Genomic DNA, 71634 nt, shown 5'->3' on the forward strand with positions numbered 1-71634 from the left:
TCCATGCTCTATCTTAAGTGAGTATGAGAAGATACAAGGTTGAGTTGGGCAAGTTCAAGATGAGCATCTTGAGTGGATCACATGCTTGAAGCTTGCCGTCCATTTGGTGATAGTGGACATATGAAGATGTGCTTCAATGAAGCTTTCCCATCATAGTGTATGGGGGAGCATTTGTGAGTATACACGAAGCGACAAATGATCAAGTGATGGGATGCGCAAGGCAAAGGTATGACCTTGATAGGTTTTCCTTTTACCGGTCTCGTGGTGGTTGATGGGAGACCGGATTATAGGATAGATAGCCGCACTATTAAGAGGGGCTTTCGGTTGGGTAACTTGACCACATCGTCTTAGGGAGCTCAATCCTTGCATGCGTTGCATATTCTTATTGCTTCTTGGTATGTCTCGGTGTGAGGTTCTTGAGCTTGTTGCTAGCTTTACAACAAGCCCAAGTTCATCGAAAACGGAGTTCACATGCATCTTCTATTGCGTTTTCGAGGTTGGGTGATTTTACCGGTTATTCATGATATAAGGTTCTACCTTTTATATTCATGATAAAATCCCCTCCTACAGATTCTTGGTTTTTCACTTTCCATAAGATAGCATTTGTTGTTATCTTCCAAACAAAATTGGTTTCATGCGATTCGGAGTTCGGGAGCATTAGTTATTAAAGAAAAGGAGAAAAGAAGAAAAAGAAAGAAAAAAAGGGGAAGGAGCCAGCCGGCCGGACCGGGCCAGGCGCCGGCCCACCCGGTCGAAAACCGGACTGGGAACCGGTGCCATCCGGGCTGTTCCAGTGGCCTTTGGGCCCGTGACCGGTCGCAGGCCCGGTGGCCGACCGGCCCGCCCGGCGTGCACCCCGGTCCGACCGGGCGCCTCACCTGGGCCGCCTCGCGCCGCTCGGCCCACGCGGCCGCTCGCCCCCGCGCGGCTTGCTCCGCGCCGCCCGTGCGCAACTGGGCCGTCGGCTCCGCCGGCCCACCCGCGCGCCCTGGCCTGTATGGCCTCCTGGCCGGTGCCGGGCCTCACTGCCCCGCCGGCCCACCTTCCCCGCGCGCGCCCCCTTGCTCCCTGCCGCCCCAGCGCGGCCTGCTCCTCTTCCGGTCGGTGGCCCGGCTGGGCCGGATGGCTGACCGGCCTCCTCGGCCCAGCATCCGGTCAGCCGGCTGGGCCGCCGGCCTGGGACGTTTTTCTAGCTGTTTTTTGCCCGTTTTTCTTGTCTTTTTCCCCCCAACAGTTTTATTTGCTCCTAGCTATAAATAGACCCTTCTTCCACCTTGAGCAACTAGTTCTTCCTATTCTCTCTCCTCCATTGCTACTATTTGAAGAACTTGCTCTCTCCCTTGATTCCTCCAACCATTCTTGCTCATATTTGAGGATTTGAGAGAGGAGATCTAGATCTACTCTTCCACCAAACCAATTCTTCTCTATGTGAGGGAATCTCTTGGGATCTAGATCTTGGAGTCTTTGGTTGACTTTCCCCTTTGTTCTTCCTCTCCAATCTCATCCTAGCATTCGTTGCTTTGGTGGGATTTGAGTGTGAAGGACTTGAACACCTCCGGTGTTCTTGCTTTGCATCATTGCATAGTGTTGAGCTCTCCACCACGATTTGTTCGAGTGAGAGACCGTGAGCTTGTTACTCTTGGAGGGTGACCTCCTAGTTGGCTTGGTGATTGGTGCTCCGGTGATCTCTTCAAGAAGATTGTGAAGAGGCCCGGGCTTCTCCTTCGTGGAGCTTGTGAAGTGGTTGTGGAGCTTGCCATCTCCGGAGCGGAGGAAAAGCTAACCATAAGGAAAGGGCCATTATCCTTCGTGGGTGTGGTTCGGAGAATAGGGTGAGCCTTCGTGGCGCGGGGAATCCTTCGTGGGACCTCCACTCCTCCAAACGTGACGTACGTTGTTGCAAAGCAAGGGAACACGGGAATACATCCTCGTCTCCGCGTGCCTCGGTTATTTCTATACCCGAGCTCTCTTTCCTTGTGATAGCCATCGTGCTTGAAGTACATATATCTTGCTATCACTTGTGCTACATATATCTTGTGCCTATCTTGCTTAGCTCTAGTTGCTATTGTTACACTTAGTTGAGCTTAGCATATTTAGGGTTTGTGCTTGTAAACTAAACGATAGTTTAATTCCGCATTCATACAAGACAAATCCGCAAGAGTTTGTAATTGCCTATTCACCCCCCCCTCTAGGCGACATCTCGATCTTTCAATTGGTATCAGAGCAAGGTCTCTCCTTGTTTTAGGCTTCACCGCCTTGAGAGTAAAGATGTCGGCTAGTATAGTGCACAATGACACAATTATCTTTAATGGCACAAATTATCTTTTGTGGCGAAATTGCTTGCTTTGTAATCTTCGGACCTTGTGTCCACATATAGAGCAATTTCTAGATGTAGGTTTTTCTCCTCCGATGGATTCTCAAAATCTATCTTTAGAGGATGAGAAAAACTTACATCTTGAAGCTCAAGTATCTAATGAGCTTTTCTTCTCTTTGAGACCCGATTTTCGTAGGTTCTTGATATATATAAAGCGAAAATCGTCTCATGAGATGTGGATCAAGCTTAAGGAAATGTTTGGTGGATCCACTTCTCAATTGGTCGATGGTGACTCCGAGGAGCTCTCTTCCCCTTCACATCATGAAGAGCTCCAAGTTGCTTCCACCTCCGGTCGTGATGAGTTATCATCTTCTTCCACTTCACCAACGTGTAGCAAGACACGAGGTAATGATATGGTGAGTGGTGAGGAAAATTGCAATGTTGATATTGTGCTCAATAATGATGATTCTTCATCTCTATCCTATTGTAATGCTTCCTCTTTGGACTTAAACACATCTAGAATTGAAAATGACCTACATGCTTGTGTTGATAGTCCTTGCATATCATGTGTAAATTGCTTACATAGATCTCATGAAGATATGCTTACCTTGTCTTGCTCCCATAATCAAAATGCTTATATTTCCTCTAGTTGTTTGTTGACTAACAATGTAGAGGAAACCGAACACTCTATGGATCAAGACATGATTTCAAATGAGGATTCAAGAATATCTTCATCTTCATCCTCCGGTATGCACATGTGCCTTATGGCAAATGGATCAAAGGTATCTCCTACTTTGACTCCTAACACTTCCTCTAATGATGAGAGTGATGATGATGATAATGATGAAGAATATAATATCTTGGTGCATAATATGGCAACGATATATGCTTCCCTTCATGGTAATAAAGAAGCTCGTGCTAATCTCGAACACTCTATGGATACCTTGAATAAATATAGGGAAACCATAGTGAAGTTGGAGTCCCATGTTGAAAATGAGGAAATGAGATTCACTCTCCTCAAGCATGAGCTAAAAGATGAGAAGCATACTAATTTTATGCTTACACAAAAAATTGAATCCTATATGCATGAAAATGAGAAAACTATTGTTGATGCTTGTGCTACTAACTCTAATTCTTGTGAAGCATCTACCTTAGAGGAGAATGTTGAGCTAAGGGCTCAACTTGAGTTGCTAACTAGCAATTATGGGGAATTGGAAGAAAATCATAAAAAGCTCTCAAGCTCTCATGATGATCTTCTAATTTCCTATGATGGGCTAAAGTTAGCTTATGAGGCAAGTATCACTAAGGTAACATCTTGTGAGCCTCATATGGATGTTAGCACAATCTCTACTACAAATGTTATATTGCCATGTGCTAGTCCTTGTAATCCATCTAGTCAAACTAGTGATACACCTTGTGTTGGATTACTCACTTTGCCTTGTTGCTCTAACAATGAAGCTTCTACTTCCTCTAGTACTTGTATTTCTACTAACCATGTAGAGGAAATAAAAGAGCTCGAGGCTCAAGTCCTTTCTTTGAAGAAAGACTTGGAAAAGCGTCATGAAGGGAAATCCGCACTTGACAAGATGCTAAGTGTGCAACAATCCCCCAATGACAAAAGTGGACTTGGATTCAACTCCAATAACAAGAACAAGTCCAAGAGCAAGAGCAACAAGAAGAAGGGCCAAGATAAAGTCAATGATCCGGCCAAGTTGGTTTGCTTCAAGTGCAAGGTTGAAGGGCATCATGTTAGATCATGCCCATTGAAGAAGAAGCACTTGAGTGAGAAACAACAAGGGAAACGGCCACAAGGTCAAGGTCAAGCTCATGCTCGACCTCAAGTTGAAGATAGGCCACTTCCCAAGAAGAATCAAGATAATGTTCCCCAAGAGAGGAAATCAATAAAGAAGAGAAAGGGGAACACTTGCTACTTATGCCGTGAGAAGGGGCACTTTGCTTCTTCTTGCTTAGGTGGTACCTTATCTAACCCTATAATTGTTGATGATGATTATTCTCTAGGGAAGGATAAGGATGGCAATGTGTTTGCCAAGTTTGTTGGAACTCAAAGTGGTTTCAAGAAAAGAACCATTTGGGTTGCCAAGCCTATTGTGACTAATCTCTTAGGACCCAACTTGGTTGGGGACCAACAATCTCAAACTTGATCAATAGGTACAAATGGAGGTCATTGGAGATTTGGCTAATTCATGAAGAATTAAGGGATCTTCATATATTATATTTTGACCAAGCCAAGTCATATGGATTATCATCTATATCTTATATCCAATGTTCCTCCTTGCGGTAACTTATACTTCAACTCATCATATTTATTGTAAGTTACTTGCCCCTTTGCATGTTTGGTTTTGTACCAAATATTTGTGTGTATGTGTTGTGTCTTACTTACCTATCTTGTGTATTCAAGTATGTTTGTTTGACTCATCATATACTTGTGTATTGTTTTGGAGCCTAATGCATCTTGATGATATCTTATTTGGCTCTCTTTGAAGTGATTAATGGAACATCCCATTTTGGGGGAGTGATATGCTTTGTGCATCTCTCTTTCTTTAAAATATGTGTACATGGATACCACCACTTAGTATTGATATTGCAAGATTATCTAGTCACTATGTGGTGTGTCATACTCATGAGAAATTCAAATTCTAAATATCCATTAATCATCTCTAGTTGAATTTTAGTTGCCTCTTGTTTGGGAAGAAATGACTTATCACATTATGGGGGAGTAATATGTTTTGTACATATCACAAGCCTAGAAAATGTGAACATATGAGGTTATGCCACTTAGAGTTGATGCTCTTAATTATCTTGTTCCTAGGTGGCATGTTTGCTCAAACAAGCTCCACTTCTATTGAAAAGTTTCTATTGGCTCATCTTATGGATTCTTGTTTGAGTAAGAAATTCTTGGTACGGTTTTTCCTCAAATACATATCTCTATATCTTATTTGGGACACCGCTTGCTTCAAGTTATTCTAATCATTGCCGTGCGTGATTGTTTGACTAGTTGAAGCTATCAAGAATCTTCATCCGTGCATAGTGCTTAATTCTATATACTTATCCTATGCCTTTTATTGTGAAGTTGATCCTTACTACCATTGTCATTTCACCACCGGAAATTATTTCCAATATACTCATTGTCTTTGACAATTGATAACCTTGTATGTGGTTGAATTCATGGATCATCTTCACCTTGGATTGCTTCTTATTTACTTATTTTATTTCCAAGAAATCTTTGTTGCTCCCATTTGTCTTCCTTGTCCCTTTGAAAAATCTTTTGATAAATTCTCTTAATTCATATCAAGTGTTTGTTTTGGAAGACAAACCTTTTTCCTTACGGTACATTGTGACATTGTGAAAAGTGTAGAGGGTTTGGTTTATTTGTTTGAACCTTGCTCTTTTGGGAGTTTTGCTATCTCATTCCCTCTTACATGTTTTTAATTGGTGAATGAGATAAATCTTTGAGCATGTTTGCTTTATTACATCCTTTATGCTCAATGGTCTCTTCTTATTTCACTTGTTGAACTTTGTTGAACAAATCGTTTGTGATTTGCTTCTTAGATATAATTTGGACAACAAATTTGTTTTTGTGACACCTCTATGCCTTATTTAATTCTTTTGGTGTTTTGTCCAAAGTATATCTTTCTTAGATCTTTAAAAGTCTTGGTGCATGCTTATATGTAATTTGTTTATACTTGTAGCATGCTTGCTTTCTTTTGATCCATTATGTAGGATATACTCCATCATATCCTAAATGGCTAAGGTGTGCATGAAATTCAAAGTTCATCTAAATATGCACATGTTTATATGGAGTGTGTCCTATATATTGTGGTTAGACTAACCATGTTGGACCCAATAAGTTTGGGGACCAAGATGTACTTGAATGATGTTTTAGGTATATTAGAGATGCAATGGAGGCTTGTCTCATCTATAAGGAAGGTGTAGTCACCATATGAGATTTGGAGTCAAGCTAGGATGATCGATGAACTCTTATCTACTACATCAAGCCATCGCTATCTCGGTAACAAGTATCTTATTCATGCATTCTCATATAGCATCCAACCTCTTGTAGGTTGTATCTTGGCATGAAATTATTTATTTCGAAAATATTGCGGTTCTTGAAAAACCCTTTTATAATAAAACTTCTTATTGAACATTTGAGTAATTTGAGAAGATGCATATGATACGTTATATATATCATATTTTATGATTCACCTATCACAAATATGCCCTCTAGCAATTTATTGCATATCAATTCCTCAAAGAGCTCTTGTGTGCAATATTGATGAATTTGTGAAATAAATCCATATTTATGATACTTGTTGCCTTTCTCAAAACATTCCAACTAACTCTACTTCCCTTATTGTTGGTTGTGATGTTTTTGAGATTTTCTTAGTTGAAGCTCATTCATATACCACTAGTAAAAATTGGAGCCATAGGCTATATATGCTTTTTAAGCAAATATCCTTTGGTATATTTTATGACTTCATTTTGGATATCTAGTCTTATTTATTTTGTTAACTTCTTGTGTGTGCATGTTTCTTTATGGATCATTTTGTCCACTTTAGAAACTTATATACACAAGAGCGTTAATCCATCACCTTGATATCCTTGTTCTTTGCCAACCATCTTCTTATCCTTTTGATTTTAGTGTTATTGGTAAAGAAGATTTATGAGTGCTTGGTTTATTTGTTTTTCTTCATGCACTCATAACTCGTAATTGTTGGACTCAAGTTGTTCTTGATAAGCATATTCTCTTTATCTTAGTTGTGTTCTAAATGATGTATAGGGAGTGAGGATTCCATGTTTGTGCATATTGTATTCAAATGCAAACATTATAAATTATGCACGAACCTTGGGGAGCTTTCTTATTTTATTTAGAGCACTATATCTCTCTTATCATGATATCTTTCTTCGTTCAATTGGATCCTTGATTGCTTGCCTTATTTGTTGAAGCTCACTTCACCATGCTATCTTTATGCAATCTTTGGTCCTCAATATAGTTTGACTTCCTTCAAGTATTCATCATTGGATATGTGCACTTGATTCCACTCAAATTATGAGAAGTGCACACTTTGGGGAGGTACTCACATTATATTGGCCTTCTAAATTTTTCACCCATTTTGACAATCGATGCCAATGGGGGAGAAGTTTAGAGGGTTTAAGGGAATGGTTTTATACTTAAGATTGGTTTGTGCTTAAGTGTTTTTCCTCTCATGCATTCCATATTTATATGTCTTGCATGGTTGTATATATATAGTGGAAACTATCCCAAAGGTTAATCTTGACAATATATGCAATGAATTCATGTTCATCACACGTGCATACATTGTGGGGGAGTTTTCACTATATATATTGGTTCTACTCACATCTCTTGCATTTGTTGTAGTTGTGTGAGTAGAGCCGGTTTTGATATGGGCTAGTAGCTTTGTGTTACTTGACCATATCAAATACAACCTCTTGTATACAACTTATTCTCGGATAAGTTGCGTACTTGTTTCTAATATTCATTATATAAACCCTCTTATTGTGGTTGTCATCAATTACCAAAATGGGGGAGATTGTAAGGGTACATTGCCCCTATGTGTGGTTTTGGTAATTAATGACAACCCCTATGGACTAATGTTTTCATTGAGTTTATATGAAGGAATATTCCATAGGTACTACTTGCTCTCCATGTGTTGGATTCAAGTATGGATGCCATGAAGATAAAGGTATAGCTTGTGTATTGGCATCAAGATCATCGGTATGAAGATATATATGTGATATGATCAAGAAGAAGAAATGAAGATGGAGTTCTTATGTGGAACTCAATATTATCCATGCTCTATCTTAAGTGAGTATGAGAAGATACAAGGTTGAGTTGGGCAAGTTCAAGATGAGCATCTTGAGTGGATCACATGCTTGAAGCTTGCCGTCCATTTGGTGATAGTGGACATATGAAGATGTGCTTCAATGAAGCTTTCCCATCATAGTGTATGGGGGAGCATTTGTGAGTATACACGAAGCGACAAATGATCAAGTGATGGGATGCGCAAGGCAAAGGTATGACCTTGATAGGTTTTCCTTTTACCGGTCTCGTGGTGGTTGATGGGAGACCGGATTATAGGATAGATCGCCGCACTATTAAGAGGGGCTTTCGGTTGGGTAACTTGACCACATCGTCTTAGGGAGCTCAATCCTTGCATGCGTTGCATATTCTTATTGCTTCTTGGTATTTCTCGGTGTGAGGTTCTTGAGCTTGTTGCTAGCTTTACAACAAGCCCAAGTTCATCGAAAACGGAGTTCACATGCATCTTCTATTGTGTTTTCGAGGTTGGGTGATTTTACCGGTTATTCATGATATAAGGTTCTACCTTTTATATTCATGATAAAATCCCCTCCTACAGATTCTTGGTTTTTCACTTTCCATAAGATAGCATTTGTTGTTATCTTCCAAACAAAATTGGTTTCATGCGATTCGGAGTTCGGGAGCATTAGTTATTAAAGAAAAGGAGAAAAGAAGAAAAAGAAAGAAAAAAGGGGAAGGAGCCGGCCGGCCGGACCGGGCCGGCGCCGGCCCACCCGGTCGAAAACCGGACCGGGAACCGGTGCCATCCGGGCTGTTCCGGTGGCCTTTGGGCCCGTGACCGGTCGCGAGCCCGGTGGCCGACCGGCCCGCCCGGCGTGCACCCCGGTCCGACCGGGCGCCTCACCTGGGCCGCCTCGCGCCGCTCGGCCCACGCGGCCGCTCGCCCCCGCGCGGCTTGCTCCGCGCCCCCGTGCGCAACTGGGCCGTCGGCTCCGCCGGCCCACCCGCGCGCCCTGGCCTGTATGGCCTCCTGGCCGGTGCCGGGCCTCACTGCCCCGCCGGCCCACCTTCCCCGCGCGCGCCCCCTTGCTCCCTGCCACCCCAGCGCGGCCTGCTCCTCTTCCGGTCGGTGGCCCGGCTGGGCCGGATGGCTGACCGGCCTCCTCGGCCCAGCATCCGGTCAGCCGGGCCGGGCCGCCGGCTCGGGACGTTTTTCTAGCCGTTTTTTGCCCGTTTTTCTTGTCTTTTTCCCCCAACGGTTTTATTTGCTCCTAGCTATAAATAGACCCTTCTTCCACCTTGAGCAACTAGTTCTTCCTATTCTCTCTCCTCCATTGCTACTATTTGAAGAACTTGCTCTCTCCCTTGATTCCTCCAACCATTCTTGCTCATATTTGAGGATTTGAGAGAGGAGATCTAGATCTACTCTTCCACCAAACCAATTCTTCTCTATGTGAGGGAATCTCTTGGGATCTAGATCTTGGAGTCTTTGGTTGACTTTCCCCTTTGTTCTTCCTCTCCAATCTCATCCTAGCATTCGTTGCTTTGGTGGGATTTGAGTGTGAAGGACTTGAACACCTCCGGTGTTCTTGCTTTGCATCATTGCATAGTGTTGAGCTCTCCACCACGATTTGTTCGAGTGAGAGACCGTGAGCTTGTTACTCTTGGAGGGTGACCTCCTAGTTGGCTTGGTGATTGGTGCTCCGGTGATCTCTTCAAGAAGATTGTGAAGAGGCCCGGGCTTCTCCTTCGTGGAGCTTGTGAAGTGGTTGTGGAGCTTGCCATCTCCGGAGCGGAGGAAAAGCTAACCATAAGGAAAGGGCCATTATCCTTCGTGGGTGTGGTTCGGAGAATAGGGTGAGCCTTCGTGGCGCGGGGAATCCTTCGTGGGACCTCCACTCCTCCAAACGTGACGTACCTTGTTGCAAAGCAAGGGAACACGGGAATACATCCTCGTCTCAGCGTGCCTCGGTTATTTCTATACCCGAGCTCTCTTTCCTTGTGATAGCCATCGTGCTTGAAGTACATATATCTTTCTATCACTTGTGCTACATATATCTTGTGCCTATCTTGCTTAGCTCTAGTTGCTATTGTTACACTTAGTTGAGCTTAGCATATTTAGGGTTTGTGCTTGTAAACTAAACGATAGTTTAATTCCGCATTCATACAAGACAAATCCGCAAGAGTTTGTAATTGCCTATTCACCCCCCTCTAGGCGACATCTCGATCTTTCAATTGGTATCAGAGCAAGGTCTCTCCTTGTTTTAGGCTTCACCGCCTTGAGAGTAAAGATGTCGGCTAGTATAGTGCACAATGACACGATTATCTTTAATGGCACAAATTATCTTTTGTGGCGAAATTGCTTGCTTTGTAATCTTCGGACCTTGTGTCCACATATAGAGCAATTTCTAGATGTAGGTTTTTCTCCTCCGATGGATTCTCAAAATCTATCTTTAGAGGATGAGAAAAACTTACATCTTGAAGCTCAAGTATCTAATGAGCTTTTCTTCTCTTTGAGACCCGATTTTCGTAGGTTCTTGATATATATAAAGCGAAAATCGTCTCATGAGATGTGGATCAAGCTTAAGGAAATGTTTGGTGGATCCACTTCTCAATTGGTCGATGGTGACTCCGAGGAGCTCTCTTCCCCTTCACATCATGAAGAGCTCCAAGTTGCTTCCACCTCCGGTCGTGATGAGTTATCATCTTCTTCCACTTCACCAACGTGTAGCAAGACACGAGGTAATGATATGGTGAGTGGTGAGGAAAATTGCAATGTTGATATTGTGCTCAATAATGATGATTCTTCATCTCTATCCTATTGTAATGCTTCCTCTTTGGACTTAAACACATCTAGAATTGAAAATGACCTACATGCTTGTGTTGATAGTCCTTGCATATCATGTGTAAATTGCTTACATAGATCTCATGAAGATATGCTTACCTTGTCTTGCTCCCATAATCAAAATGCTTATATTTCCTCTAGTTGTTTGTTGACTAACAATGTAGAGGAAACCGAACACTCTATGGATCAAGACATGATTTCAAATGAGGATTCAAGATCTTCATCTTCATCCTCCGGTATGCACATGTGCCTTATGGCAAATGGATCAAAGGTATCTCCTACTTTGACTCCTAACACTTCCTCTAATGATGAGAGTGATGATGATGATAATGATGAAGAATATAATATCTTGGTGCATAATATGGCAACGATATATGCTTCCCTTCATGGTAATAAAGAAGCTCGTGCTAATCTCGAACACTCTATGGATACCTTGAATAAATATAGGGAAACCATAGTGAAGTTGGAGTCCCATGTTGAAAATGAGGAAATGAGATTCACTCTCCTCAAGCATGAGCTAAAAGATGAGAAGCATACTAATTTTATGCTTACACAAAAAATTGAATCCTATATGCATGAAAATGAGAAAACTATTGTTGATGCTTGTGCTACTAACTCTAATTCTTGTGAAGCATCTACCTTAGAGGAGAATGTTGAGCTAAGGGCTCAACTTGAGTTGCTAACTAGCAATTATGGGGAATTGGAAGAAAATCATAAAAAGCTCTCAAGCTCTCATGATGATCTTCTAATTTCCTATGATGGGCTAAAGTTAGCTTATGAGGCAAGTATCACTAAGGTAACATCTTGTGAGCCTCATATGGATGTTAGCACAATCTCTACTACAAATGTTATATTGCCATGTGCTAGTCCTTGTAATCCATCTAGTCAAACTAGTGATACACCTTGTGTTGGATTACTCACTTTGCCTTGTTGCTCTAACAATGAAGCTTCTACTTCCTCTAGTACTTGTATTTCTACTAACCATGTAGAGGAAATAAAAGAGCTCGAGGCTCAAGTCCTTTCTTTGAAGAAAGACTTGGAAAAGCGTCATGAAGGGAAATCCGCACTTGACAAGATGCTAAGTGTGCAACAATCCCCCAATGACAAAAGTGGACTTGGATTCAACTCCAATAACAAGAACAAGTCCAAGAGCAAGAGCAACAAGAAGAAGGGCCAAGATAAAGTCAATGATCCGGCCAAGTTGGTTTGCTTCAAGTGCAAGGTTGAAGGGCATCATGTTAGATCATGCCCATTGAAGAAGAAGAACTTGAGTGAGAAACAACAAGGGAAACGGCCACAAGGTCAAGGTCAAGCTCATGCTCGACCTCAAGTTGAAGATAGGCCACTTCCCAAGAAGAATCAAGATAATGTTCCCCAAGAGAGGAAATCAATAAAGAAGAGAAAGGGGAACACTTGCTACTTATGCCGTGAGAAGGGGCACTTTGCTTCTTCTTGCTTAGGTGGTACCTTATCTAACCCTATAATTGTTGATGATGATTATTCTCTAGGGAAGGATAAGGATGGCAATGTGTTTGCCAAGTTTGTTGGAACTCAAAGTGGTTTCAAGAAAAGAACCATTTGGGTTGCCAAGCCTATTGTGACTAATCTCTTAGGACCCAACTTGGTTGGGGACCAACAATCTCAAACTTGATCAGTAGGTACAAATGGAGGTCGTTGGAGATTTGGCTAATTCATGAAGAATTAAGGGATCTTCATATATTATATTTTGATCAAGCCAAGTCATATGGATTATCATCTATATCTTATATCCAATGTTCCTCCTTGCGGTAACTTATACTTCAACTCATCATATTTATTGTAAGTTACTTGCCCCTTTGCATGTTTGGTTTTGTACCAAATATTTGTGTGTATGTGTTGTGTCTTACTTACCTATCTTGTGTATTCAAGTATGTTTGTTTGACTCATCATATACTTGTGTATTGTTTTGGAGCCTAATGCATCTTGATGATATCTTATTTGGCTCTCTTTGAAGTGATTAATGGAACATCCCATTTTGGGGGAGTGATATGCTTTGTGCATCTCTCTTTCTTTAAAATATGTGTACATGGATACCACCACTTAGTATTGATATTGCAAGATTATCTAGTCACTATGTGGTGTGTCATACTCATGAGAAATTCAAATTCTAAATATCCATTAATCATCTCTAGTTGAATTTTAGTTGCCTCTTGTTTGGGAAGAAATGACTTATCACATTATGGGGGAGTAATATGTTTTGTACATATCACAAGCCTAGAAAATATGAACATATGAGGTTATGCCACTTAGAGTTGATGCTCTTAATTATCTTGTTCCTAGGTGGCATGTTTGCTCAAACAAGCTCCACTTCTATTGAAAAGTTTCTATTGGCTCATCTTATGGATTCTTGTTTGAGTAAGAAATTCTTGGTTCCGTTTTTCCTCAAATACATATCTCTATATCTTATTTGGGACACCGCTTGCTTCAAGTTATTCTAATCATTGCCGTGCGTGATTGTTTGACTAGTTGAAGCTATCAAGAATCTTCATCCGTGCATAGTGCTTAATTCTATATACTTATCCTATGCCTTTTATTGTGAAGTTGATCCTTACTACCATTGTCATTTCACCACCGGAAATTATTTCCAATATACTCATTGTCTTTGACAATTGATAACCTTGTATGTGGTTGAATTCATGGATCATCTTCACCTTGGATTGCTTCTTATTTACTTATTTTATTTCCAAGAAATCTTTGTTGCTCCCATTTGTCTTCCTTGTCCCTTTGAAAAATCTTTTGATAAATTCTCTTAATTCATATCAAGTGTTTGTTTTGGAAGACAAACCTTTTTCCTTACGGTACATTGTGACATTGTGAAAAGTGTAAAGGGTTTGGTTTATTTGTTTGAACCTTGCTCTTTTGGGAGTTTTGCTATCTCATTCCCTCTTACATGTTTTTAATTGGTGAATGAGATAAATCTTTGAGCATGTTTGCTTTATTACATCCTTTATGCTCAATGGTCTCTTCTTAGTTCACTTGTTGAACTTTGTTGAACAAATCGTTTGTGATTTGCTTCTTAGATATAATTTGGACAACAAATTTGTTTTTGTGACACCTCTATGCCTTATTTAATTCTTTTGGTGTTTTGTCCAAAGTATATCTTTCTTGGATCTTTAAAAGTCTTGGTGCATGCTTATATGTAATTTGTTTATACTTGTAGCATGCTTGCTTTCTTTTGATCCATTATGTAGGATATACTCCATCATATCCTAAATGGCTAAGGTGTGCATGAAATTCAAAGTTCATCTAAATATGCACATGTTTATATGGAGTGTGTCCTATATATTGTGGTTAGACTAACCATGTTGGACCCAATAAGTTTGGGGACCAAGATGTACTTGAATGATGTTTTAGGTATATTAGAGATGCAATGGAGGCTTGTCTCATCTATAAGGAAGGTGTAGTCACCATATGAGATTTGGAGTCAAGCTAGGATGATCGATGAACTCTTATCTACTACATCAAGCTATTGCTATCTCGGTAACAAGTATCTTATTCATGCATTCTCATATAGCATCCAACCTCTTGTAGGTTGTATCTTGGCATGAAATTATTTATTTCGAAAATATTGCGGTTCTTGAAAAACCCTTTTATAATAAAACTTCTTATTGAACATTTGAGTAATTTGAGAAGATGCATATGATACGTTATATATATCATATTTTATGATTCACCTATCACAAATATGCCCTCTAGCAATTTATTGCATATCAATTCCTCAAAGAGCTCTTGTGTGCAATATTGATGAATTTGTGAAATAAATCCATATTTATGATACTTGTTGCCTTTCTCAAAACATTCCAACTAACTCTACTTCCCTTATTGTTGGTTGTGATGTTTTTGAGATTTTCTTAGTTGAAGCTCATTCATATACCACTAGTAAAAATTGGAGCCATAGGCTATATATGCTTTTTAAGCAAATATCCTTTGGTATATTTTATGACTTCATTTTGGATATCTAGTCTTATTTATTTTGTTAACTTCTTGTGTGTGCATGTTTCTTTATGGATCATTTTGTCCACTTTAGAAACTTATATACACAAGAGCGTTAATCCATCACCTTGATATCCTTGTTCTTTGCCAACCATCTTCTTATCCTTTTGATTTTAGTGTTATTGGTAAAGAAGATTTATGAGTGCTTGGTTTATTTGTTTTTCTTCATGCACTCATAACTCGTAATTGTTGGACTCAAGTTGTTCTTGATAAGCATATTCTCTTTATCTTAGTTGTGTTCTAAATGATGTATAGGGAGTGAGGATTCCATGTTTGTGCATATTGTATTCAAATGCAAACATTATAAATTATGCACGAACCTTGGGGAGCTTTCTTATTTTATTTAGAGCACTATATCTCTCTTATCATGATATCTTTCTTCGTTCAATTGGATCCTTGATTGCTTGCCTTATCTGTTGAAGCTCACTTCACCATGCTATCTTTATGCAATCTTTGGTCCTCAATATAGTTTGACTTCCTTCAAGTATTCATCATTGGATATGTGCACTTGATTCCACTCAAATTATGAGAAGTGCACACTTTGGGGAGGTACTCACATTATATTGGCCTTCTAAATTTTTCACCCATTTTGACAATCGATGCCAATGGGGGAGAAGTTTAGAGGGTTTAAGGGAATGGTTTTATACTTAAGATTGGTTTGTGCTTAAGTGTTTTTCCTCTCATGCATTCCATATTTATATGTCTTGCATGGTTGTATATATATAGTGGAAACTATCCCAAAGGTTAATCTTGACAATATATGCAATGAATTCATGTTCATCACACGTGCATACATTGTGGGGGAGTTTTCACTATATATATTGGTTCTACTCACATCTCTTGCATTTGTTGTAGTTGTGTGAGTAGAGCCGGTTTTGATATGGGCTAGTAGCTTTGTGTTACTTGACCATATCAAATACAACCTCTTGTATACAACTTATTCTCGGATAAGTTGCGTACTTGTTTCTAATATTCATTATATAAACCCTCTTATTGTGGTTGTCATCAATTACCAAAATGGGGGAGATTGTAAGGGTACATTGCCCCTATGTGTGGTTTTGGTAATTAATGACAACCCCTATGGACTAATGTTTTCATTGAGTTTATATGAAGGAATATTCCATAGGTACTACTTGCTCTCCATGTGTTGGATTCAAGTATGGATGCCATGAAGATAAAGGTATAGCTTGTGTATTGGCATCAAGATCATCGGTATGAAGATATATATGTGATATGATCAAGAAGAAGAAATGAAGATGGAGTTCTTATGTGGAACTCAATATTATCCATGCTCTATCTTAAGTGAGTATGAGAAGATACAAGGTTGAGTTGGGCAAGTTCAAGATGAGCATCTTGAGTGGATCACATGCTTGAAGCTTGCCGTCCATTTGGTGATAGTGGACATATGAAGATGTGCTTCAATGAAGCTTTCCCATCATAGTGTATGGGGGAGCATTTGTGAGTATACACGAAGCGACAAATGATCAAGTGATGGGATGCGCAAGGCAAAGGTATGACCTTGATAGGTTTTCCTTTTACCGGTCTCGTGGTGGTTGATGGGAGACCGGATTATAGGATAGATCGCCGCACTATTAAGAGGGGCTTTCGGTTGGGTAACTTGACCACATCGTCTTAGGGAGCTCAATCCTTGCATGCGTTGCATATTCTTATTGCTTCTTGGTATTTCTCGGTGTGAGGTTCTTGAGCTTGTTGCTAGCTTTACAACAAGCCCAAGTTCATCGAAAACGGAGTTCACATGCATCTTCTATTGTGTTTTCGAGGTTGGGTGATTTTACCGGTTATTCATGATATAAGGTTCTACCTTTTATATTCATGATAAAATCCCCTCCTACAGATTCTTGGTTTTTCACTTTCCATAAGATAGCATTTGTTGTTATCTTCCAAACAAAATTGGTTTCATGCGATTCGGAGTTCGGGAGCATTAGTTATTAAAGAAAAGGAGAAAAGAAGAAAAAGAAAGAAAAAAGGGGAAGGAGCCAGCCGGCCGGACCGGGCCAGGCGCCGGCCCACCCGGTCGAAAACCGGACTGGGAACCGGTGCCATCCGGGCTGTTCCAGTGGCCTTTGGGCCCGTGACCGGTCGCAGGCCCGGTGGCCGACCGGCCCGCCGGCGTGCACCCGGTCCGGCCGGGCGCCTCACTCGGGCCGCCTCGCGCCGCTCGGCCCACGCGGCCGCTCGCCCCGCGCGGCTTGCTCCGCGCCCCCGTGCGCAACCGGGCCGTCGGCTCCGCCGGCCCACCCGCGCGCCCGGCCTGTATGGCCTCCGGCCGGTGCCGGGCCTCACCGCCCGCCGGCCCACCTTCCGCGCGCCCCCTTGCTCCCTGCCACCCCAGCGCGCTCTGCTCCTCTTCCGGTCGGTGGCCCGGCTGGGCCGGATGGCTGACCGGCCTCCTCGGCCCAGCATCCGGTCAGCCGGCTGGGCCGCCGGCCTGGGACGTTTTTCTAGCTTGTTTTTTTGCCCGTTTTTCTTGTCTTTTTCCCCCAACAGTTTTATTTGCTCCTAGCTATAAATAGACCCTTCTTCCACCTTGAGCAACTAGTTCTTCCTATTCTCTCTCCTCCATTGCTACTATTTGAAGAACTTGCTCTCTCCCTTGATTCCTCCAACCATTCTTGCTCATATTTGAGGATTTGAGAGAGGAGATCTAGATCTACTCTTCCACCAAACCAATTCTTCTCTAAGTGAGGGAATCTCTTGGGATCTAGATCTTGGAGTCTTTGGTTGACTTTCCCCTTTGTTCTTCCTCTCCAATCTCATCCTAGCATTCGTTGCTTTGGTGGGATTTGAGTGTGAAGGACTTGAACACCTCCGGTGTTCTTGCTTTGCATCATTGCATAGTGTTGAGCTCTCCACCACGATTTGTTCGAGTGAGAGACCGTGAGCTTGTTACTCTTGGAGGGTGACCTCCTAGTTGTCTTGGTGATTGGTGCTCCGGTGATCTCTTCAAGAAGATTGTGAAGAGGCCCGGGCTTCTCCTTCGTGGAGCTTGTGAAGTGGTTGTGGAGCTTGCCATCTCCGGAGCGGAGGAAAAGCTAACCATAAGGAAAGGGCCATTATCCTTCGTGGGTGTGGTTCGGAGAATAGGGTGAGCCTTCGTGGCGCGGGGAATCCTTCGTGGGACCTCCACTCCTCCAAACGTGACGTACCTTGTTGCAAAGCAAGGGAACACGGGAATACATCCTCGTCTCCGCGTGCCTCGGTTATTTCTATACCCGAGCTCTCTTTCCTTGTGATAGCCATCGTGCTTGAAGTACATATATCTTGCTATCACTTGTGCTACATATATCTTGTGCCTATCTTGCTTAGCTCTAGTTGCTATTGTTACACTTAGTTGAGCTTAGCATATTTAGGGTTTGTGCTTGTAAACTAAACGATAGTTTAATTCCGCATTCATACAAGACAAATCCGCAAGAGTTTGTAATTGCCTATTCACCCCCCCTCTAGGCGACATCTCGATCTTTCATTACGGAATTGGCTTGTAAGAATACGGAATTAAACTATGTTTATTCTACAAGCACAAACCCTAAATATGCTAGGCTCAACTAAGTGCAACAACAACAACTAGAGCTAATCAAGATAGGCACAAGATATATATATATATATATATATATGAACAACAAGTGATAGCAAGATATAATAGATACTTCAAACTCGATGGCTATCACAAAGGAAAGTAAGCTCGGGTATAGAAATAACTGAGGCACATGGAGACGAAGATGTATTCCCGTGTTCCCTTCCTTTGCAAGAAGGTACGTCACGTTTGGAGAGGTGGGGGTCCCACGAAGGATTCCCCAACGCCACGAAGGCTCACCTTCTTCTCCGAGCCAAACCCACGAAAGATAATGGCCCTTTTCTCATGGTTGGCTTTTCCTCCACTCCGAAGATGGCAAGCTCCACAACCACTTCACAAGCTCCACAAAGGAGAAGCCCGGGCCCCTTCACAACCTTCCACGAAGAGGTCACCGGGACACCAACCAAGACAACTAGGAGGTCGCACTCCAAGAGTAACAAGATCACGGTCTCTCACTCGAACTAATCGTGGTGGAGAGATCAACACTATGCAATGATGCAAAGCAAGAATACTAGAGGTATTCAAATCCTTCACACTCAAATCCCACCAAAGCAACAAATGCTAGAATGAGATTAGAGGGGAAGAACAAGGAGGAAATCAACAAATGACTCCAAGATCTAGATCCAAAGGGTTCCCCTCACTTAGAGGAGAAATTGATTGGTGGGGATTGTAGATCTAGATCTCCTATCTTAGATCCCTCAAGAATGAGCAAGAATCATGGGGGAATCAACATATAGGGAAGTTCTTCAAAGTAAACAATGGAGGAGAGAGAGTGGAAGAACTAAATAAGCCCAAGGTGGAAGAAGGCCAATTTATAGCCCAAGCCGAAATCTAACCGTTGGGAAAGTGTCCAGCTCAGCAACAGTCGAGGAAGCCGGTCAACCGGGCCTGGGGCCGGGCCATCCGGTCCAAGGGCCGGTCAGACCGGGCCACAGGCCAGACCATCCGGCCGGCACCGGATCGTGCGCCGGACCGAGACCGGGGTGAGACAGTACATACAGAACCCGCCACCAGTTGTCACCGGAGCAGGAGCCGGTCCGCGCCGGGGAGGCCGGCCCACAGGCCGGCGTGGCCGGGCGTGAGGACGGACCGGCCGGTCCAAACCGGACCGTACGCCGGGCCAGCACCGGGAGAAGTTGGAGACCTCCCTGGATAGTGCACGGTTGGCACCGGTCCAGGAGCCGGTTTGCGCCGGGCTAGCCGGTGCCACGGCCGGCCGGACCTTAGGCCAGGCGGGCACCGAGCGACAGTGCCAGAATACGCAGGACCCTAAAGACCTTTTCTTTTCCTTTTAAACAGAAAATGCTCCCGAACTCCGATTGACATGAAACCAATTTTGTTGGAAAGATAACGATATATAGAACCCCAACAAAAACGGTGACCGTCAAGAAATATGGAGACTCCTCACAGGATATTTTTAGAGATTCTAGAGAGAGAATCTCCCACCATCAAGAAACGGTGAAGACGTCCAAACTCGAAAACGCAGTAGAAGATGCATGCGGATTCCATTTTCGATGAACTTGGGCTTGTTGTAAGGCTAGCAACAAGCTCAATAACCTTACACAGAGAAATAACAAGAAGCAATAGGGATATGCAAAGAATGCAAAGGATTGAGCTCCCTAGGACGATGTGATCAAGTTACCCAACCGAAAGCCCCTCTTGATAGTGCGGCTATCTATCCTATAACCCGGTCTCCCAACAACCACCTTGAGACCGGTAAAAGGAAAACCTAGCAAGGCCATACCTTTGCCTTGCGCATCCCGCTTGACCTTGATGATAACTCTTCAAGCTCCACTCAAGCCGGAATGCATCACTTGATCATTGTTGCTTCATGAAGACTCACAAATGCTCCCCCATACACCATGATGGAAAAGCTCCATTGATGCACATCTTCACATGTACATTATCACCAAATGGACGGCAAGCTTCAAGCATATGATCCTCTTGAGATGCTCATCTTGAACTTGCCCAACTCAACCTTGATGACGATCACCACTTGATGTCATCCTCTCATGGGCTATATGAGATCTGTCTTTTGATGCACGCCCATGGAAAGATACCTAATCTACATATCTAACACAAGGGCACATATATGATGGGTTAGTTCATGAATCATAATTGACAAGGCTTACCATACCACATGACTTCACGTGGCACATTCTTCATGCTTCATGTGTTGACCAAACTTGAATCTATTCTTCGTTCTTTGTATTGGTCAACCTTGTATATTCGCATGCTCTATCATACTATCTTTAGGTGTATAAATAACTCTTCATTTGTTTGCATGCTCTAAATCTTAGTCAACCATGGCTCAACTCATGAGCCTATCATGACACCAATTTAGAGCCATATCTTGAGTTCTTCAGTTGGAATCAAGCACTCAAGATCTTGATCATTCATTGATTAACACATAAGCTAGAGCATGGCTAATGTTGAGTTCCACATAAGAACTCCATCTTCATTTCTTCTTCTTGATCATATCACATATATGACTTCAAATCGATGATCTTGATGCCGATACTCAAGGTATATCTTTTATCATCATGGCATCCATACTTGAATCCAACACAGGGACTACAAGTAGTACCTATGGAATATTCCTTCATATAAACTCTATGAAAACATTAGTCCATAGGGGTTGTCATTACTTACCAAAACCACACATAGGGGCAATATACCCTTACAACTTCCCAGAAGGTCGATCCCGTGCATCTCGTTGGTTGTATCTTCATCATCTCTAGCCGTTGGCGGAGGCTCCCGCATCTACCACTGCTGAAGCGAAGCGCAAGCAGCAGGGTAGTCATGTTTTCACGACGGGTGGCAGCGGCAGGCTTTGCCACAACCCTGGGCGCGGACCAAGCTACGGTCGGTCCGCCAGTGAAAACAAAGCAGACAGCATGCCGCGGCCCCAATCTGGCATCGCCGACCCACTCTCCAGTGTTTGGTGATGAACTGGGTAGGTATGCTTAGTTTCCATGATTTCCTCAAATTTTGCATTTTTTAGGTGTGAAATTAGGTTGCAATTCTTAGTTTTCTTGGGTAATTTACTGCATAGCGACAACTTCCACGCCATTTCTACTTCATATGCCAATATATTGGAGGAGAACGGCGATGACATTCATCAAGTGTCGCTAGAAGCATGTGATGAAGGATATGAGACCGAAGAGGTTGAAGGGGTGGACGAGGGATCCTTCGATGCCTCTCAACCAAATTAGAAGATCCAAAATGCCTGACATTGGCTTAGTGAGGGTCTAGGAGAGTGTGTCTATAGGTGCGGTGACTCGCAATGATTAAACCGGGAAAAAAGTTGGCAAAGAATTGATGATTAAGTTCATTGGTTCATGCCAAGGATACCGGAATCCTCAAACCACACAATGAGATATCTCCAAAGCCGGGATGATGTGAACAAGCAATGTTTCTCATGCTCGAGTGGATGTTTGTAGAAATTGAGGAATGTATCTCCCAGTGGATACACAATTGACGGTTATCTAAGTTTTATAAATTTGGCCATTGTTTTAATTTTTTGGGTATTTCTCTTCACTAAAATTTTCTCACTATTGTCCTTTATGTTGTGTGAATATAGGATCACATAGCACCAAAGAGGTATAAGGGAATTCCTGCAAGTAAGAAAACAAACCATTTGTCCTTCATCATTGTTGGAAATTTCTAGAAACAAGTGAAAAGTGGAAGTTGAGGGACTAAGAGGCTCCTCCACTAAGAAAAGAAGCTCCCGTTACTTTGGATGACAATGAAGACAGTGATGGTGCACCAAGAGGAGAAATAAACAAAGGGATGCCATGTGGAAAGACAAGTGTGTCGTTGAAGTTGAAGAGGAGTGCCAAACAAGAAATAATGAGGGAGAAGATCGATGAGATGATAAAGTCCAAGAATAAAAATGGTGCAAGAACACTTAAAGGCCAAAAAAATGTTAGCCGAGAAGAAGCAACAAGACAAAATGGCAAAGTGGATTCAAATTTGAGAAAATGAGAAGAGCAAGGCGGAGTTTTAAGATAGAAAATCCGTCTTGAGGAGAGCAAGGAGGAGAACCTTGTGGTAGGAGATAAGAAGATCCGAGATTCGTGGAAGGAAAAAGGGAAAGAGCTGCGACTAGTGATGGATGGTAGCGGCAACGATGGTGGTGATGATGTTGGCAGCAATAGTGGTGGTGATGTTGGCGGCAACAACAAGAATCTTGCTTGATCTAGCTCAATTTGATCCAAACTTGAGTGCATGATTTGTTTCATCTAGAATATGGTTTGGAATTAAATAGTTGTTAATTTAAATTATCTATGTTTAGATTATAAATATTACTGATACATGGGGATAAACTCTATTATGTTCACCAAAACATTTTCCTCTTGCGAGAAGAAACAATAGCGATCTATGGTTCAACCTGAGCCACCGTTGTCATCTGCCATGTCTTCGCCGTCTCTGATAGGGAACCGACTGGTCCCTGTCTCCTCTGCTTGCCGCTCTAGCGGCTGGAAGGGATGGGGACCTCAGACCTGCGCTCGGCGCTATAGTAAGGTCCCTAAAGTTAGAGATTGGTCAACAGGCAGCGACGCTATGGTCGCTATAGCGCTCATATGTGGGATAAGAATAAGGTATATATACCAGCCTCCTCGACCACCTCGCCAGTGGCGATCTCACCATCGGCGTTGAGGAGGGAAGGGAATCGTCTAGCCGCTGCTAGCATGGAGTGGTGAATCTCGTCCAGTCGAAATGTGTTACAAGTTTAGTGTTAGCAGATTCAGATCAATTGAAGGGTTCCATAGCGACAACTTTGGCACTATGGTGTTGGTGCTTAGAGGCACGTACACGAAGACTTTCCGAGTGTCCTCAACACCGTCAAGCCAGCTTCGGTAGGAGAGCAGCGACAGCGGCGCGTCGACGCCTCGCTTTGCCGGTGGTAGTGGTCGTTAGGTGGTCCAAGGACCTCGATGTAATTTTTATTATGTTTAGGGTCATTTGTACTTCTTGCGAACTTGTATAATAGATCTGCAATTTCTTGGAAAAATACCTATTATGTTCAAACACCCCATTTGGGATATACAAAGTGTTGAGGCAGAACAGATCTCTCACACTTGTACCGCAACCGAATATTCTTTTTGCAGTACAGACATGTGGGATCTGCTCCGTCACGTTATTTTTACTTTTACACGGTAAAACGCGTTTCCAATATACAATATCTTACATTTTACCATATTTGCTAGAGATGTTCTAAACTAAGGGAGATTCGAATTCTAGCCCCTCCCCTCCTTCCATGTCTTGCTCCAGCCCTTTGAGAGTCTCGCCCCCACTCCCGACTCCTTTACTGTAACACCCCGACCACCCCCCGGCCGGGCCTGTTACCCCTGGCAGCTCACTAGGGTCTCTAGACTAGCCCCACAGACCAACACATGTCTTTCCTGCGTACTTTGTCCTCACTCGTGCGCACCCGGGAACTACTTCCCGGTTGGTCACCCATCCTCAAATTACTCCGGGCCAAGCACGCTTAACCTCGGAGTTCTTTGGAGGTGAGCTTTCGGAAAAGAAGTTGCAACTTGTTGGTATGAGTATCCTATCAATCCTATACCCTAGGCCAGGATGTCACAGTTCCCCTCTTCTCTGGTGGCCTCGTGGACCGAAGGGGGTGGGGGAAAGGAGTTCGGCCCCTGTAGAGGGTAGTAGTAGTAATAGGTTTCTAGGTCTAGGGTTTGGCGTCATGGCGTGTTTAAGCTTTATGTCGTGTGGTCTGGGAGCAAGTCACGGCCGTCTCCGAGTGGCTTGCAGTGTTGTTTGGTACTTCTTTGGTTGATGGTGGCAGCACGGTGCCACGAGCTACCAGAGGGAGCAGCCCCGAAATCCCCTCTTCAAATAGGCTCGGCTAGAGTTCCTTGCAGATATGCAACTGGTTACAGGCTGGATCCTCTTCTTTTTCCTTGTCGTGGAGATCGGAAGGTTCTTGGATTTCAGTTATGTGGTTGTTGGCGGCAAGATCTTCCACAAGGAAGAAGGTGTGCTTCTCTTGGGAGATTCATCACGTTGGCATCCTTGCCGTCAATCTGCGGAGTCGAAAGGCAACCTCTCACACCTCGTGCATTAGTGGCGGTGCTCTCTAGCCATGGCTTGATGGACGTCTACAGCCTCCAGGCTTACATGCCATTTCAGAGGTCCTTTATCTTGGTCGCAGTTAGGTCCCGCCTCTCCGCACCAAGTGGTATCGTCTCTGGAGGCGTTCAGGTTGGCTGTGGCGAGCTCATCTGAGGTGGTTTTGGAGCTGGACCCGATTGCTATTTAGCTTCTCTTTTTAGATGCTCTTCACAAATTGTATGTCCTTGACTTTAGTTTCCAGTTCTTTTGGGGCCTTATTTGTAAAATGTAATGCCACCGCTGATATGAATGGATAGCACCCCTTGTTGTTAAAAAAAAAGAAAAACTGACGTTTACCGACGATATATTTCGCTCTATTGACCAATTGACTCACGCACATAGGTACGGCCTGGATAGTAGTCGCTCATGATTGTGTTCGCCGGGGTCGCGCGTTTGCACGCGATCGACTGCGTCGTTTTCCCGCCAACTGGAGGAATCCGCGACTCTGCGCGCAAGCTATCGCGTTGCGCGTTGGAACGGAACCGCGATCGAGTGGACATTCGTGTGCGCCTCGCCGGGAAGGAGGCCGTCAGTCTCGGCTGAAATCTGTGCGCGACGCGAGCGCTGCGACGACGACAAAGTCGATCGGCACAAGCTGGACTGCTACGTACGCCGTCGTCGGAGTCGGAGTGGACGGACCGTCGCTACCGGCCGTAATTACCTGCTGCATGCGTACCGATCAAAGCTGTCTGCACATAGTTCGGCAGCCATGTTGATTGGACCATCAATGCCGGTTTTACCTGTGGCTATACGCGCGTACGGCTGCAGGCCATCATCTGACCAGACTCGCGGCGAGCCGCTTGATGAGTCGATCGTTCAAGGACCATATATGTCGACGTACGTGCCTGCACCTTCATATAAAGTTCGGGGCGGCTGCGCGTCCACGTCGGCGCTGCACCGACGGCAAAATGGCATGGTTCCTGACAAGACCGACTGAAGCTTCACTGTTTTCAGTTCCACGCACACTGATTTGCTACCTGTGTGCCTTTATCCATATAGCTCTAGGCACCATGTTCCTGTTCATATATAGACTGCTAGCTCTACTTAACCAGCAGCTCAGGGATACGATGAAACAGACCGTTCACTGCTCGACACGATCGATGTCGATGAGGCCCTATCGATCGAGTTCCTGCAGATGCCAAGCACGCACGTTTGGATCGACGGGCACAGCGTCGCCGTCGGCGCCTCGGCACGACGCGTTCCCGGAGGCAGCGGCCTCATTCACCCTGCCGCAGGAGCAACGAAAGCGGCCTCACACGCACCCCGGTTCACGTCGCCATGATGCGCGCTCCGCGATCGGGGAACACGCGCGACGGGACGCTCCTTTCGTGATACAACCAGATGCACGACCGAGCTCAGCTTCTTGCGCTTAGATCGATCTGATTGGGGGAGAGGGAGATGTGCGCGCCTGCCCCATCTTGATGATAATGGTCTACTTCAGCCACAAGACTGGATAATGGCCAATCAGAATCCGGGAGAGGTTGGTGCTACTGCTGCAATTTGGCCACGTTTTATCGCCGCTCGTCGACACCGATTGCCTGCCGACGGGCATATTTGCAAAATTCTGATAATATCTTCTAGGTTTTTATTATTGGCCTTATTAGTCAGGCAAAATAAAAATATCCATGTTTAATGTTCGCTCCTTGGACTTAGAAGAGAGTGAACGCTATGCTTTGGACGGGAATAAACGCCATCACCAGTTCACTGCCCGAGCTTTACTGAAATTCAGGTATTCTCTTTAGATGAAAAGGGCATTGCCCCCTGGTTCCGTTCGTGAAACCATCTAACATCATCCAAGTTCTTTTACAACGCACACCTCACATCCAAGGGAGGGAAATATGTATCATTACATGCATCAGCAAAACAACCCAAACACAACGCCACAAACATCAAAGTTCTAGATCATTTTATGACAAGCTACCTTTTGGCCACCTCCAACAACTTGCAGATGATCAACACCTACTCACAATCTTGAATTATTCACCATCTCCAACCATCACCAAGCCATTGGCCGCCAGGGTCCTTGCAAGATCTGGAGTTGTAATCTTGAGAGCCTCACCCTCAGCACAGCAAGCATTCATCAGCTCCACGTCGTCAGTAGTCATCATCTTCTTGATAGGTATCAGCCAGGATCTGGCCACAACAGAGGAGGTGGAGCATGAGCCAAGGCCTCCACTGAAATCACCTTCATTTTCAAATTTTCTATTTCTGTTCCCTGCAGTAGCACACTCCACTGAGCAAGGAAATATGATGTTTTCCTCTAGAAGACATGCAAGCCAAACCATGGGGAACGGTTAAACACATGTCATCCTAGTGAGCCAAATGCCCATCCATAGGACAGTGGCATTGATCATGTTAAGCATCTTATGCGTTTTTGTTATGTTCCCAGGAAACAGCCAGAGCTTCTAATGAAACTTGGGCTGAACCAAGCCTAGTCACATGCAAACAATCAAAGAACATATGTGAATTAGTTTCAAAAATGAATGAAATGAGAACAAGTGACCTTCTTCTTGTTTGATGAGACAATAAGTGAATAGTTTCCTTTCAGATTTACATGAAACTTCTCGATATCGGGTTCAGATCAAGCATAAGACCATGCCGCTAGCCGCTAAAAATAATGGGATGCTGCCGTAATGGTTATTTTTTAATATTATTTAAGTATCAATTTCGCACTTATTTTCATAAGTATGGGTGTGATGTATCTTCTTCATGCTAGGTTTGTCTCTTGGTCGTTCGACTTATTGATTGCATGGCCAGCACTCACTATCTGTTGTTTTACCGCAGAGTCCGATTCATAGCGCCGACATTCATATCAGATATACCATCCCGATCCAAGACATGGCATCCGGCATAAATCCTCTCCAATCATATTTCTTTGAGGCTGAGTGAGTGATTTTCTGCCTGTAGAAAAATTGAAACGAAAGGATATATGTAGGAAAAATCGCACAACTGTTATTCATGACAGGTCAGTACAAAACAAGGTTTAAATTAACTTATTGATGTGAAAATATTGGTCAATGATTTTCCTTATAAAATTTAAAATCATAATTATAGTTAGATTCAATTGTTATCGTTGGAGGTGCAAAGTAATCATACGTGAACTGCAGAATACCAAGATTTGATAACCTGGTTCAACGATCAACATCTACATCGGCGGGACATGCTCAACGGACGCTCCTCCTCCCACGTACTAATAATAGAACCAGATAACAGGCCAACTAATGTCTTATAGATACATCAGATCTCGTAGGTCCGACGCCCCACTCATGGCCATCGAACCGTCCTCAAATTCGACCTTGTGTCTTATCTACAACTTCGTTTTGCGAAAAGGATCGTCAAATTATTAATAATCATCAAAAACAGTACAAAGAACACCAAAGAATAAGAATTACAAATATATCTTTGGATCACCTGGCGAGGACTACGAGCATTGGAGTGATCCGTCCTTCACCCCTCCATCATCAGAACTAGGCAAAGCTCGTAGAATTACAGATTGTTGTATTAGACGGACGGGAAGTCGTTGTGCTAATTCCCCAACGGACCACCAATGCAATAGGGCATCACCTCGCTAATAATGAGAATCGTAGATCAGAAGAGCCTAACTTGTGACCACACCGATGAACACAACGACAGTCTGGATCTCAGGAGATCTGCCCGATACACAACTTCACGCGCCGTCCACCAGTGTTAGACGCACCACCAGAGCGAGAATAGGGTGGGGAGGACTCTATTTTTCCTTCAAGATGTAGCCGCCGCCTCATCATCCCGAAGAAGACACCAAAACACAACCTAAACAAAGAACGAAAACTTCTCGTCGATGAGGGATCGTGTTCCGCTACGCCTCCAAGACCCAAGGTCACCAGTGGTGGAGCAGACTGGCAGCATCGCTAGTGAGGGGATAAAACCCCAGATAGGTTTTACCCTATCGCCTCTTCTAGAGCTGGAATTGCTAACTTACAATTTATGTCTTCACTATTTTAGCTACCCAGTGCCTTTAAATATTGAGTCACCTTACAAGTACTCAACTGGAACATGTAATCTTCCGTTAATTATAAGTCAAAATCACCATTCATAGACATATTCGACCACTTCTGCTCCGGTGCTTCTCGCCTGGAAAAAATCTAGATGCGTCAAACACAACAATGGTGGAGATCTTTCCATACCTTTTCATAAGCGGGGGCACGATCATAATTTCAGTGTAAGTCCATCGTCCTTACAACCCTGTATAGACCCGTATGGTCCGCGTTGTGTTGTACCTAGTTTTTATACGTATCTACGATCACCTGCGTGTGCCAAAATAGAAAGATCCTATAAAAATCTTGCTTAGGTGACCTCTTTTTTTCCATACGCGACGTATACATACCGTATCAATACAGACAGGTATACATGGGCTGGATATGGGTTTTGGTGGATCTGACACAGAAAAAAGATAACTAAGATCCTTCAACTTCGTTTAGGGACAGCACCGGAGCAGCCCTCATATTCGACAAGACGCGAGTCACTCAACTAATTTTGCTTTGATTCCACGTGACACCTTTTGTTTGGTAATAATTACACACATCCCTTTACTACATTTGTGGGCCAATATGCCTTGGGCTAGTGGCACATTTGTTTGGAAAAGTGGACCATCTGTTTGGGCTTAGATATTTGGGCTTATCCTGATAATTTCAGTAGTATGCTTCTGACAATCTTTCTAGCACATTTGTGGGCTAGTGTGACTTGGGCTAGTAGCATACAGTATTTTTTTTGGACAAGTGGGCTATCGGCTTGGTTAGCATATTTGGGCCATTTTGAAGAGGACATCATCCAAGATCCTTTCAGCAATCTGCTTGTGAGAATCTAAAAAAAAAGCAATCTGCTTTTGATTGTTCATTTTCTGACACTGAAAAGTAGCCCAAGATTTCTAGAAGAAACGTATTCTTCCTTTCCTCTTGGTCAAGTCTAGATCATTGGGCAATCGGAAAGTTCGCTAGCTCGCCTAAGATCACTTCACCTTTTCAACTGTCAGGTGCGTCACTTATTGACTCATTGGTTTGAAGTTTATTATACGGCAGGAAAAACATGTTTTCAACTGTTAGGTAGTAGAAACTTTGAATTTCCTCTCAGCCACAGACATTGTTTCCGTCAGGCTACCAAATTTTGTTTGACTTGACAATTTTGATTGGCAGAATATTCATAGTTCCGGACAAGTATGCACAAGGAATACACCTTCTTCGGCGTCATCCAGGTCAAATAAAAACAGCAACAGAAAACAAAAGACAAGCAAAGCATCTGCCGGACGGCTCATCCTACTTGCAGGAGGCCGAAGCACAAATGTTCCATTCCATATTTACATCATGATCACACTACTATCACTATGTCCACTTGGGAGAGGGAGTGTAAGTGGCAGTATACACGGGGCGTGTCGTGTCGATCGTAGTGTACATTACTACTCGAACCAAAATTTGCAACCGGAGGAAGAAGAGAAGCATGTCGTAACTTCAATCCGGCTGGAGGATGTCCTGATCGGAACCAGACGGTCGTCATACAATACATTGCTTTAGAGACTTGGGCGTATGGGCTCCCTTTAACCTCACCTGCATAGGAGTAAACCAACCAGGGTCAAATTACTGTCCCAAAATATTACATGCTTGAGTGAGACAGTAAAACAGTTTGAAGATTTGTTCGCTTTCACGACAGCTAACATTTGACATGGTCGAAGAGATTCCATTTTCTACGAACATCGCGCCAAAAGAGCCACCAGGCTATATTTTTTTCAAAGAAAGAAAAGAGCTATCAGCCCACTGCGCGACGGTGACATTCCTAATCTTTGCAGCTGTGATGTCAATTTGAGGTCACTGTGCACGCAGATGGCTGCTAGGGTCTTCCAGATATTTCTAGAAAATCTGCAAGAAGAGTCATCCAGTTCTGTTGTAATCAGCAGACCGTGTGCTGTCCGCGTGCGGGAAATGCAGCTGGACTAGGTATCCGGTTTTCCTGCAAACTGTTGCGAGGGCTGGAGCTGTTCGAATTTGACTCTCGGTGTCCTCGCCTCCTCGGAGTAGCCGATGTCCAGGAGCGACCCAAGTAATCAGAGTTTGCTAGTGCAGCTAATGCGAGTTGTGTTGCAGCACTGACGACTAGTTCATCTAGCGCCTGATAGCAGCTGATTGAGGCAGATGCCTAAGTAACGAATTAGTAATCCAAAAATTGCTCGGTCGTCCTTTGCAGGCGCACGAGCTGTTGTTGATACAGTTTTGCGAATTGTCCATCTACATCTCCATCCGGTTTTGGTGCGAATTGTAGCAGTTGGAATTTGACTGTGTGTGTGCTGGAGTGCCTGAAGTCCGGGAGCGAGCCGACTAAACAAAGTTTGCTGGTGCAGCTAATGCAGGTTTCTGGTCCAGCAATGATGACTGGTTCATCTATGAAGCGGATAGCAGCTGATACAGGGTGGATGCCTAAGTAACGAATTAGGAATTCAGAAATTGCTTGGTCTTTCTGTTCCTCCGATGCAGAGGCTGCTTTTGATACGGCTGTGTGCCGGCTGGCAAAGGTAGATTCTGTGGCGCACCTCGGAGTACACTAATAAGTTGGCTGGGCGCGTTACACACAAAGTTTAACAGTTGGGCGGAAAGCGTTGGGATGATCCACTAAAACTAGTACCTGGATTTTGGTATGGAATATCGAATTACCAGGCTGCGAATCTACCTAATTTTATCTAGTACTACCAACAGGAACTTTTTTTTTTTGCGTGACACTGACGAATGGAGCATGATGGTCTTGAAGGCGAAAATTGTTATGGGCAGAGCGATGAGAAGTTGAGAAGGAGAAGGGACTGACCGCTTCGATGTCGATCCTGTATACGACGTGCAGGCGGCGCCGCTCCCGGCTGCTGGCCCGGTAGGCCATGGCGAGGTGCGCGGCGGCGAGCGCGAGCGACATGAGGAACATGGCCTGGACGGCGACGAGCTGGCCGCTGCCGTGCAGCTGGAGCGAGCCGCCGTGGGCGGGGTCGAGGCCGAATACTGCGACGGCCTTGGCGAGGACGTAGAGCAGGGAGCCGACGCTGCAGGCCGCCGCCACCCACAGGTAGGCCGCGCCGCCCCCGCACGCCGTGTACGCGCCTGCGGGGCAGAAAATCCGTCAGCGAATCGAAGCAATTAATAGACAGAGAACCCGAACCTGCGGGGTGGGGACGTGGGGTGCTTGGTGCTTACAGAGGATGAGTAGGGAGCGGGCGGCGGAGACGGCGGGGAGGTCGACGAGGGAGGAGCGGAACCCGAACCCGCGGGCCTGGTCGAGGAGGGAGTGGGTGGCGGCGGCGTCGCGTAGGAAGTTGGAGAGGAGGGCGGGCGGGAGGAGGAGGTCGAGGAGGACGATGAGGAGCGGCGGCGCGCAGACGAGGAGCAGGGAGGCGAGCATGGAGACGAGGAAGAAGGCCGTCTTGGCCCAGCGCCACGGCCGCGCCCACAGGGCCTCGCCGCCGTGCGCCAGCGCCAGCTGCAGCGGCAGCTTCTTCTCCATCTCAACCGGTCGAGCGAGAGCAAGATCGAATCCGGAGTCCGGACGGTTACTCACCGGCGGTAGCTTGGTGCGTGCGTGGGCACAGTGGGTCTGGGGAAGTAGTTGGGGTGCGGATGGATTGGGTCGGACTTGGGAGCGGAGGTTTTAAACGGAGGCGGAGATGGGTGACGGCAAAGATGAGGAAAAGGAGGAGGTTTTTCTGTGCGCACGGCAGCCGCCTCGGGCCCGGGCCGCGCTGCGAGTCGCCACGGGGACGATGCGTCAGCTGATGCGTCCGCGTGCGAGCAGACGTGGAGTAGAGAAGCTTCCGCACGCCCGATCGACCGCGCGCTCAGCCAGCCACGATTCATCGTGGACCCGTCCGGTTTATTCCGGTTTGTCTGGCCCGGCCGAGATATGTGTGTATCTTTCAAATTTTCGAGATAAATTGCTTTCGTTAAGCAATCAGGGTACTGATGGATTACTTCGGCTGCGGACTCTGAGTTGAATTTCGCATCTTCTTCTTCTTCTTCGTAATCCGTTTATTTTGCCAACATAAGACAACGTGTCTAGAAGCTTTATCTGTCAGCATAACCCCAACGGCCTACCCTTATGGTGTACTAGCACACGGTTAAAAGTCAAACCGACTATTTAAACCTGAAAAAGACGTTGCCGGACTTATATTAGACTATGTTTCAAAAACAAAAACAAACATATAGGTGCCGGATACAAACAGCGCTTCTAGAAACTGTTAACCACATGGCCGCCATGTGGTACGTGCTACTTGCGAGCTGCGACATCACTCGCCCAAAACCCAAGATCATCTTCAGGCTCAAAAAAAAAGCTCCAGGATCACGTGAGAGAGAGTCAACCAAGCTATGCCGGCCAAGCAGATGGACCAAGCCCTCGATCACATGCAGGCCGTGATGTGCGCCATCGCGCCATGTGGTGAAGTTGCATCGCAGCAGACTAACCGTTAACGGCCGCCTCTGCCATGTGGCTGCTAATCAGTCACGAGCCCAAATCAACAGCATAAATGCGTGTGCTGCACCGGTCTTGCCTGGCGATTCCCAATCTTGGCCGGAACACTTACTCAGTACATTGGCTTCCAACTTCCAAGCTTCATCCATGGACACTCGTACGTACACATTCGGCCATGAATCTCCGTACCAACGTGTCCAGTCGACACCACAAAGTGGCAAAGTCCCATCCGTAGTGTACACGTAGGAGGAATCAAGGTGTTTCCGTGTGTTGCGCACGGATTATTCCATGGAACGATCGGAACGCACGAGCAAATGAAGGGTTTACTTTCTTGCTTGCTTGCTTGTGCCAGCGTCTTCTCTTCTCTCTCGAAAATAATCGACCTTGCTCCGTTGACTTGACAGTCGATTGATAGAATCCGGTTCTCCCTTTGAAAATTCACCATTATGAAGCACACGCGAAAGAAGCATCCGTTTGGTGATTTTCTGGTTTCGCTAGAACAAAATTGTGGACCAAATGAGTTCACATGCGGCCGACACATATGAAACGCCGAAGTTGAATTGTACGACCGTAACGAACCAAAACGAGCATATATGTTGCTTAAAATTGATCCGCCAGGTGGAAATGGCCTTCATCTCAGATTTTGAACAATGCTGGTCGCCTCTCGCCTCATTCACGCCAATGTCGAGCTGCCATTGTAAAGTTTTTTTTTACTTGCCATTGTAAAGTTTCACCAGTAAACAAGTGTAAACGAAAGGGCTTGAACGCAGTAGTACACAACTTATGAGTATTTGTTTTTTAAAAACTCATAGTTTAGTTTTGGAAACACAAAGAAAGCAACAACAGAGCTTATTAATCCGAAAATTCGCTTTGGAGCTCAGTTGTCATGAAGCCCTTTATTTTTTTAAAAAAACCAAAATATGATTTTGTAGTTTTGAAACATTCTAAAAGATCAAAACATAGATAACAATGCACTATACCAACGCACAAAATCAGATAGCCGTACTTTTACCGTACTTCTGGTTTAATAAAGATAGCCGTGTGCATCTATTGATGCAGAGGCTGGGGCGATGCTCCCATATCGGAAAAAAAACGCACAAAATCTGAACCAAAAAATACCATGTATTGTGGGCTTAACAAGAATGAAAAAATCTAACAGATTTGTGAGGTTGGGAAATTTGCACTGCTCACTACTCCCTTCATCCGTTCCCATGGCTTGAACTTTTAAGGGCGCGTTTGGTAGCATCGACTCGATTTGGGGCACACTGGCGCAGTGGTGCGAGGGCACCTACGCGTTCGGAACAAGCCACGTGTTAGAATTGGCCTGTTGTTTGGTAGGTCAGGCTGCACAGTTTGGGCCAAAAAGGTCTTTTTGTTTGTTTGCCTGCAGCCAACCATAAATCTCGACGGAGATGAAACTACACCTATTTGGTACCATCTAGGAAAGCATAAGGTCACCTCTTCTCTACAACGGGTAGCCTTACCATACTATCACCTCCCATCACACAGAAATCACAGTTCATCACATTCGCACACATATGAAGCTAGCAGTTCGCGAAATCAGCCCTAGCTACTACAAATTGTAGTTCATAACGATACTCCCTAGCTACTACGAATGACAGTTTATCATCACGGGGGAGTTCAACATACAGGGATCAAACTGGAGTTTGGAAAACATGCGATCAGAGGGGGGTTCTTCTTATTCTTCTTCACTTCATCTTTACTTCTTCACTTGGTATTCTCCTTCTCAAATGGTGGTCTTGCCTGTAGCTTCCCACATTGCGTCTGTCCAATCTGTTCTCTTCTCCTTCCAGGCTTCATTGTCGTCTGCCTCCACGTCATGGCCGGTCTCAATTTCATCAAAAGTGACAACCTCTCGGAAGAAGTCATACTCGCCGCAACCTAGGATCTAGTTGTGAAGAATGCAACAAAGTAAGGACCAGCTTTACTTGAGTGTCAAAAGTGTAGAACGGTTTCTCATCGAGGACCTTGAACATGTTCTTCAATGCAGCAAAGGCCTTCTCAATGGTGACTCTAAGGCTTGAGTGTCTCAGATTGAACAACTCTTTCGCATTCTGAGGTTGGTTCCTTGGAGTAACTTGTTGGGGTGGTACCTTGTTTTCATGAAGGGAGGTACAATACCAGGTCGGCATGCATATCCAGCATCTCCAAGGTAGAGCTTACCCTCAGGGATTTGCAACCCATCAGGCATTGACAAGGTGTCGGACGGGATGCTTGTATCATGAGTTGAACCCTTCCACCCAACAAGTACGTATATGAACCTCATATCAAAATTCACAGTTGCTAGCACGTTCTGGCTGGTGTAGTGCTTCCTCCCACGGAATGCTGCAGACATTGATCTCGGTACCTTTGCGGTCACATGAGTACCATCAATAGCCCCAATGCAATCATGTCAAACAATTAACACATAATCATGTTTGTGGCAGTACCACACATCCGATAAGTAGAATGAACATGATTTTGTACTCACCCTGAAATACGAGAACCACCTGTAGCTGTTCTTGGTCTTGTGTGATGTGTTCATTGATGCTAGGTTGATCATTTCACCTCTGAGCTCCCCAACTGCGTACAACACCTGCTGAAAGTACCGAGAGATAATCTCCGTGGATCGCCTGAATGTGCTATGGATGACTCTGAACGGCATGAAGAAACATTGTGAGTTGTTTCTTCGACAGAGGTGTGGATACTATCAACCATCAGTTCTCTAGACCTGAACGTTTTCACAAGTGCATAGAAAGGGGCTCTTCTCATCCGAAGCATCTAGATAGCCTCTATATCGTTGCAGTTATAGATGTAGTTTAGGTTGGCAATCATCTCCTGATCTCGTTGTACCATAGGACCGTACATGAAAGTAGGAAAAGCAACATGCCTAACTGCTCTCTTGTGCACCATCAAGATCCAGACTTGTATGCAAATGATGAGTGCTGCGGCGTGATGCACAAGTTGGAGCTGGTCGGTCTACTCAAACAAGATCTATGCATTATGAACTGTCTTATCGAACCCAACTTGTTGTACCAACATGAATCTAATACTACAGTAGAGCAGAGGAGTTTCCCCTTACCTCCGTCATCGCAGACGATGGAGATGCCCGGAATTCGGACAAGATGTGCATAGGCTCCGCCGCGGTTGGAAATGACGACCCTAGTCCCACGCCGGAGACCGAAGGGAGGAGCTCCTCGTCCAAACCACGGCCAGGGTCAGATACGCACGGCTAGATCTGGGTCACCGCAGCCGCCGTCGGTGCGAAAATTGGGGGAAGGGAAATTTTGGGAGGGGGCTATTGTTAAGGGTAACCGAAGAGGGAGGTTACCCCTAACTTTGCCGCGCAACGCCTCTCGGATTTCTCCTTCTCCCGCCATGCCGAGGTGGAGCGCCCGCGTGAACGACGTTGTCGATTTTCGTCTCGTCAGGGCCTATCTCTCGAAAAACTGTCAAACTAGGCGTTCCTCCCACACCTATTCCGAAGGTGCTTTAAAAACCGTGCGGTGCGACAACGCGGAGGAACCCAGGAAACCAAACGGTCCAAAAAATGTGGAGCACATACGAGCCAAAGTGTACCTGGCTACCACACGCAGCCTAAATGTGGAAGTGGAACAGTAGACCACATGGCAGCCATGCGGTGCTGGCTGCCACATATGCGGTGCTGGCTGCGACATCCATCCATCGGCCAAAATCCCGGATTATGATCACGTGAGAGTCCCCCAAAGCTAGGCCGGCCAAGCAAATGGATCACATGCCCTTATTTGCTCTCGCAAAGCCGCCATGGCGCCATGTGGTGGAGTTGCATCAACCATTAACGGCCGTCCCTGGCTGGTGGTTGCTAGTCAATCACGCACCCAAATCATGATGAACTCCAACGGTCTTCCCCGGCCGGCGCGCGGCCGTCCCTGATCGTGGATTAGTAAGCGCCCGACTGGCACTACTTCTTCTCAAAGTCTTTGACGAGGATCTCCGGTTGTAGCCATGGCATTTGGATGGCTTTTGCCTGGTCATCCCTTGACCAGAGCACTTGCTTCGTCGGATAAACCCATCGGCTTCCAAGCATCATCCATGGACAATCATATTCGTCCATCTCTATGTCCACAGTCCACTTGTCCAGGTAGCACAAAGTATCGTCGATCAGTATGTACACGTAGGAGGAATCAAGGTATTCCCGTCATCCCGTGTGTCCTTCACACACTATTCCATGGATGATCGATCGAAACGCAGGAGAAACTGCGTGTTTAGAGCATCTCCACTCGTCCCCCCGAACAGGCCCCCGGCGAGCGTTTTTTTACATCCGGACGGCGTAAATCGGCCCAGTCGCGCCCCCGGTTCCTCGTTTTCGTCCGGATTTGGGCCTAGTTTCATCCGGCGATCCCACGCCATCCCCGGCCCCCCGGGGAGCGCTCGGGGACTCCGGACGAGTGAAAAGCGGGAAGGGCCCGATCTGTCGGTGACTCGACGCACGAACCCCACCGCCACGTCGCTCAAAATCTCCCCCACCCCTCGTATCTCTCTCGCCGCCGGCACCACCCCGCCGGCTTGTTGCCTAGATTCCGCCGCCCCTCCTTCCCCACCTGCCTATATTCCGCCGGTCTGCTTGCTCTTCCGCCGGCCTGCTTGCTCTTCCGCCAACTAGTCTGTCTAATTTGTTTGAAAAATTGTGAAATTGTGTGCTTCATTTGTTTCAGCACTTGTCAAACATTGAACTGATTATCGCCGAATTTGTTTCAGCAATTTTCGTACTGTTGGTCGCCGAACTTGTTAAATTTAATGTTAAATTCGTTTGAAATATGTCAAATGGTCGAGGTTGGGGGTTTCCTGCCGGGGGGACGGCTGGAACTTCGGCGCTCCCCACGCCAAATCTTTCTCCAATCCGGACGAAAATATCGCCGGATTTGGGCGTGAGGAGCGCCAACGAGTGGGGATGCTCTTACTTTGTTGCTCTACTTGTGCCTGCAAAATAATTGGCTTGATTCCATTGACCTGACCGTCGATTGACAGAATCCGGCTCTCGTCTGACAATTCACATGATCAGAAGTTTCCGTTGGTGACTTGCACATGGTTGCTACTGTTGGTCTTTTTCCTACACGCGTTTCAAGAATTCACTTTGCAGTGCAGGTGGAGGATCTCATTTCCAGCTTCTGCTTCTCTCTCTCTCCTTGCTACGGATCCTTGAGGGCCCGATTGGTAGCATGCATTATTTTCGTGGTTCAATTGAGCAGCAGTGAGTTGCCATGCCAGACAAAATCAAGAATTTTGCAAAATTTGCATTTTATTTGGCAGCCTGCATCGCCATTGTTTGCATGATTAGAGAAGCAGATGCAAGTTGTTTGGCTTCCTGAACTTGATTTTGTTGCCCGTTATTAGTGGACACATAAGCCACTAGTGTGACTCGTCAGTGACGACAACCGCGCCGAGTGACGGTGCTCTTCGCTGACATCTCCACCAAAACTGCGGTTGCGCCGCCATGCTTGTCCACGGTCGCCAGGAGTCTATGGCCGTCGTTCTCAACCGCGAGCGTCATTGGTAGGGCACCTCATCTTTACGAGAACTTCTACCGCGCTGTTGCGCTCGCCCGAACACACACCAACAACACGGCGATAGCGCCGCCGAGCGCACCCACAGTCGCCAAGAATTTGTGGCCGTCGTCCTTGGCCAATAGCGCTGGTGGCAGCCTACCTCGTCTTCACGAGAAAATTCGCCGTGCCGTTGCGCTCCCTGGGTACACGCAAGCGACACGGTGACAGCGTCGTCAAGTGCGCCCATAGCCGTCGAGAATTTGCGGTCACCGTCCTTGGCCACGAGCAGCAGGCGGCTGGCCACATCGTCTTCACGAGAACCCTGGTGTCGTGCTTGCCCGGATGCACACCAGAGACACGGCGACTACGCCGAGCACTCCCATGGTATACATGAATTTGCGGTTGTCGTCATCGGTCACAAGCAGCAGCGGCGTCTAGGGCTCCGACGGCACCTACTGGATGGCCGCGAGGTGGCCGGCAAGCGTCATCTTCCTCTTCATCTTCTTCCTCCTCCTCTTCCTCTTCTTCATCTTCTTCTTCGACCTCACGTACAATTGTACACAGCTACACATCTATTTCTCAACTTCCACCAAATCGAGAAATTTCCAAGACGAAACGTTGTGGGAAACAGCAAGATCAACCTACTGTTGAGAGGACATTTCGGGCGGTTGACTGTGTGTGACAAATCTGAAGAAATTCGTCAAAAAGCTCCAAATTGGACCACAAAATTTAATTGTCCATGAAACTCGGTGCCGATGGTGAGAACTGAACCTCGACGACGCGCATCTTTTTTTGTTTAGAACTCGTTTTGATACGGAGTAACCATGTGCTAATTGCTAGTGGGTGGGATTTTTGGCGAGGAGAGAGAAACTGACACTTGCTACATTCAAGCATTTTTTGTCGCTTGGCCGCCATGAGGAGATGACCCGCCTCCTCCGTGTGGCTGGCTGCTCGCGCGATATCTCGACGGCGTGCTTGTAGTTGGCGTCGTTGATGAACTCACTCTCTTCCTCCTTCAGCCTCTGGAAGCGATGCGGTCGAAGGAGGCCAGGCTCACCGCCTGCTCCGGGTCACTGTGGACCTGATGCTGCTCGCCCTACTACGTCGCCTCCTCCGTTGCCTCAGCTTATGCATCTGCTATGACCGCCTCATCCCACTCGTCGAACTGGGAGTTGCTGGAGTTTGTCAGAGTTGAAGTCAAAATCGGTGTCGGGCTGCGGTGGATGTGGTTGCGGTGGTGGTTGCGGCGCCGATGGCGGCGTCCGGCCATTACAGCCAAGCATCGAGTACGTTTGTTGATAGCCGTTGCGGCATTGTTCTGTAGAGGAATGCGGGGGTAGTGGAGATGAGAGAATAGCACGGCGGCGGACGCACTAAATAAGCGGTGCCAACTCGCCGCAGAGCGTCCGAGGCATCACATTTACGGTGGCGTCCATGGAGAACCGGTGGCTTCATCGACGACCAGTCGCAGAGCATACGAGGCGTCGCATTTATGATGCCGCCGGTCGTTGTCTCGCTGGCAAGACAACCCCACACGTCTCATCAAACGTGGCGCGAGGCGCACCCGTTTGGCACCCTTTACGAAGGGGCCATCATGGGTTTGTCGGCATTTCCATTGACTTGACAACGCGCTGGCGCTTTATTAGACGCACCCGTATGAGCCCCAAAACATTCCTAGCTTCTGGATCGCTATCGAGGCCGCTATCAGGATCACCGGTGGAGTTGCAGATCACGTGAGCGGAGCCAAGCCGTGGCCGCCGGCCGCCGGCCGCGCGCCCTCACATGGATATGGCGTGATTTGCGCTATCCTCGCCGCCCGCCATGTGGTGCAGTTGCATCGCATGCAACGGCGTAACCGTAAACGGCCGTCTCTGCCTTGTGGCAGCTAATTGATCATTAAAAAAACGAGTGCTTGACGGGTCTTCCCCGGCGGCGGCGGGCTGCCGAAATCGTGGATTAGTAAGCGCGCCACCAGTCCAGCGCAGGCAGTACCTTTATTTTCCAGTTCTTTGACTATGATGATTTCCAGCTCCTCCTCCACCTGCCGATTTGGACGGGCAATTCTCCGTCCACGGATGCTGGGTACAGGCCCAGTTTCGTCTGTATTTACACGTCGGTAAAGTCAAGGTGTTTTCCGTGTACACGGGCTCCTAGCTCAGGGGAAACGCACGAGCAATTACGGGCTACAAGTATAGTACGTACTCGCTTGCTTGTGCCTACAGTACATGCGTTTTCTCGCTCTGAATAATCGGCTGCTTTCGTTGACCCGACAACCGATCCAACAGAATCCCGCTTGCGACGTCACCTGATCCGTTCCTCGGCTGACATTTCATCATGAACGAGCAGAACAATAATACTCCGTTGGTGGCCACACTAGGGATGTTTCTGTCAGGGGTTCAGTCGTTCGTCATCTGTTCGGGCTGAAACTTGTACAGGGCCTTTTGTAGCTCGATCTCTCTGTTGCTGTTGGTCTTTTCTTCACGCATACGTTGCCTCTCCCTATTTTTTCCCGGGTCAATCTTTTTGGCCCAGATGAATTCACATGCGAACGATAGAATAGATGGTGTGCAATTGTGAATTTGGTCAACTGGTTAAGGATGCATTGCCGTAAATGTGAAACAGATGAGTGGCCACGGACGTTTCCTTGTTCCTGCGCGCTGCACATGCTCGGAAAAAAAAAGCAACCCCTGCTTCTAGATGGATCGGGCGCGTGCCATGTTGTCAAATAAATGCTCCAAATCCCATGGTACAGTGCTGATGCTGCGAGGATGCAACTTGGAGAGAATAATGGATGGATCGACCGCCCATGCTTGGCAGCCACGACAGACAACAAAATGGACATGCCATGTGCCTGTTCCCGTTGATCCAGTTTAGACTTGTTGTGTACTCATCACACAACTAGCTACGTAGGTGGCTAACAACACTGGAGTATTTTACATGCTACAACACCGATGTTTTCAGAAATAAGAATGTGGATTATTACAGGTAGGCTAAGTGGACTAGGTACATAGTATGTCTCCTCTTTGCGAGGCCAAATTAACGGAGGGCGATAAGTGGATAAGACAAGCCCGCGTGTCACCCTGCTACCTGAAAATCCCGAACTGTTCTAGTGCGCCTTGCATCACGCCTTTGTATTTTACCCGCTTCTTTTCTCTATCCATTTCAACAAAATCTGGTCCCTTTTGACGTCTGCTCCTCTATGTTCCATCCCAATTGTCTGCTCGACTAGTAAAGAAGCTTCTTTTGGGTGCAAAGTACCTTTAGCTCTCGTAGATCGTGATTAGGATTGAACAGAATCCGGCTCTTATCCACAGTGCACTCGACCGGCAGCTGAGAAAAGGGAATTGAGGGGCAGCCCCTTTCCAACTACTGCACACGTGTGCGATGACACGAGCGCGAGGGCAAGTCGGCAAAAAACCGAATTAACGGTCCCGATCTGTTGAGCGGCGCCACTCCTGTTGATCACACATGGCCTCGTTGAAACAGATCCTCGTGTCGTGTGTGTAGAATATCTTCCAAGATGGCAGAGAGATACCAAACCAAACCAGCTAGTGACACTGTCAGCTGCCACCTTGTCAGAAGCTAGAAGCGTGCTATAGGAGGAGTATTAGAGCATCTCCACCGGTAGCCTCCAAATAGGCGCCGGCAGGGGCGCTGATACCTGCACCTCCGTTTGGGGGTGCCGGCACAGCATCCTCTATTTAGGAAAGCCGTTTCCACACCGGCGCCTCCAAAACGGCGCCCCGATAGGTGTTTTAAATTAAAATTATAAGTAAATGCATAGAAAATTCAATAAAAATATTTTATTTCACAAACTAATACATAATTGGGAACGTGGTTTACATGAAGATATAGTTTGGAACATGGTTTTCCACAAACTAATACATAGTTTGAACCATGGTTGACACAAATATAAAATATTGCAAACAAAATAAACCTAACTAGGCCGGTCATCGCAGGTTTCGTGTGTTCGCTGCCAAGAAAGAACACTCGAGGGCACACCTAGTCACCCAAACTGGAAAATCCAGCTGGCGAGGATGCCCCTGTTGGTTCTTTCGAGGAAGAACATCCAAAAACATGCGAGCCGATATTCGCTGCGAAGAAACAACACTCGTCAGTCATCGTCATCGGCGTTGTCGCCGTGGTAGTTCCAGCGGCATCGTGTATTGTCGAACACCTTGACGCTCATGTCCCTGTCCCCGAAGTAGGAGAACACGAGCACGAAGCCGGCTTGGAGGCTGTGGTGGCGTGCGAACTTCTCCCAGCCGATGTGGAGGTACATCTTGCCGCGCGCGTCGTAGATCACGTCGACGATCCACCGGTAGTAGCCGCACCAATCCTCCCGCAGATGCAGCGTGCCCGGGCAGTCGTCGCCGGCGACGAAGTCGGCGAAGGTGTTCGGCAGCCTCTGGATGCCGCGTGGGTCGCCCTTGAGGACGAGGACGAACTCGAACAGCACGGGCCCCTCCTCGTCCATCTCTGACGATGAAGACAACGGCGTGGCAGGCGACGGCGTGCGTGCACCTCTGCCGCGGCCACGGCCACGACCACGGCCTCGACCAGACATGGCGTCGTCTTTTCAGATGGTGGCGGCTAGGGTTGGGGAGAGAGGCGCTAGGGTTTGTGTGTGAGAGGGACGATGAGAGGCGGCCCTTTTTATAGGCCGGAGGGAGGCGGGGGAGCGGGGGAGCGGTGACGCTTATTAACGGCGGCACGAAGAGCAAGGCGCGCGCGACGGGACGGTTCGCTGCGCGTCTGCGGAAAGTGCACCGCCGCTGCGCGTCTGCGGAAAGTGCACCGCCGCTGCGCCGCAATAACTCCCGTCGCGAGGTAGGCGACGGTTAGGTTAAAATAGAATGAGCCGCTGACCCGTCGGCCCCGCCACTCCCCGTTGGCGTCGACTTTTGGGTTGTGTGGCTGACGGGCGGCTCCTACGCCCAAAATTTTCAACCTCGCGAGGCGCCGGCGCGTCTGATTCGCGCATTGGCGAAGGGGCCAGCACGGGGTTGCCGGCGATTCTATTGGGCTCAAAAATTGGCCAACGGCATATGGCAAGCGCCGGTGCGAGCCTATTTTCACTCCCGACCCTCAAATTGCTATCAGAGCGCTATCGAGACCGCCGGTGGAGATGCTCTTAAAAAAAGGCAGGCACAATATCAGTGCGTTACCTGACGCACCATCGACGGCAACCTGCGATGCGAACAAGTTGCGCTCAACCGATCAGATCGGTTCTGACTTCTGACTCGTGACGGACGACAGAGGAAAGGCACGGTGCTTTTCTCCTTGGCGAGTAAACAGCGGGCCATCCATATGAACTCGTATTCCCGCGCGTTCCACTCGGCCCCTCCGGTGTGTGCAGTGCACGGAAAACGTGTCTTTGTCTCACGAACGGTAAACGGTGAACAGTAAGTTCAAGTCGTTTTCATACCAAGACGATCACGGTCCTGCCATATAGTGTTCCATATACTGTTCCTTCCGCTCGAGATTTAGTTTCACGGATTTTTTTTCTTCTAAATTCGCATAAATCTATATCTATACCGTAATTAAAACATAGATATATGTGGATCTAGCCAAATTTACGGCACTGGAAGTGGAACTGAGGAATCACAAACAATACATACCATGGTACCCGGTTGGAAGCATGTCGTGTGTGTGACAAGGTTTGCAACGAGTCCATGGCGCAAGGGCATCTGGGGCGGCTAAACGCAAACAGGCCAACATGTTCGCGGCGACAAATTAGCTTAAATTTGGGCAGCAAATGCGTTGCCATGGATACAACATAGACGGCGAGCATTTCCACGACGTGTCGCCTCTTGGCCGTCTGGCGGCGGGTCAGTGGCCTCTCCGCTTCCCCTTTTGCGCGCGCTGACCGCTGCGGCTGATATCAATGACACACTTCGGCTTCAGCAGGAACACTAGGACTTGTCTGCGGCCGACGACGTTATGTGCCGCCATCAATGGCATGCGCTTGGAGGTCAGCGCCAACATTGGAAGCTGCTAAGGGGAGCGCCTTTTACCTGGCGTCGTCCACAACATCCCCCCCCCCCCCCCATCACCACTCTTTAAACCCTAGAGCACATGCAACAGCTCTACAACACGACCATTAGCAAGGGATTGTGGCTGTTTAGAAAGCCCCAAAACAACCACGAGGTTGGATCGTAGGCACCAAAATTGAAGAAGCCGCGCAACCGCATTCTCAGTAACGTAGCTATGGCGCGGGTGCTCAACAACAATCGGACGCCTTGCGCGCCGTGGTGAAACAACTTCCACCTTGCCGGCAGGTGGCTCCTCAGCCATCAGAAGGTGCCCATGCCACCAGAGCAGGGGCATGGCCGAGAGAGCCGCTAGGAAATCGCTCGACAGCGGGCCCTTCTTGCATCAGACCTTTATACTATCTGCCTCTTTTGTCTATCCGTGTCAAGGACAAGGAAATCTGCTTCCTTTTGACGTCTCCTTCTGGATCATGGGCTGCTCAGACTATATATCTAACAAAAGCTCTTTCCACTCCATTTACACATCATACACTCCTCCAGCAAGCGTTAAGAAGCTTCTTTCGGGCGCAAAGTTGTATATTGCTTACTTAGCCTTTCTTCTAGATCGCGAATGCGTGATTAGAACTGATCAGAATCCGGTTCTTATCCACAGTGCACTCGAAAAAGCGACCAAGGGGCAGGAGCTCCTTTACGGTTGCGCCAACCACTGCACACGTGTGCGATGACACGTGAGTGCAAGTCGGCAAACCGATTCAACGGTCTGGATCTGTCGAGCGGCGCCACTCCTGTTGATCACATGGCCCTGCCGATCTAGCCATCGTGACAGATTCACGTACGCCGGCCTGGCGAAACATATTCTGGTGAATGTGTATTCTCCAATGATGGCAGAGAGATATGCAGTGACACTCTGCAGGTCAGAAGCTACTAGCGTGTTATATATTAGCAAGTGACGTCACTGTCATTTAGGGGTCAAGTTGCTGTTAAACAAAAATTAAGGGCTTGTTCGGTTGATCCACATGCCGCCATGGCTGCCCACACGATTTGCAGCAGCTGAAAAAAATGAAAAGCAATAGGATTTGCAGGTACATGCATGAGCTCACGCAGGACGGCGACCTGCGAAGAAGTTGCACTCAACCGATCGGCCAAGTTCTGAGTGGTGACAGAGAGGGACTGAGATCCGGTACCTCGCTGAAAGCAAGGCATGGAGCGCCTTGAGGCAGAGCGAGGCACCGGATCTGCCGTTTAACCGGTATCCAACGGACAGCAGCGGAAATGGCTGGTGAGAAGAGTCAACAGCCCGCCTCCCTCATCTCCTCACGCGGAAAAGGAACGGGCCCGGGGCTCAGCACCGGCGCCGCTCGCCTCCGCCCGCCGCTGCCGTGGGAGACGACGGCCGACGGCCGCCACCTCCGGCTCGCTCCGTCCGACGCCGACGGCCGCCACCTCCGGGTCGCTCAGTCCGCCTCCCATCCGGCGCCTGCCCTCTTCCCGCCGCGACGGTCCCGTCCTCCCTCCTCCGCTGCGTCCCTCCGTCGTTCCGCTCCGTCCATCACGGCCGTCCTAGAGCTCACAGGAACAAGGCAAGGAGGAGCAGCAACGTTTATACAGAAATAGCAGTTTCAGTTAGCTACAGGCAAATGAACTACAGACAAGTGGAAATACATGAGATTCAGTAAACTGGAATAGCAGTTTCAGTTAGCTACATGCAAATGATCGAACTACAGACAACTACACATAATACTGGATTTGAGGATGAAGGGATGGGAAGAGCCGCCGCGCTCATTCTTTTCCTGCGGCTCTACTTTGGGGCGCGCGTGACGATGAAGGGAATGCTGTTGACTCGTTTCTGACCAGCCATTTCCGCTGCTGTTCGTTGGATACCGGTTGAACGGCAGATCCCGTGCCTCAAGGCGCTCTGTGCCTTGCTTTCAGCGAGGTGGAAGAGACGCTACGGCGCGAGGAGGCCCGGCTCCGCCGCGAGGAGCAGCAGCGGCAGGAGGTCAGGCGCCGCGCGGAGGAGGGGAGGCGCCGCGTGGAGCAGGGGAGGCGCCGGCAGGCCAGGCGCCTTGCCTGGCAGGAGAGGGAGGCGCAGCTCCGTGCTGCTGCGGCGGAGCAGCGGCGGGCTCCGGACCCCCACTCCCCCTGGGAGGAGGTCCTGTGGTCTCCGTGGCCGGAGTCCCCGGCGCGGTCGAGCCACAACAGTGCCTCGCCGCCCGGGGACGTCGTCGACGCCAACGCCGACGACACCCATAGGGACTAGGCGGCGCACCGGCAGCCACCGCGTCGTCGACCAAACCCTAGCATAGGGTTTTTTAGTTTAAATTTTAAAGCCCATATAGAGAGCTTCTTTTGTTAGTTATTTGCCCAAAATAGGGCTATGTACAAATTTGCCCCAAGGGCATATGTTTAATCAAATTTCGTTTATATTTGCATTTTAAGTTGTTTTTTTCTTTTTCTTTTAATATGCGCTGCGTTCGCACGTTGGGCACAGCGTGCGACCCAAACGGACACGCGGACGCGGACCGCTGTCTGGATGTCCGCTCGGCACACAAACGATCCAAAACGGACGGCCCAGCGCGTCCGTTTGGGTCGTCGCATTGGAGATGCCCTTAGGCCTTTATCTTATTGATGATCCGCTTCCTTTTCCTTCTGAAAAAAATCTTCTTGTTCCTGACATCACCTCCATCTCCTCGCGATCAAACTCTTGGTCTTTGCAACAAACCATGCAACTCTAGCAAGCGTGTTAAGCTTCTTTTTGGCACAAAGTACCCTTATATATTTTCAAGATCGTGATTAGGATGGACCCAAATCCGGTCCTTCTTATGCACGGGTGCACTTGATCGGCAGCCGAAACAAGGGATTAAGAGGCAGCTCCTTTCCGACTTGCACGGGCTACTCATTATGCAGACTGAGAAAACTGTTGGAGTGCGCCTTGCATCACATCACACCTTTGTATTTTATCCGGTTCTCCTGTCTATCCGGTTCAACAAAATCTGCTCCCCTTCTGACGTCTCCTTCTATATATCTAACCAGAACTCTTTCCGCTCCATTTACACATTATTATCCGCTCCAGCTAGCTGCAAGCGTTAAGAAGCTTCTTTTGGGCGCAAAGTAGCAGGATACTTTCAGCCCTAATTTTGTAGAAGTAGTAGATCGTGATTAGGATTGATCAGAATCCGCTTCTTATCCACAGTGCACTCGAAAAAAGCGATCGAGGGGCAGCTCCTTTCTGACTTGCCCCAACCACTGCGCACCTGAGCGCTCACACACGGCTGCACGTCGGCAACCGAATTAACGGCCCCGATCTGCCTAGCGGCGCCATCACATGGCCCTGCCGATGATCTAGCCATTCCGGCAGATTGTCAGCCGCTAAACATATTCTGGTGCTCCAATAATGGCAGGGAGATACCAGACCAGGCAGTGACACTCTGGTCAGAAGCTAGTAGCGTGTTATCTATTAGCAAGTGACATTACTGTGATTCGAATCAGGGGTCAAGTTGTTGTTAAACAAAACGTTAAGGGGCTGGTGAGCCGTTGGAGGGTTAGCTCGGTCGATCGTCACATGCCGCCATGGCTGCTCACACGATTTGCAGCAACAGAAGAAAGGAAGAAAAATGGAATAGGATTTGCAGTTGCAGGTGCATGCATGAGCTCAGGCAGGACGGCGACACTGCGAAGAAGTTGCACTCAACCGATCGGGCAAGGTCTGACTCGTGACGCGGAGGGGAAAGGAACAGCGAGAAGATTGAGAGGACTTGTGGAGGAAGCTACAGCTAGAGCCGCCGCGGTTTTCTCCTTGGCGAGTAAGCATTCTCCCTAGAAGCTAGATAACTAATGCACGTGTTCCACTCGTTCCGTGTCACCTGATTCACCTCGTCTGTGTGCAGGGAAAACGTGTGTCGTGTCACAAACGATGAACCGTGAGCAGTTGGTTTCCGTCGTTTTCATCATGCCATCAGCAGGAGCACGGTCTCGTGTGTGTCTTGTATCTGAAAAATCTGAAATCACACACAATACGTACCGATTGGAAGCATGTAGCGTGTGCATTGCAACAAGGTTTTCGTCTGGCGTCAGGACTCAGATGCAGCTTCAGGTTCATGGAATCCATGTGGTTCACGCCAAGAGGAAGCAAGCAAGCAAGCTTGTCATCTTTCTGCGGAAAAAAAGCGTCTGTACTGAAACTTGTACCGCAGGGAAACTCCCCCACCGGAAACATCTGGCCCGAAGCAAAGTAGGGACGGAGCCCACTGGGGAAACGAAAGTACGGCCTGCCCATCCCAGTCCGTGTGAGGACGAGGCCCATTCCGCCAGCCGCGACGAACGTGCGCCGCATATTCCAGGAAAAATAAACGCGCTCCCTATTCCCCGCTCATTGCGGGAGCGATTCGCTCCCGCCTGAAACGGCGGACAGAGTGGGCCGGCCCATTAGCGCCTAGTCTGTTCGGATTGTGTGGGTTTCTTTGGGTTTTTTTTCAGTATTTGCTGGTTTCTTTTTTTGTTTTTTGTGATTTTTGTTGGTTTTGCAGATTTTGAAATTTGTTCAGATTTTTTTTTTGTTCTGATCTAAAAAATGTTTATATTATAAAATTGTTCAAATTTTGAATTTGTTTAAATTTGAAATTTGTTCAAATGTAAAATCTGTTCAAATTTGAATTTTGTTCGATTTGAATTTTTCTTTAAAATTGTTCGGTTTTGAATTTGTTCCGTTTTGAATTTTGTTCAGATTTCGAAATTTTGTTCAAATCCAAAATTCGTTCAAATATGAAATTTGTTCAAATAAAAAAAGTTGTTGAAATTTGAATTTTGTTCGATTTAATTTTTTTTGCTTTTAAAATTGTTTGGTTTTGAATTTGTTCAGTTTTCATTTTTGTATATATTTTAAAATCTAAACTGAACGGAATATAAAAAGAAAAGTGAAACTCACGCGGGGGCAGATAAAGTGGAACGGTAAACTGAAACGATCGGTTCAGCAATGCACGCGCAAGCAAATCCCTTAAATGGGCCAAGCCCATAAAAACCGATCGTTCGAACAACCGTATGCGGAGGCAATCATACGCTCCGCTTAAAGCGGATAATAGGCGCTCCCAAAAATAAACGGCAAAACCTATACACCGACCAGGTCGGTGGCTACCGGCCACCGCACACCCCCTGGTCGGGTATGGGCCAGGCCCATTTGGGTCTATTTAGCCTATGCAGTTCGTTTTTGCTTTTTTTTTTCTGGTTTCTTTTTCTGTTTTTTGTTTTGTTTTCTTTTTTTTGTTTTCGATTTTGTTTATATTTTTTTTAGATTCGAAAATTTTAATTTTAAAAATTGTTCAAATTAAAAAAAATGTTCAAATTTGAAAACCGTTCAAATCAAAAAACCGTTTAAATTTGAAAACCGTTCAAATTTAAAAACCGTACAGATATGAAATTTGTCTAAATTCAAAAAATTAAAATTTTAAAATGTTCAAATGTAAAATTTGTTAAAATTAAAAAAATGTTCAGATGTAAAATTTGTTCAAATTTAAAATTTGTTCACATCGAAAATTGTTCAAATCCAAAAAATGTTCATATAAAAAAATAAAAAAGTAGAAAATAATGTTTTCAATTTTTCGAAAATATATAAATTTTAGAAATTTTTGTTTTCCCGAAAAAATTTCACATTAGCATTTTAAATTTTTAAAAAAGAAAAGAAATGAAACAGCAGAAAAGGAGAAAAATAGAAAAAATAACGAAAACAAACGTTACTGGGCCGGCCCAACAGGCACCCTGGGGGGTGCGGTGCCTGATCCGCACCGACCAGGGTGGTGTATAGCACCTCCCAAAATAAACTGGGGAAGAAAGGAAAAAAGTCCTCGACAAAATCGTCCTCGACGACTGGGCCCATTGACCGGGCGGACCGAGCCCCTGGGCGGGCCAGTCACGCGGAAACCCCCACACGCCCGTCGTTTTTTATTCCGCGTTCCTTCCACCCGAAGGAAGGATAGTGCGCCTCGCGTCATTCCCCCAATCTCCACCCGCCATCGTCGTCTTCCCCAACCCCAGCCAGATCTCCCCACCACCGCCGGAACCCCTGCGCACGGGCGCGCAAGGCGGGCGGCGATGGCGTCGTCGCAGGCGAACATGGACAAGATGCAGCTGCGCCAGAGCTACCGCAACCTCTGGCACACCGACCTCACCAACGCCATCCAGGCCGACTTCCCCTGTGAGTACAAACCCCCCACCGTCTCTCCTCGATTCCTTCTGCGCGATTCGGTTTCTGATCGGTTTCTCGTGCGTTCTTCTCCCTGCAGACTGCTGCCTCTCGCTCTGGTGGTAAGCGATCCTCGACCCGACCCGGAGGAAAACCCTCTTCCCCAATTCCCCTCCTCCATTTCCTGGGCTTTCACCTACCCGTTTCCGGTAGATCTGCGTCGATTTATACCTGCTATACGCGATCAGGGTTGGGGTTTAACGGGGTTTCGAGTACGAGAACTCCCTGTTGATTCTGCATTGTGTTGTTTCTGTTGTGGGTGCGATCATGGATGGATACGCCTAGCATCTACGATCGAACGACCGAACGCTTCTCATGACTAGGTAGGCCTGGTCATTCATCCTGTGGCTGTCTGGGTCTGGGAAATCAAGCCAGATTTCGGGTCTCAACAACAATACGCCCTGTTCCTCTTATCGTTTTAGACTGCCAGTGGTGTGCCTTCAGCTCTAAACTGAACGGATCAAACTTCATAGTATTCGAAAAGCAGTAGTACCAACCAGAATTGTTTGCATTCATTATTCCTCATGCACGGTTACAACACTCCGTGATACTTAACTCGGTAGCCGCAACAGGACTGCAAGGGTAGGCGGTTCCTGGGTAGGAACTGAAGCTGAACATTTCCTCTGCAGCTGCAGTGGGTAGGCAATTTTGAAGGTCAATTCAACCGGATCTGCTAGTCTGTGTTCAAACGAGGCCCAAGAGTTGCGACTAGTCCACAAAATAAATTGCTGTTGATTTTTCAGCCTCTTCTTAACTGCTTTTACATGAGGTGTTGTAGAGATCATCAATATGGTCAAGGAAACTGTCCCACTGCATTGAGTGTCTGAACACCACACCTATTGTCATCAATGCAGACAAGGAAACTGTCCCACTGCGTTGAGTGCCTGAATACCACATGAATTGTGCCAAAGGATATTGATACATTGTGTTTTCTTTTTAAATCTTTGCCTCTTTGCCAACTATGTTCATTTCTATTCGAAGTTATGTTTCAAAGTTCATTCCAGAGTATCTAATCAAGCGTAATAAGATTGTATTATTAAGTTCATCTTGTCTGGCACTCAGTGTTTCGAGGCGCATGTAAATTCTTAAATGAAATGCTCTAGCAGGTTTCTCTCTTTTCACAGTGATGCCATAGTATATGGAACAACATAATGTAGTGGCACTGGGTTCACAGATTTAGCATCTCGCAACATAATGATGTTTACCCACTTGCTAATCTGCTGCATTTCCCTTTCTCTGTTCAGTGGACCATGCGTGTCATACATGCTTCGTAAAAGGGCTCTCTACAATGACATGTCAAGGTAGTGCCAATTATATTATTTTTTACTTGTTACGGTTAGAAGCTTGACTTTGGGTTCAACCCCCTGAGCTCCTTCGTGCTTCTGTGTGCTTTAGGTATGTGTGCTGTGCTGGCTATATGCCTTGCAGTGGAAGGTGTGGTGAAAGCAAATGCCCAGAATTCTGTCTCGCTACTGAGGTATAAGGCCCACTTTGTGTGCTTTTGAGTTTTACCCTGCAGTTCCATCTCACCTACCTCTCTAGGCTGATGATTTTGATGCAATTGGGTTTCATATGGTTGTATCTGTTCCCTCTCAATGCTCTGCACCTCTTTAGCTGATGATTTTGATGTGTCTGGATTCCATATGGACATATGAATATGATAATCATGTTAGTAATTTGGTTACTGGTATTCTGTAATGATTGTGTCGAGTTTTTATATTTTCTAGGCTCAAATTACTTTGTTATTCACTGCATTCCTGGTTGTTTTATACACTGTGCAGTATGTCAATCTCTTATATCTCTCATTGTTTTTCTTTTTCGTGAAGTGCAATGAGTATCAGTCCTGCTTGAGGCGGGCCAATAAGCTAGATTTCATTTATTTAATTAATGAGACTGCTGCTGTCGAATACAATAATGCGCGGTTGTTCTTAAATGATGTGAAGCATGATTTGTCATAGTTAAACTTCTAGTAGCACTGCTGCCGTTCTGATTTTGGTTACTATTGTGTTCATTGAATATATATGATCTTTTCAGGTGTTTCTGTGCTTTGGTAATTCAGTTGCTTCAACCCGCTTCTTGCTTCAAGATGAATTCAACATACAGACAACAAAGTGTGATAACTGCATCATTGTACCGTCACATCCCTCCTATGTTACAAACTTCCTTTTATGGTTCCTATTTTACGATTATCTACTGATACCACCTTTTACTGCAGGGTTTCATGTTCTGCCTTCAGCAAGTTGCTTGCATCTTCTCAATAGTTGCTGCTATTGTTGGCAGTGAGGAACTTTCAGAGGCTTCCCAGATCCTTTCCTGCCTGTCTGATATGGTCTACTGCTCGTAAGTCTCTCATACCTCTGATCTTTTGTCTTCTCCATGATAAGCCATCAATGTTGATGATCTTTTGCTACAACTTTTGCAGGGTTTGCGCCTGTATGCAGGTAAATAAACCTCTTTGTTAACATATTAAACAGTCTGCTTCAAGCTTATGTATCCATTTTATGACATTAAAATGTAAATGCAGACACAGCACAAAGTTGAAATGGACAAGAGGGATGGGAAGTTCGGCCCACAGCCCATGTCAGTGCCTCCGGTGCAGCAAATGTCACGCATCGATCAGCCTATCCCTCCTCCTGCTGGTTATGCACCACAACAAGCATACGGCCAGCCTTACGGTGGCTATCCACCTCCCCCTCCAGCTCAGGGTTACCCACCGCCGCCAGCTCAAGGTTACCCACCAGCAGGTTACCCACCGGCAGGTTACCCGCCAGCAGGTTACCCCCAGGGCCAGGGTGCTGCATACCCTCCACCTGGTTCCTCCTATCCCCCACCTGGTTCCTACCCCCCTCAACAGGGATACTATGGAAAGTAAAATGCGTGCAGTGCAGCAATCAAAGTGATACCACTTAGCATTGCAAGAGAAATATCGTGAACATGTAAAGAGTAGGGTTATTTTAGTGCTATATGTGATATTAAGGTACTCATCTATCTGCCTGGTAGCTGACTTGGGAGCCACATTTGGGTCTCCTGTGGGTGGTGCACCGTGTTTGGATTTCTTATTGGTGGTAACTAAGAACTGCATTTGCAACTACATCTTGACTTCCTCTTGGTATCAGCATCTTGTGTTGTTCTTCCTATATATTTTGAGTACATAAGTGAGCAGTGGTGTTTTTGTTTTGCATAGCGATGGTTTTGATAGATTATTATTCTACAGTATTGGATAGTTCCATCCAACTTTGGAGAGGACGTTCGAGAATTTTACTTGTATATCCGGCAGGTGGTCATCCATTTGGGCTCGAAAGTGTGTTGCATGTTGGGCTTACCTTAGCGCAAGCAGTATGCTACCCTGGGATTTAGTTTTTGCTGTTGCACAAGTTTTCTTGGCATTATAGCCAATAGGTCACTGAGGTGATGTAGCTCCTAGGATGCAATTAATGTGTACTAGCTAAACATTAGTGCTATTTACATGTTTTTACAATTTGAATACATAGGTTTTATCTGCACCCAATTTGTTCAATGAAGTCTAGGTGCTGACCATACAAAACTAATCAGGCAGGCAGCAGAGGCACCTACGCATTTGTATGTGTGGTGTGTGTGTTTCAGACCTAAGAGAAGGTTCGCTATATGTTGGAAAAGTCCGGGAAATTGTCTTGTGATGTTAGTTAGGCCTAATTGTCCAATCAATTTTCAGTAGTCCATTTCCAGTTTGGTACACCTAACTGATACAAGGCCCACACAGCTAGAGATTCCGTTTAGTACTTACATTGTTCAATGTTTGTTCCAAAATAATTTGTAGACAATATGTAAATGGAGAAGCTTGATAAAATGCTGGGGTGCACATTTCTCGTTGACACGTAAATATTTCTATGCAGAAGTGACCTCTCTTCATTTGAGATTTAGAAGGTTTTGTGGAATGATCAATACGTATGCACATGAAATGAATCTTCGGAATTATATGTACGTTCACCAACGACAAGAAGACTAACAAGCACAAGAATTTTCTTATGAGTATATCAGCTCAAAAATTACAACGCATATGCCAATGGTCAGACTAGTATGTATGGCGTTAAGATGTCACCTCTGCTGACTAATAACTAGATATACAATTGAATCGATCTTCTTATTTGTGTGTCACCGAGATCGTTTGTGTGATTAGACGTCAGGTATATATGCATGTATATACTTTGCACTTTTGCAGCTCTGACCTACCTGCATATATTAGAGACAAATGGTATTAGAAAATTATTATAGCAGAAGTGGCCTAAAAGTATGGCATAAGTTGTACTTTGATTGATGCACATATATTCATATGTAAGTTAAGTTCATCGAGAAAGCAGTCGAAGCAATCGAATTAATCATTAGATGATGTTGGCTACCTTTTACGCTTTGATTTAAGGGTTGATGTCTGAGAGTTGTTGTGCCAATTGCGCTTCCTTTGATTGATGAACCAGTTGTTGATTTGTTTCAGCTGCAGGCCAGTCTCTTCAACAAGCTTGGCTTTATCATCTTCCTGTACCAGCAAATCCATGCCACTCAACTATTATTGAATTCTTCATGGACAAATATACAACTTTAAAAACAAAAAAGTGAACATCTTGCAATTGAAACATGATAATTTAAAACCACAGACATACTATCAGACAAGGAATTGTGTGAACAGTGAGTCATGCACACCATGCAAGCTGTCTGATGGAACAACTTTTGGTGCAAGCTTAATCAAGAAGTTGGAGAACAGCTAAGGATGGCAACAACTAGCTAGCTAGCAGCAGATGGCTGGTTGCATTCTTTGCATGCATGCATGATAGGTACAATGCACTCACCGTGGGGTAGGGCCACTTGGCGTGTTCCTGCCACCATTGCTTCAGGATGCTGGTGGTGTCCCCAGGCAACTTCCCGGCCCTTCTCTTCCTCAGTATCTCTTCCCTCACATCACCAATCCTTGACTTGAATCCCTGGACCAAATTTAATTTTGACATGGTGGGTTCAGCTTGCCATGCATGCAAATTAAGACGGAGTTTCAGATATAGGCCCTCTTCTGACATGTAACTTTGACTGTTATACTCATATGAATATGCTTTTAATATTTGTACGAATTTCTAATATGATTATTGAAGATCTTTCATGAAAAATCTGATGATGTTTCTTTCATTTGAAAAATCTCCCTAATTTTTTTTGTATATCCATATATAGGAGCACTTTAGAATGGAAGACTTTAGCATGTCCATTTATTCTTGCACGCACACATGTCTGTACCTGTTTGAGTTCAATCTTGAGTTCCTGCCTGACTCTCTCCATGAGGGAGCGCTCTGTGTCCGTGGGTACTAGGGGGCCAAAGCCCATCATGTCGTGCCCATTCGAGCTCATCTCCATCGCCGCCACCTCCATGATCGGCGGCCCCTCGTCTTCATCCTCCGACATCGTCGCTCCCGTCCCTTCCTCCAGCGTCGCACCTGATCCATACATACATATGACAAGGTTAATTAACAGTGCAATTCAGATCAATCAACAAGACCTAGACGTAGACGAGCGCTATAGCTAATTAAGGGAGGGTATTAAATAAGGCGATCAATATGCATGCATCGAATTAAGCGTTATCGCGACAGATGAACCGAATCAAGCTAGACAACCGTACCAGCTATGCGCATGGCGGACTACATGAAACCTGAAAGCTAAGTGCCAAATTAAAGGCTTGCATGCTGATTTGACACTGGATGCGTTTGGAATTTTGCAGATGGTCGCTGTGTGCAGCAGTTCAACACTTCAACTTCAACAGCGCTAGGAAGAGGGGCAAAAAAGAGCGCTACGAAGCTATAAAGTAGTAGGGTTAAGTGTAGTAGAAATCAATTAATGCATGCGTGTGCATGTGGATGCACATGCTTCCCATGCAACTTCATGTTTTACGTGAAGCGCGAGAGATCATTTTCCAAAAAACAAAGAACAGATCAACAGATGTAGAAACTGATCACCAAAAAAAAACATGCCGAATAGCTATTAAGTTTTGTAAGCCGGGCATGCAGACCTTTAGCATGTCATATGTTTAATTAGTAAGTAATACCTGCGGTGACTTGGATAGAAAGAAAGCTAGCGAAATTTTGTACAGCCATTAGTTATCAAAGTTTGCATGAATGCTAAGCTATATACAACTATTTCAGCACATATCTTTTTCCTAGTCAGTTAGCTTTGAATATGAGATATCACACTTGTCAAAAGAGCTAGTGCAATGAATAGAAACGACGCCACATTCCCCATAATAAGGGGGACTACACCTTTTTTCTTGAGGATCATGTGATATTATAGTAAGAACCCATAGTCAGCTGGTTAGACAAGAGTTACCAGTTCTGTATTAACACCCTTTTGAACAACACGATTGTTTCACTATTGTCCCTACGCATACAAGGCATGGAGGTTTATTTGCTAAGATTGATAGGATACCAAACAACCCAAGTTTTTAAAAGTACCCATAGCTTTAATTTTGGGTATCCATATCTGTCTTATTAAGTGAAGACGTAAGGTTGTAAAAAAGAAAATACATGCATCTTCTACAAAAGCTAACATGGAGTATATGCCCATGAACCCACAATAAATATCTCTTTGAAAAAACTGGAGGACCTTAGAATCTTCTAAACTATGTGTGAGGATCTCTCTTGTACTAAATATTCAATGGAGAAATTGATATTTTCTACTATATTGTTTTGGTAGGTTATTTAGTTGAGTATTATTTTTATCGGGGTGGCTAATTTCCAGCAGAGTGAGAATTAATTTAATTCTGAGTCGACTCCTAAACTGCCAGTTGTGATTTATACTAGACACGAGTTGAATTGTTGAAATATGGGTTGCAACTGAGATTTTCCTAATTGGACATGTGGTTGTAGATGAGAGTATAGTACTTGTATACATGAGTTACAACTTAGACAAATATCCTAGACCGTTGAATTTACTTCGTGATTTATACTAGTCATGAGTTGCGACATGACCCGCAACTGAGATTTCATGATGCCACTTAACTGAGAATTAATTTAATTCTCACTCTACGGTGAATTATTCACTCCCTATATTTATTAAATCTCTTTTTATACTAGCCCTTGGTTTCCTTCTTATTGCTTACCTCATCTGAACCATTAACTTCACCGAGCATGTTAAAACACTGAAACTCCAACCCATGACTCCGAAACCGAGAGGAAAGGAAAACAAAAGAGCTTCGGCTTTCGCATAGGGTGTGCCTACTTCTCTGTTGAGTGGGATACTCTTATTCCGAAGTCGATGATCATGAGTGTCAATACCTTTTGTCCTACTAACATTGACTGTCTCATATTCATGTATGTAACTTAGTCGACTTTGAAACAACCAAGCCTCACTCCCCATAGGAATACCAAGTTGTTAGGGTTCTGCCATCATCTTGTAAGCTGCTGGGCTTCTTCCATGCGGGCCTCAATCGTCCTTTGGAGCAATCCAGCCTTTGGTTATAATATCTACGTCCCGAATGTGTTCTCCCTAATGTCCCACCATTATTTTGAGCATAATATCCTCAAAAGGAATAAGGCAAGTAAAGTTGCTGTTTGGTACACGCTCAACCGACACAGACGAAGAAGGGGAAGTCTTAGAAGGAAAGGTATACGTAGTTACGTACACACCGTGAGATTTTGCAGGTGAGGCCACGGAAGAAGACATGCCAACAAACCTTTTTCACACTTGTACCATTCAAACAAGTACACTAAGCAGCAAGAATACTAACATATAACATAAAGTTGCACCAAAACATGAGACTGTAACAAAATTTTCTTGACATCAAAGTAGAAGAAGGTGTAAAAGTAAAATAATTAAAGATAGACATGTGTACCAGTTAGGTCCTGCAAGGACTGCTCGATCTCCCGGCACGCCATGACGGCCTCCACGGCGTGCACCCGGACGTGCTGCTGCAGCTGCTCCCTGAAGGAGCACAGCAGCATCAGGTACTGCGCCTGCAAACACAAATACGTGTCAAGGACGTGCATGCACACACCATCATCGACCCATCGATCGATCATGTTGTTAGAAATGAAGATCTTGTGGGGTTTGATTAAGTGGTAAGAAGAAGAACGTACGAGGAAGGAATCGAGCTCCTGCTTGTCGTGTGGGGAGAGGAAGGGGCGGTGGTGGGCGGCGTAGGAGTGGAGGAGGCCGCTGGACTGCGCCAGCTGCGCGTCGATGATCGGGAGGTGGTCGATGGGGGTCGCCACGCGGAGGCACCCGACGTGCGCCGCCACCAGCTGCTCGCACAGCGGGTGCACCGCCATCTCCCCCTTGAGCAGCTGCCGCTCCTCCGCGTCCGCCGCCGACGCCGCGGCCACGGCCACCGCCGCCGCCGCGGACGACGATGAGCAGTCGCCACCGCCGAAGCTCACCATGTCCATGCCTCCCCCGTGATCACTAACGCCTTGCATGTCTCGGCGTCGATTGGTCTCGATGTCTCCTCTTTCTTAGCTAGCTGCGAGGCTGGAGCTTTTTGTTAGCCGGCTCGGTTGGTGTGTGTGCGTGTGGTAGCTTGCGTGTGCGCGTGACTGTGGCGTCGGGTACGTATGGGTATAGCGAGCTAACAAGAGCGCTAATTAAGCTAGCTAGCTTGCAACTGGAAGAGCTTGGGGTGTGGTGCGCAGCTGCGAGGGGAAGGAGAAGAGAGGAGAGGGGGATTTAATGAGGAGTTGGTTAGCAAGGACACAAAGGAGATGGTGAGGGGTCTTTTCGAGGCTTCCTAAGGTGGGGGTAACCGCAAAAGAAAGTGAAGATCACCACACCCAAGTACTAGCTAAACAAGCATGGACACGAATGTATATCATATATAGCACGATGAGAGAGAAAGAGAGAGTTTGGGGGTTTAAGGTATGTGAGAGAGAGAGAGAGAGAGAGAGAGAGAGAGAGAGAGAGAGAGAGAGAGAGAGAGAGAGAGAGAGAGTATTAGGGGAAAAGGTCATGATAAGGCCGGCTGGTAAGAGAGAGATGGTGGGGAAGGAGGGTGAGGGTTTGGAATCCGGCCGAGCTAAAAGAAAGGCGTCTACCAAATTGCACCATTGTGGTCACCGGCCCTCCCTTGTGTTCCAAGGGGGAAGAACTACCACACATAGGAACTTAATTGCATCTATATTGGTTCGCATGGATCATGTGTTGATTTGTTTTCAACAGTCTTCCTTAAAACATACTTCAACATGGTGTATGTAGACACCTTACTTTATACTACTTTTGATGTTTAGCATATATTCTTCGCCAAAAGACTTTAGCCTATATAAGGAAGATATGCCATTACCACTCTAGTACTACCTACTAATAGAATAGATAATTTCTAAAGCATGGGTTTATAAATTTTTCACTTTTGACATTCATACACTAAGATTGATCAAATTAAATTACCATACTTGTGAATTTGTTACAAATTTTAGCCCATCAGAAAATAGTGCCACAATTTACATATTAGGCGTGACCTTTTGTGATAGTAGTAACTTTTATCTATTTTTTATCATTTTCTCCCAAACTTATAAGACAGGTCCGCGTGTCAGGATAACATACCAGCTGACTCGATGAACAACTTAGGCTTGTATTCGTTAGAGGGGTCTCATATGTGGTAACTGAGCATTTTGGTGCAGCCAGCCACACATGTTCTCCAAAATTGACATAGTTTTTCTGTAAAATTTGACATGCATGACTGAATGAAATTTTGGAGATTTGAACAAGTTGATAGGAACAAGAATATACCATGCAACGAATAGTAAATTTGTGTCTACCAAACACAATATTTTTTTCAACATGGTTAATCTGTCCAATGCACCGCACTCGCTCCCTACGTACAAGAATTACATCACAACAATCTTTTCCAGGAAGAGGAGTGCCGAAGCAATCTCTTTGTTTGAATACAGTTGAAGTTGCAATCACGCATAGAATCCATGCATCCATCTAAAATAACCCGATTAATTAATAAATCAATTTATCCTGGCCTTGGTCTCCCTCTAATCTGGTACGTGAATAATTAGGGTTAGGAGTTGGTTTCAAGAAAGGAAATACTTTTGGTTGTGTTTGAGAGTTTCGGTTGCCTCTCTACCAACCTTGCGGTTGGCGTCGGGAATGGGCTAGCTAGCCAGCTTCTTCTGCCGACTGCTGTTGGTCGTCTTCTCCATTATTGGGGTTATACTGCTGCTTCAAAGGCTAGTTAGCTCTTTAAGCACCTAAATTAGTAGCAAGATCAACGATGCTAGTCATCTAATCGTATTGGATTGGCGCGCGGTAGACGGAAACTTAGTTGATATCATTAGTTAGCCGCGCGTTTGTTGACAGCTGTTTGTATAAGGACTATACAGTATGTATGGTCCATGGCTATGGGGATGCAGGGGCCCGGCCGGCTTCTGTAGCTTTGTCGTCGTCATATCTTAACAAACGGATAATGACATATATGCTGCCTGCTGTTTAGGGTTTCTGTAACTTTAATATATGGCGCTGGGTACGGCGTAGCTCCGTTTCCTTACGCGTGCTACTGCCATGATTGTCAACTTCAGTTTCTTATTCATCCATCGACCAGCTAGCATGGCAGCAGCATTTCAGGGTGCACTTTTTGTGATGTCACTAGTTTAGTTTGTGCGAGAACTGCTCTTTGTGAGGATAAATATTATTTTATTTGTGAGAATATATGTAGCTCATCTATACCTCTCATGAATAAAGCATATGTACAAAAGAAAATACAACCATCTGTCCATCATATAATACTTCTAGCACTATCGAAAGAAATACTTCTAGAAACAAAGAAAAGAGTCATTGTGTTAACGAATTGGCTGCTTTTCTCATTCCAGTCTTCTTCTTTTTCCGTTCGACAATCTCGCAACCTAAATACCTATCTTTCTTTCTTCGACGGAACGTAGGCAAGTACTACCGATTGCTCGACACATTCAATAGCGGACAGCGGTGCATCTTGCGCTTCTCTTGGCGGCACCTATCCTGTACGAGTGCGGTGTTATGTTCTCGGAAGTAGCCCTTCCACAAGCCAGGCTTTCGGGTCAGGTGTTGCTGCTAGTATTTTTTTTGAAAAATATGACCCTTGGCAAAACTAATTTCTTGTTTGACCCATTGGCAAAGCTATTTCGAAATTTGACTCCCTAAGTTTGGCGCCATTGGAAACTATGGAACCAAAGTTATTCAAGTCGGTGCCAAGGAAAAACAACACAAAAGGACTCTTGGTACTTCTGCGCCATTGATCTTGGCGTCGATCTCACTTTTGCGTCATGTGTCATGGGGCCAACCTGTTTTGGCATTGTATTTCCTTGGCGCCGACCTGCACAACTTCAGCTCCATTCTTAATGACGCAGAATTCAGCGATCAAATTTTAAAATAGTTTTGCCAAGGGATCAGCCAAAAAAACACTTCCGCATAGGGGTTAGATTTGTCAAAAATTGTGCTTCTACCTCTGCTTCGGCAAGAGTTAACGGACGCTTTGAAAAATCTAGGTAACTAACTAGGTACATACTATAAACGACCGTGCACAATACCTCCGTTACATAATTCTTGCCGTGATGGAGGGAGTAGTTAACTAGTTAACCGGTGCTTCTACCAAAAAACAAGCTTAGCGAGCTGGCGGTTCTGCATGTACATTAGTACAGACGCCTGGTGTCTCTAACAGGTAACCACGTCACCTATAGACACCTATAAAGACACCATGTACATTGAGGTGTCTATTTAGCTTTCTATATTACACAAACCGCTGGTAAAACGCAGGGAAGGAAAAGTTGGTTCGTGCGTGATTCTCGGCCCACGATATGCTATGCTTTCTGTACAATGGCAACCATGCAGTCTGTAAGGAGCGATTTAGGCGGGATTAGGCTGTCTGTAGTTTAACAGACGGACTGTTCAGTTTCCGTTCTCTCTCTCCCCCACGTCAGTAAACTTCCTACGTGGCTCATGCTACAGACGGCTGACTAGATGCCATTGTACATGCCCTAATTAAACTACTCAATTGACAGTGCTATTAACAGGCGCCTGCAGCTAGCTAGCAACAAACCCAACGGTTTCTACGGCGGCGGCGCCGGCGCCGGGCTGGGCAATGGCTACCTACCTACCTAGCTATAGCCTTAGAGATTAGCTAGTGTGATTAACCAGTGGAGCGAGCAGTGTGGTCACGAGCTCAAGAGCGTGGGTTATCTGGTTGTACATTTGTCCACCTTGGCGATGCCCATTCGGTCCGATCGGCCGCGCGACGATGGGGCCGGCCGGACCCCGGCCAAACTGAGCCAGCTGATCGGCGTGCGAGGACCACGGCAGTCGTGGCTCGTGGGTCGACCGGCGTACGGTTGCGGTCAAGCGGAGCTTAATGGAAGTCCCACACGTTTAGAACGCCCTGGACGATCCATAGATACCCGGTTGTTGGTAGTGCTCATCGAGTAATGGGTAGTAGGCCAGTTACAAGTCTCGACAGCTGCTGATTGCCTTCTCCCGCGGGCCTGCTGAACAAACTCGAGCCCTGCTTGACCCAATCACTCCTCCTAAACTACTGTTGCCCGACCATACTAATCAACCTGACAACTCAACGAAACACGGCTGCGTGAGATGCACCTTAATCTGTTCATGAAGCAATTGATGATTCGTGGGTTTTTATTGCTTTTTTTTGTTTCGCAAAATCTAGGTTGTCACTGCAAGTTCGAGCTTTTTGGAATTGTACATGGTTGGCATCGTCTATTGTTGACACTAGGACGGGATCTAATCGTCTTCGAGCCAATAAACTTTGGTTCTTGATTCAAGAAAAACATTCTTAGCAAATGCTATGCAGTTGTTCACCTTTCATGTTTTCTATTACATTTGACTATGAAATATGAATGACTCCAACCTTCCTTTTTAATCATTACTCTAATGCGAAAGATAAACACAATAGAACGTGAATCGTATAATATTTTCAAATACTAATGTACCTAGAGCTATGACTTGCTTTGAGTACTCCAAATTCTTGAAACAAAAGATGCAGAAGAACTTGCCATCCAATTTAGGCGAGGAGAGATCACCAGCTGAAGGGTCAAGTAGGTCGGTGCATACCATGAGGCCGGTGGACCGGCTGATCTAGCCCAAAGTCCAACCACGAGCTTAGATACAACAACTTATATCTGTGTATGTAACAAGAGCCAAATGTTTCAACGCATCGGGTTATTCACATCTTCCCGAAAGTCATGTCCCATGTGATGCCGGCCATAAGAGGGCATGCAGAGCCATCAACGGTGCCCCTTGAAAGGATCAAAAAGGTTGACTAGAGGGGTTGTGATGAATAGGCCACTATAATATTTAATTATTTTCTTAGCAAATTATATATCAACATGTATATATATTATGTAGATTATGCAATCAGATGTGAGTAACCTATATGAAAAGATACAACTAGCTACACAAGATAATGAAGGTAATAACTAATAAGCTAGTAACAATAAAGTAAAGCGGTTGAGAAATAACAACACAATGGAGTCGAGGATGTATCCCTAAGTTCACACACTTGGAGTGCTAGTATCCTTTGAAGCAGTGTGGTTAGCCTTCATGCAATGCTAAGAGCCTTGCTGACAAAGGGTTAACATTGTCAATGCCTATGATGATGGACTTGAATTTCAAGAAAGGAGAACGCTGGTGAATCAACAAACCGGTCAGCTAAGCTAGGCAGCCGACAAAAATTATCATAAAGGACGAATCTCCGAGATTGTATTATATGCAAATTAGGGTTACGGGGTGTTGCGTCCGGTTGAATCTGTCCCTCCTCGGTGGCTCCTCCTAGCCCTATAGTGGGCTACGTCTCAGAGTCCACCTCGAGGTTGTTTACATGATGTATGTCGGTTTACTCGATATGGGCATAGTTTTCCTATTTTACATAGTATCTGGGCTTCGGCTTCGTATAGATTTCTTCATGGGCTTTCCCCTATTCCTTCTCGGACTTTGCAATAGGGACGTCAATGTTGAGTACCCGATATGGTATACCCATGTCAGTAGCCCCAGAGACTCTACTTACAGCAACCAATGAAGTACCCATCGCCTGCCAGACTGAGTACTTCGACAAAGATCACCCGATGCCTCCGATACTTTTTGTCGACCTTTTTTCCTTTGTTGCTCATTACTACTCTCCTTAGCTTACTCTTCACTTGATTTTCTTGTATTCTTCAGGGTCACCGCTTCCTTCCCTCTCTCCCACCGCTTCCTGAGGTGGCGATGTGCCTGAGGATGCCATTGTCGCTGAAAATGAAGCAACCGATAATGTTGCCACCTAGAGGCCGACGATGATGATGAGGAGAACGTGGGGTCTAAGTCATCTAAGACCAAGGTTTCCCCTCCCTCTGCGACATCACGCGAGGAGAAAAAGGTTGAGAAGAATAGGAAGAGGATGGAAATCATTGACGACTATGAATCGTCGCGTGAATCAAGCCCCAAGCCTGTGACACCCTTAAGCGTGGTGCTTCCTTCCTCTCCATATGATGAAGATCCTTTCACCATGGCTCAAATACTAAGCACGTAAGTGTAGATTTTTTACCTTTTCACCCGCTGTTGATTTTGTTATTAATCTATGTATTGCATTGAACTCGATGCTTGGTGTAGGGGCGAGGGACTTCAACCAGAGCTCCGTTCCACCGACGAGGGCGCAGGTTTAGATGACTTCATCGCTGCTAAGGTCAACGACCCGCTGGCTACCACCGCAAGTCACCAAAAATCAACGACCTCGAAGGGAGCCCCCGAGTCCTGGCCAAGAAAAAGGCCAAAATATCGAGTGCCCTTAAGGGCATCCAGATATCTTCTACTCCATCAACCCCTCCTCTTGACCACGTAAGTTTTTTCGATTGCTTCTACCCTTTGCACCTCTTGCCTTTTTTGAATCTTCGGGTTGGAGATTGAAAACAAGCAACTTCGGTTAGACTATGAATTTGAGCAACCTCGGTCCAACGATCTGGCTGCCAAGCTCAAGGCTGCTGAAAAAGCACTCGAGGAGGCTAGGTCGTCGTTGGGATCTGCCGGGCAACGTCTGGAGGACGAGAGATCTGCGTGGAAACTCGTAAGAAGGACATCCGCCAGAGACTCGAGGCTGTTAACACTTCTCTTCTCAGTAAACATCCTTGCTCTTTCTTTATTTTATTTTTGACTCCTTCCTTATATTTTATTTATGATCATCTTTTGTTCAGGGCAAACTGAACATCCAACGTCGTTGCTTGAAGAAGAGAAGGTTGACCCGACGCTCGACGCTCTTAGCTTGCTGGAGGGGAACACCATCTATGATCGCAATGTAATCAACAATTGCCGCAAGGCCATTGTTCGACTACACGACCATGTCTTCTCGACCGAGAAGCTAGCCCCCGGATACGATCTCCTCAAGCTTTTCCCGACCGAGAACCTTCGCAGATCTTGTCGACCCTCAGAATCGAAGTAACCGTGCATGGTCCGTTAAGCATCTGCTCCTCTATTAACTCATACTACGGCTGCAAACAAGGCCTAGGCTTGTGCTGATAGAGCTTGGTTCGTCTCGATTGTTGACTCGATACCTGTTGTTACGGTAATCATCCTTCCTATCATCCTTGCTTGTGAAGCCGGCCGCCATTTGTACATGTCGATTATAGTCGTCATAGTTTCGAGGTCGCCCCTTGCGATCGTTTCCACACCTAGGTCGTTCCACTTCGGGTGATCTTGCTCGTTTGTTACTTGCTGCATCCTCGCTATTGGTCCATTTATTTGCCAGAGCCATTAACTCTCCTACCGTCTTCGGCCTTGCTTTTCCCAGTTCCTTAACAAAGTTCGTGCGGCGCAACCCATTATTAAATGCGTCGATTTCCCGTTCATTGGAGATGTTTTTGGCCGAGTTTTTGATCATGCTCCACCTCTGAAAGGTACAAGCCCGTTGACTCTCCTGATTTCTGAGTACACTTCCGTAATTCTTCGATTGATGTTGGGCGCTTGAAAGTTGACTGAAAATTTCGGATGAACTGTTCACGCAAGTCAGCCCAGTGTTCGATTGCTCCCTCTGGTAACTTCCGAAGCCAGGACCTTGTGGGTCCACTAAAAAAAGCTACAAACTTTGCATAACGGTTGCCTTGTTACCTCCATCTACCCTTATAGTTTGCAAATAATCATCTAGCCATCTTTCGGGCTCCTGTGAACTCTTTCGTACTTTATTTTGTCCGTAGGGAGCTTGAATCCTTTGGAACAGATGTTTTATGAACCTGGCGAGAAAAAAATAGCTTCGCTAAACTCATCCTCGTCCTCTTCGTCGTCATAATCATCGACATAGTCGTTTTCATCATCTATATATCGACTGCTCCGTTCTGCGCGAGCTCTATTGACCATGATCTGCGTGATATCGTTCCTGGCGTCACCTTGGTTTCTGGCAATTGCTCGAGGTTGGCGCGGAGATCTTGAACATCGTCGAGAACTATTGTGACGGACGGATGGTGCTACCTCTTGGCGAGAGGGGTTGTTTGGTGGTGCCACTTCTTGCCGTGCGGTGTTATTGCGACCTGGTGGTACTACTTCCTGCCAAGGACTTTTGTGACGGCATGGGGTACCCTCCGGATGTTGCCCGACATCGTTCAGACATGCGATCAAGGTTTTTTTCACATGTGCTCGCGGACCATGCTCGGGTTGGGTTGGTATCAGATACGTTTGAGCTGCTACAATCGTTGCTTGCGGTGTTTTAGGGTGCATGTTTCCTCCTGAATCGTAAGTCATGAATGATATGTCGAGATCCCTAGTCATCTCTCGTCATTCATCTTCTGTTATTCTATTCAACCGAGATAAAGCTCTTCGGTTGCAATTTCCTTCTCCTCCTGATGCTCAAAAACATCTTTCTCCTTATCCCACGTTTCCCGAGATAACTCCAATAACTGCCTATGTCGTGCTCGTGCTCCATCAACTGGTGTGCATATATTGATATCTCCATTGATGCCACCAAGGCCGGCGCTAGGGGTACGCGGGGCGGCAGTAGTTCCAGCGTTAGCAGCGTTAGCCGTGCCCGCAACGTCTCGCACTAACTTCCGCTGATGACGCTCGAAGCGATCCATGTTTATTTTGACATTTCCATTTTCATTGTATGATTCCTCTTCATCATCTGAGCATTCCTCGACGTCGACTTGCTCATCTTCCCCAGTTTGTCGAGTTATATCGACCATGCACACCCGATGACGTGCTAAGTAAGGTTTGTTAGTACAGAAATCTGGGTATGAATTGACTTTCTTGATTCCAAAGTCGGCGTTGTCCTCGTCGTCGTCGTCGTCGCACTCGTTGTCGATGTTTTCCATCTTTGAGTGTTTGGGCACCCGATCAGATGCGTTGCTGCTGGTTGTCGATGGTGACCCAAAGGATACCCCATCGAGTAACTAGATGAGATCTCCCAGACTTGCGGCAGAACCGACATTGCTCCTTGCCATCATGTCCGAGCGTTTGACGCCCATGGATCCGATGGATGATGTTGATGATGATTTTGGTGATGCCGATGCTTCCGCCGTTGAACTCGAATACATTGGTTTTGATCGGCGAAAATTTCCTAGAGTTTCGATGTTGAAGCCGAAGCTCCCAATCGTCGGGTCCCTCCCCTGGCTAAAGTCGCCAAAATCCGGGAGAATGGTGGGTGGGTGCGGACAAAAATTTATCGATCCGAAGCGCACCTGGTCACCCGATCTAGTCGAGTTGTTGCTTGAAGAAGAGGTCATCGAATTCGTGCTTCCAGAGTCCAAACTTTGCACAAATGGCACTAATGACAAAGGGTTAACCTTGTCAATTCCCATGATGATGCAATTGGGTTTCTAGGAAGGAGAACACTAGCGAATCAACAAACTGGTCAGCTAAACTAGGCAGCCGACGAGAAGTATATGATCAAGGGCGAATCGCCGAGATTGTCTTATATGAAAATTAGGGTTACAAGGTGTTGCGTCTAGTTGAATCTTTCCCTCCTCGGTGGTTCCTCCTAGCCCTTATATAGTGGGCTAGGTCTTAAAGTTCACCTCGAAGTCATTTACATGATGTATGTCGGTTTACCCGATATGGGCCTAGCTTTCCTATTTTACATAGTATCTGGGCTTTGGCTTCGTATAGATTTCTTAATGGGCTTTCTCTATTCCTTCTCAGACTTTGCACCAGGGACGTTAATGCTAAGTACCTGATATGGTATACCAATGTCACTTGCTGCACTAAGTGGTACCCTTGGAGGTGACAACGAAAACATAACAAATTTGTTGGAGAGGTCCCCGCAACTCAATTTTGGGCTCCCAAGCTAGCTTGCCATGAAGCTTATTCTGCAAAGAAAAATATCCACGACAACATCTATCATATACCCAAGCACACAAGAGTAAGAAGAACCACAATTGATAGCAAGGGGGGTCAAATTCCACTGATGAAATGGCAGGTCTGGATCTTCCTTATATTTTCCGAAAAGATCAACAATGTTTAAGCACGACCTAGGGATACCTAGAAGGTTTGACATATCGGAAGAGTGTGGTGGGCGTAGAGTGTATACGCTTAAGTTGAACTCCAAGTGCAGAGTTTGTAGATGTGGAAGATGTGTTTTCCCCACGAGGGTGACTCGAGGGTATATCGAACTATCGGGTAACTGTGTGTTAAGGGTTTATCTTCATATCCTTCTCTGATGAGATCAGCAAAATAAAGCAAAATGTTTTGTACCCTCAACCTCACCAAGTGGTTGTCAAGCACAAGGTGTCAGCAAAAATGTGAAAAGATAATAAATGCAAAATAAAATTAATATGCAGTGATATGGATGGTAATGCAACGGTGCTACAAAACAGTGTGGTGTGTGGAACTAGTGTGATAGATCTCTCTACTTGCACAGCTCCAGAAAACAACTTGATATGCAAATGATGGTAAATATATATGCAAGGATGGTGGAAACAATAATGGATGATATTTTTGGCTTTTATATTGTGAATGCAAGAAATAAAAGTGTTTTTTGTATTTTCGGATTTTCAAATGGCTGAAAATAAAAAAATGTGTATATAGTGTTGGAAAGGTGTTTCTTATGATTAAAAATAGACTGGGGTTCATAGTCTCACAAATGCACTCTCTCTTTTATAAAGTGGTAGACAATGGAACTCTGGTCATTGAATCAAATTAACCACTAGATTGACATATATGATTGCAACATAAAGGTTTCATGACAAGCTACTAGTTATATGGGCATCATGTACTAACATAGAGATCTTTTGTGTATTAATCTCTCTTATACTCCACCAAGATGCGAACTAAATCATAACACCCTAGTAATTAAGATAAATCAGAGTATAGCATTAAGTTCTATGACATGAAGTTAAAATAAGAACATGCTAGATCTAGTCATGGAGAAGTGGCAAGGTCTCCCCACATCCCCGGTAGCATGGTATTCTCTTTATCCCTAGTGAGGTAACAAATTAAGATAAACACCCGAGTGGATCGCAGAATTTCTGTCACTTTCACCGCACTAGCCACTCCCCGTTACTCCATCTAATGCATACGTTTCCCCTCACACGCCCTCATACACAAGTTTCATCAGAACAAGTAAACAAGAATGGGGTACATAATATGCATCTACTTACATAACTGAAACTAAACTATTGCAATCTAAAACATATATTAACTCATAAAAAGATCCACCACAAAGGTATTACATAGATGACCGTAATCATGTTCAGCAGCTCATACGGTGCTAATTAGTGAATCTCAAAGAGAGGAGAGATACATAAGTTACTTCCACAAACCCATAGTCCAGGGGTGGACTACTCTCTCTTCATCATGGTGACGATGGTGGAGTCGTTGGAGGAGGTGGAGACCACGCCGGCAGCGCCCCGCCAGAGTTTTCCCCATCCAATCTGCAGCTCCAGGTCTCTATTTTTGTGTTTATGTGTTTTGGCGGCGCTCCCTTCCAAAAAGCATCAGAGGAGTATTTTTATAGACGTTTGTAGGTCAAGATGGAGGAATGGAGGCATCGGAGGCTGAGGGCTAGGATGGGGCACCCTACGCGGCCAAGGAATATGGCCGCGTGGGCCTACCCCTTTTGCTCCTCGAACTTCCGTTCTTGCGCTTTCTTGGCTCGTACTCCTTCTTCCTTCCAAAAACTGATCCTCGTAAAATCTCAGGTGATTTGGACGTCATTTGAGTCCCTAAAACATCAAAATATAAGAAAAAGGGGTTTCTAACAGTGCAGGGTTAATTCCAGGAAAATAGGAAAACTGTAAAATATCCCCAAAATCAATATTAAACCATTATATAGTCCTTATATGATGCAAATATGATTGAAATATAAGTAATATAATGCAAAGTTCATGTATGCATTTTACATGCATCAACATCCCCAAGCTTAACCTATAATCTTCCTCGAGTATGAAGTTGATAAAACAAAAATGGACTTTGCATCTTATACAATAAAGGGATTTCTATTTTCGTGCCCTCGGGTCCTTAGTTGTGCTCAGTTTTCCCCAGCTCCTTAGTTTTTCCTCAGTTTTACCCAAACGTTTGTCTGAAACCATCACACGTGATGTAACGGCCGGTTGCCCGATGGTTGACCGTTATCTTCGACTAGTGGGGCCATGTAGAGCCTGCAAAGACACGTCGGACCATGCATCTTTGTTTGACCGTAAGCATCGGCTGTATCCCCGACCAAAACGCGAACGAGTGGGGCTTCGGTATATCAAATGACAAGTGGGGCCATGACGCTGATACAAGGGGCAATACACGGGTAGGATTAGATTTTTAAACGGAGCT

At 45.8% G+C, this 71634-nt stretch overlaps 3 protein-coding genes across 3 annotated transcripts; 1 reads left to right on the forward strand and 2 right to left on the reverse strand.

Annotated features, from left to right (window-relative positions):
- Nucleotides 1-29907: 29907 nt before the first annotated feature.
- LOC124694170 lies at nt 29908-32341 on the reverse strand. Its single transcript, XM_047227186.1, has 3 exons — nt 31915-32341; nt 31538-31821; nt 29908-30291 (listed from the first exon to the last, which is right to left on the reverse strand). Exons 1-3 carry the CDS (start codon nt 32219-32221, stop codon nt 30238-30240), a joined length of 645 nt encoding a protein of 214 aa, XP_047083142.1. The 5' UTR covers nt 32222-32341; the 3' UTR covers nt 29908-30237.
- Nucleotides 32342-50681: 18340 nt separating this feature from the next.
- Nucleotides 50682-53855, forward strand: LOC124694171. Its single transcript, XM_047227187.1, has 8 exons — nt 50682-50886; nt 50975-50996; nt 52179-52235; nt 52330-52411; nt 52969-53064; nt 53150-53274; nt 53357-53375; nt 53459-53855. The coding sequence occupies exons 1-8, from the start codon at nt 50784-50786 to the stop codon at nt 53804-53806; spliced, it is 852 nt and encodes a 283-aa protein (XP_047083143.1). The 5' UTR covers nt 50682-50783; the 3' UTR covers nt 53807-53855.
- A 1451-nt stretch (nt 53856-55306) lies between these two features.
- Nucleotides 55307-59547, reverse strand: LOC124694172 (homeobox protein knotted-1-like 3). The gene is made up of 5 exons (XM_047227188.1): nt 59016-59547; nt 58772-58892; nt 56188-56384; nt 55755-55886; nt 55307-55444 (listed from the first exon to the last, which is right to left on the reverse strand). Exons 1-5 carry the CDS (start codon nt 59352-59354, stop codon nt 55307-55309), a joined length of 927 nt encoding a protein of 308 aa, XP_047083144.1. The 5' UTR covers nt 59355-59547.
- Nucleotides 59548-71634: the final 12087 nt, after the last annotated feature.

The sequence above is a fragment of the Lolium rigidum genome, chromosome 3, assembly GCF_022539505.1.
Source record: "Lolium rigidum isolate FL_2022 chromosome 3, APGP_CSIRO_Lrig_0.1, whole genome shotgun sequence".
NCBI lineage: Eukaryota > Viridiplantae > Streptophyta > Magnoliopsida > Poales > Poaceae > Lolium > Lolium rigidum.

Excerpts from the sequence above, each read along its gene's own strand:
- LOC124694171 (XM_047227187.1), top strand. The coding sequence starts at position 50,784 with ATGGCGTCGTCGCAGGCGAACATGGACAAGATGCAGCTGCGCCAGAGC. Across the intron at positions 50,997-52,178 it reads TGCTGCCTCTCGCTCTGGTG|TGGACCATGCGTGTCATACA; the intron begins GTAAGCGATCCT and ends TTCTCTGTTCAG. Across the intron at positions 52,236-52,329 it reads CTCTACAATGACATGTCAAG|GTATGTGTGCTGTGCTGGCT; the intron begins GTAGTGCCAATT and ends TGTGTGCTTTAG.
- LOC124694170 (XM_047227186.1), bottom strand. The coding sequence starts at position 32,221 with ATGGAGAAGAAGCTGCCGCTGCAGCTGGCGCTGGCGCACGGCGGCGAG. Across the intron at positions 31,822-31,914 it reads CCGCTCCCTACTCATCCTCT|GCGCGTACACGGCGTGCGGG; the intron begins GTAAGCACCAAG and ends TCTGCCCCGCAG. Across the intron at positions 30,292-31,537 it reads ACAGGATCGACATCGAAGCG|GTGAGGTTAAAGGGAGCCCA; the intron begins GTCAGTCCCTTC and ends ACTCCTATGCAG.
- LOC124694172 (XM_047227188.1), bottom strand. The coding sequence starts at position 59,354 with ATGCAAGGCGTTAGTGATCACGGGGGAGGCATGGACATGGTGAGCTTC. Across the intron at positions 56,385-58,771 it reads GTCCTTGCAGGACCTAACTG|GTGCGACGCTGGAGGAAGGG; the intron begins GTACACATGTCT and ends TGTATGGATCAG. Across the intron at positions 55,887-56,187 it reads TCAAGATTGAACTCAAACAG|GGATTCAAGTCAAGGATTGG; the intron begins GTACAGACATGT and ends AATTTGGTCCAG.